The following is a 56776-nucleotide window of genomic DNA, read 5'->3' as shown; positions in this document are numbered from 1 at the left end:
AAGGCAACTATGCATCCCACATCCGTGTTCTTTCGTATTGGATTGATGTGATTGTTGACCAACGAGCCAGACTAGAAGAAAACAACATTATCCAAGCACACCTGTCTCCGTTTAACAAGACGAGTCTGCACCTAGAGTGTAAATAAACACATTGCTTTTGTTTTTTCAAGCTAGTATTTTGCTGTTACAATAAACCTTGTCCTCCGCAGCCATTCAGTGTTAACCAACCAACACAATGTTAGCCTCCATGCCAAAGCGGAGATTTGATCCTATCCATTTGTTCTTCCAAAGAAAGCAACCCAAGATGTTTTTCAATAGAACAAACGTTTAAAAAAATTCAAACGATCAAAACAAGGAGTAAGTTCCGTCGCTCCAACACGACGTCACTTCCGTCCGGGGTCTTATACTTCGCTTCGTGGAGAAAGATGAACAATCCAGAGTGTGTAACGGGTCGTTTATTCGCCACTCCAAGTCAAACAAAATACAAGCTTTTAATTACGATCGACCGGTCACACTTTGTCCCAGTCTTCTACTGTACAGGAGAAAAGGTCCCGAGCTGTAGAAACATTGCTATATTTAAGACAAATTTCCCGTCCGGGAGGTCGTCTCTTTCCGGCCAAATGGCCCTTTTAAGTTCCTTGTGTACCTATCACCCGCAGAGAGAACTTCCTAATTTCCTAATTTGTCTAATCTAATCATTCAAATGTTCTTGGGCGGGGGTTTTCTGCTCTTCCGTCTTTAAGCCCCCCTTTCCCGGGTGTGTCTTGCTTCGTTCTTTGATTTATGATTTAAGGTGTGATTTGCAGATAAACAGATGTTTTAAATTACCGGTGTCGTATCTCTAATTCTGATACAAGCTTGCCTCGAACCAGTGTGAATCAGTCTGGAGTGGAATGTTGATTGTGAATGTGTATTCACGTACCCGCTCTTAGATCAAGAGAGTAATTTATACTTTATATTTTGAACATGTTTTAGCATTATTTTAAGTATGGCGTATACGTATAGTATATAATAATTTTAATCTAACAAAATATTCATCACGCGGTACAGAACGGGAAAAGCGCACAATGCATGTGGGCAAGACCGGCTTCTCGTAGCAGGCAAGAGCGCTGCTTCTTAAGGCCTCCGTACACCAAGAAATGAGCAGTTACATAAACAAATGGCGGTTATTTGGACAAGAGTCGTGAGGGAATCTTCAGCTATGATTCGGAAAGGTTCGAATCCATCACAGAAACCCCGACGAGTCGTTTTTCCGCGCCGACTTCTCACCTGAAATCGAAACATCTATCTTGAGCTTTTCAGGAGAAAAGAAACGCATCGAGTCCGCGCGCGAGTGACGCAGTATACCAGACAACCATTTGTGTTGTTTTTATATTTTATTTTTGGTATTTTCTTCCTCAGGTCGATTATTAAGGATTTCAAATCAACAATTTCAAAGATGTAAATAATCAAGTCATTTTTTTTTTTGTGCGGAGTCAAGGTTCTGTTTTGGGTCGCTTCACGGGCTTCAAGTTTCTTTCAGGATCAACTTTAAAATTCTGGCTCTTACTTTCAGATCTATTCATGGTCAGACTCCTCCTTACATCACTGAACTGATCCAGCCTTACACCCCAGCTCGGGCTCTGAGGTCTGTGGATCAGAATCTACTGATGGTTCCTGAACACGGTTCAGGACCAGAGGAGAGAAATCCTTCCAGGCTGTTGCTCCTAAGCCTTGGAACGATCTTCCTCTCCCTCTGTGTTTCTTTAGGTTTGACCAGTACCAGTGCAAAACCAGTACTTTTCCATACGGTCCCTAAAGAATGGATCTAACTTTGTACAAAATATTTTCTTTACTCTTTGCAACAATTAATTGATTGATTTATACACATCGGAGATGACACACCAGAGGCAGAAACAAGTTTTTTTTTCAAAACCATTTATTTTGAAACTAAGATGATACAACAAATACATTTCAGCTTCTCTATCGAGGGTAGCAACATAAGATCTGTGAGGCTATAAAGTATATTCATGTGAGGATCTCAACCAGAGATTTGGAGATTGTTCTGTTGACAGGAAACATCGACTTCCTATCAACATTATCAAGACCTCGGAACTCTGTTTAGGACAATCAGGTACATTTTCTGCCATGAAAACTTACAAACGTCAGAAGGACATTTAGTATATATATATATATATATATATATATATATATATTATAATAGATTAATTAATGTTACATTGTAAGAATATTTATTTTTGTTTGGACCTTACCACAAAAGGGGAAACGTTTTTTTTATATACCCCCAAATTTTGGTGAAGACGTTGGATTTCTCAGCTTCAGCTCTGGCTTTCTCCTCAGCCTGCGAATTGCTCTCCTGTAGCTTCTTGTTCAAATCGGCGTTCATCTGCTTCTTTAGCATCTTCTTATACTCGTCTAAGTAATTCTGGTTCATCTCTCTCTGTTTGGCCAGCTCCTTTTTTAACATCTGCGTCGTCTCTTTCATCTCGTTTGCCATCATCTTCATATTATGCTTGATTTCTTCAAGCTTTTTATTAAACTCGGATTCGATCTCTCTCCTGATCTTCTCTCTCTCTTCGCGGATCTTCTCTTCATTCTCTGCCAGGATCCTCTGCTTTTCCCTTTCAATAGCTTTCTCTGCTTCCTGGAACATCTCGTTGGTGTAGTGGTGCCCACCGTTTCTAGCGACAATTGTACGGATCTTCTGGAGCAGCTCGGTGACCTGGGAGTTATCTGTTGACTTGTTGTTGAACACCTGGTACTGACCATTGCATCTGGACACTAGATCCTGAAGCTGTTTGCTTTCCTTCAAGAAGTCTTTGATGCTTTTATCGAGCTGGTCACCATGAGTGAACAGCACCATGCTATACTTGTCGGCTGCTGGACCAAACGTTTCTTGAATCCACTGCACTGACTGAGCCTCTTCATCGGTGAACCTTCCCAGCCTGATGACCACCAGGAAGATGTGAGGTCCAGGAGAGGCAAAGCTAATACACTGACGGATGTCCTTGCTGGTCTTGTCAACACCGAACCTGGTGTCGAAGAGCCCCGGGGTGTCGATAACAGCCACCATTTGTTCGCCCACCAAAGCTTCTGCCTTGGAGCAGTTGACAGTCAAAGACTCCGGGCTGAACTTGGACTTGAAGTGGACTCCTCCCAAGATGGTGTTGCCAGTTGCGCTCTTCCCGCCGCCGGTCTTCCCCACCAGCACGATCCTTGTCACATTTTCGTTGGTCTTAAAAGACTCTGTGGAACCAACAAGAACAGTCAGTCCACCTTTAAAATCTCCACGGCTGAAGCTGACAGCAAACTAGGAAGTTAAAGTCATACAGTCCTGTTTGTATATTAAGTATGAAAACTGTCAGAAAAAGATGTGTGTTAATAACAAATGTGTGTGTGTGTGTCTTCACCAAAATGAGATTCAAGCACAAATCCTATAAAACCTACCAGTCGATTAATCTTTCTAAACAGGCAATAGATTTGTTTTTTATTATGACGTTTGTTCCTGAATTATTTGCTTCTTTTTGCTATTGGTTAATTATTGTATCTTGACTCGATGCATTATACCTTACACATATTTTGAATCCTGATCTGGAAACAATAATAATAATAATAATTAAACAGAATTCTGCTATTATTAACTTAAATTATAATTTGTAATGTCTCCTTTTTAGATGATTTGAACACAAACCTACGCATATAAAAATGAGATTTCCCTATTAAACATGTTACTTTACTTACCATCCTTGCCGTCTTCTTGCAGGCATGCTGCATCTGTAATTCCTGTAACAGAAGAAATCATACTTAAGTAAAGTTGGCTCGATATTGGCAGATTCGATCTTTGCGCGTTAATAACTTGGGAACGCTAAGGTGCTGCTGTATTGACTACAAGCGCGTTTGAACCTTAATATCTCGTCATATTGTCCTGAGAAAATACACGGATTTATAAGGGACCGTCCTCCAATGGACGAACACCGAAAAAGGGTTGACTTCATTTAATTCCCGTCTTTATAAATCCTTAATTTTAGTTTTATGGTCACCATGATCATGTGACCAAAGAAGGGTCTCCATATATATGTTACCACACTCATTAGTTTTTTTACATTTCTTTTCAAAATCACAATTTTTGTGCAATATTTCACATAGATTTTGTAATAGCTTTGTAATTACAACTCTGATGGTCACCAAATTCATGTCACTTATCAAGTTACTACACTCATTGTTTTTTTTAATTTCTTCTTGAAATTTTCAAAATCACTATTTTTGTGCAATATTTTACATACATTTTGTAATAGCTTTGTAATTACAATTGTGATGGTTACCAAATTCATGTCACTTATGTAGTACCTCCATGTCAAGTTACTACACCCATTAGTTTTTTTAATGTCTTCTTGAAATTATAAATATGACAATTTTTGTGCAATATTTCACATACATTTTTTAATAGCTTTGTAATTACAATTGTGATGGTCACCAAATTCATGTCACTTATAGAGTACCGTTGTGTCAAGTTACTACACTCATTAGTTTTTTTAAATTTTTTCTTACAATTTTCAAAATCACCTTTTTTGTGCTTTAATCACATACATTTTGTAATAGCTTTGTAATTACAACTCTGATGGTAACCAAATGCATGTCACTTATGGAGTACCTTCATATCAAGTTACTACACTCATTAGTTTTATTTTATTTTTTCTCAAAATTTTCAAAATCGCTATTTTTGTGCAATATTTCACATACATTTTGTAATAGCTTTGTAATTACAATTGTGATGGTCACCAAATTCCTGTCACTTATGAAGTACCTTCATATCAAGTTACTACACTCATTAGTTTTCGAAATTTCTTCTTGAAATTTTCAAAATCACTATTTTTGTGCAATATTTCACATACATTTTGTAATAGATTTGTAATTACAACTCTGATGGTCACCAAATTCATGTCACTTGTGTAGTACCTTCATATCAAGTTACTACACTCATTATTTTTTCGAATTTCTTCTTAAAATGGTCAAAATCACCTTTTCTGTGCAATATTTCACATACTTTTTTTAATAGATTTGTAATTACAATTGTGATGGTCACCAAATTCATGTCACTTATGGAGTACCTTCATATCAAGTTACTACACTCATCATTTTTTCGAATTTCTTCTTGAATCTTTAAAAATCGCTAACAAAATGTATGTGAAATGTTGCACAGGAATGGTGATTTTGAAAAATTCAAGAAGAAATTAAAAAAACTAATGAGTGTAGTAACTTCATATGAAGGTACTACATAAGTGACATGAATTTGGTGACCATCAGAGTTGTAATTACAAAGCTATTACAAAATCTATGTGAAATATTGCGTGTAAATAGTGATTTAAAAGAATTTAGAGGAAAATTTGAAAGATTAATGAGTCTAGTAACTTGACATGAAGGTACTCCATAAGCGACATGAATTTGGTGACCATCAGAGTTGTAATTACAAAGCTATTACAAAATGTATTTAAAATATTGCACAAAAATGGTCATATTTATAATTTCAAGAAGAAATTAAAAAACTAATAAGTGTAGTAACTTGATATGAAGGTACTACATAAGTGACATGAATTTGCTGACCATCAGATTTGAAATTGAAAGAAAGTCTGCTCGTGAAAACCAGACAATATTTTTCAACACTACATTTTTGTCAGTGTAAGTAATTTGTAGACGGTCCCTCATTTGATATCGCGCCTGCAGAGGCTCTTTCACGCTATTTTTTTTGCTGTTTAGGTGCGATCAACACATGTTTTCTTAAAAAATGAGTGTGTAGTACATAGCTAGTGTAACAGAGATCAAAATACATCGGGCTTTGTTATTTTTAATAACTCGTATAAAGAGGTATTAGAGCGCAACGATCGAATCTGTCAATATCGAGCCAACTTAAAGTAGAAATCATGTGAAATATGTTTGAGTTGAAATCCAACAGTCTAAATGCCAAAAAATAAGAATGATAATCCGCCACCTGCATATTTTGTTTTATGATTTATAAACTTACTCTTCCTCCGTTAAACCCAAACACCTTGCCAACCTTTCAAATAATTTCCAGTGAAGCAGCAATTCACACTCACCCAACGACTCGCACATCTGTTGGCGCCACAGCTGCTCCATATTGTCACGTTGAGATGGTTCAGATGTTCCGGCAGCGAAATGAAGATTAAGTCTGAGTAGGAGAGCACATTTCTCAAGTTATATATCTTATAACTCCGCCCCTTTCATGCAAATTCACCGGGGAAATCTCCTGAGACACGCTCTCCCCCCACAACCATTTACTGTAAGTCACGGCATTTCTGCTCCAAAATCGCATGTCTAGTATATCTTAAATAACAACACATTGTGCATATGAATATGTGAATGAGTTATATTGTGTGTGTGTGTGTCCACGTGATCTTACTGCATAATTTTATAGACTTTTAATCCACTCGACAACATTGCTTTAAAAAGATTATGTAGACCACTGACCTCTCTGTGAAGGTCAGGGAAATGGGGAAACAAGGGGAGCAGAGGAACAACATGTCCATTATACATCCATTTATATTTGTTTGTTTAACCATTTGCATTACCACGTGAGGGAGGTTTTCAGAATGTCCGACCCCGACTCTGGGCCAGAGAATACAAGACTAAACACTTTTTAACACACACTATTAATTATGAAAAAATTAAAAAGTAAAGTGCAGTAGTGGTGGAGGTATTAACGTTATCACATGAGCATGTATTCACACTGCTGTTGGAAGACGCTGAAATTATATTTGAGTTTAGTTAATAGAAAGTGAAAGTAACACATTTGTGTGTGTGTGTTGTAGGAATAGGTGTGTGTGTGGGATATAAATAAAGTTATAAATCATCATCCATCGACAGTAAACCCAACCAAGACTGAAAAGCCTCCCAAGATGTTTTACTGGAGGATTTAAAGTCAAAGAGTACGGTTATATATGTGACGTGGTCCCAAGTATAGCTTCAGACATTCAACTACGACTCTATCTCTTATTTGGCCCCGCAAAAGAGAATCAGTGAAGGTGATATTTAGAAGAAGTTAAAGAGATGATTAAAAAAGTAAAAAAAGATCAAGAATGAAAATGATCATGATAAGACTGGACATTTGTTATGAAAACAAACTCAACAGTGTACCATTGTATTTAAATAAAACGTATAAAATGTCAACTTATACATCTCAACTTAATTAGAGAAATTATTTGCTATACAGAATTGTGCCTATACATGATATTCAAACAGTTCCCTGTAGTTATGTCTGATTTAGAAAACTGAAAATCACATCAAACCACCAAAAAAAAACAATATTTACAGACGGCTCCTGCTCCAAAGGTGTCATCATTAAGCTGATCGATGTCATCCTCCTCCTCGACTACTCCTTGCTCTTCATTTTCCAATGTACAGTCTTCATCCAGGGACTATTGAGAGAAAAGACACATGGTTACTGGCATTCGACAGATGTATAATGCGTTGGACATTCAATAATTCTTGATAAACACAACAGAAGTTGGGTGTTTTTACGGCACTGAAACAATACTAATTTCTGCAAAAAATAGACAATAATAGTAAACAACAGTCTTGTCACCGGGTAGAACGTTACATTCAAACAATCATCAATTGACTTCATTTAAGTGAAAAATGTAAATGTCATTATAAATCCTACATATGTGACGATCATTGAATTTATGGATCAATCTTTTCAAGCCTTTTGTGAACGAATAAATGGCATTAAAAGGCAACTATGCATCCCACATCCGTGTTCTTTCGTATTGGATTGATGTGATTGTTGACCAACGAGCCAGACTAGAAGAAAACAACATTATCCAAGCACACCTGTCTCCGTTTAACAAGACGAGTCTGCACCTAGAGTGTAAATAAACACATTGCTTTTGTTTTTTCAAGCTAGTATTTTGCTGTTACAATAAACCTTGTCCTCCGCAGCCATTCAGTGTTAACCAACCAACACAATGTTAGCCTCCATGCCAAAGCGGAGATTTGATCCTATCCATTTGTTCTTCCAAAGAAAGCAACCCAAGATGTTTTTCAATAGAACAAACGTTTAAAAAAATTCAAACGATCAAAACAAGGAGTAAGTTCCGTCGCTCCAACACGACGTCACTTCCGTCCGGGGTCTTATACTTCGCTTCGTGGAGAAAGATGAACAATCCAGAGTGTGTAACGGGTCGTTTATTCGCCACTCCAAGTCAAACAAAATACAAGCTTTTAATTACGATCGACCGGTCACACTTTGTCCCAGTCTTCTACTGTACAGGAGAAAAGGTCCCGAGCTGTAGAAACATTGCTATATTTAAGACAAATTTCCCGTCCGGGAGGTCGTCTCTTTCCGGCCAAATGGCCCTTTTAAGTTCCTTGTGTACCTATCACCCGCAGAGAGAACTTCCTAATTTCCTAATTTGTCTAATCTAATCATTCAAATGTTCTTGGGCGGGGGTTTTCTGCTCTTCCGTCTTTAAGCCCCCCTTTCCCGGGTGTGTCTTGCTTCGTTCTTTGATCTATGATTTAAGGTGTGATTTGCAGAAAAACAGATGTTTTAAATTACCGGTGTCGTATCTCTAATTCTGATACAAGCTTGCCTCGAACCAGTGTGAATCAGTCTGGAGTGGAATGTTGATTGTGAATGTGTATTCACGTACCCGCTCTTAGATCAAGAGAGTAATTTATACTTTATATTTTGAACATGTTTTAGCATTATTTTAAGTATGGCGTATACGTATAGTATATAATAATTTTAATCTAACAAAATATTCATCACGCGGTACAGAACGGGAAAAGCGCACAATGCATGTGGGCAAGACCGGCTTCTCGTAGCAGGCAAGAGCGCTGCTTCTTAAGGCCTCCGTACACCAAGAAATGAGCAGTTACATAAACAAATGGCGGTTATTTGGACAAGAGTCGTGAGGGAATCTTCAGCTATGATTCGGAAAGGTTCGAATCCATCACAGAAACCCCGACGAGTCGTTTTTCCGCGCCGACTTCTCACCTGAAATCGAAACATCTATCTTGAGCTTTTCAGGAGAAAAGAAACGCATCGAGTCCGCGCGCGAGTGACGCAGTATACCAGACAACCATTTGTGTTGTTTTTATATTTTATTTTTGGTATTTTCTTCCTCAGGTCGATTATTAAGGATTTCAAATCAACAATTTCAAAGATGTAAATAATCAAGTCATTTTTTTTTTGTGCGGAGTCAAGGTTCTGTTTTGGGTCGCTTCACGGGCTTCAAGTTTCTTTCAGGATCAACTTTAAAATTCTGGCTCTTACTTTCAGATCTATTCATGGTCAGACTCCTCCTTACATCACTGATCTGATCCAGCCTTACACCCCAGCTCGGGCTCTGAGGTCTGTGGATCAGAATCTACTGATGGTTCCTGAACACGATTCAGGACCAGAGGAGAGAAATCCTTCCAGGCTGTTGCTCCTAAGCCTTGGAACGATCTTCCTCTCCCTCTGTGTTTCTTTAGGTTTGACCAGTACCAGTGCAAAACCAGTACTTTTCCATACGGTCCCTAAAGAATGGATCTAACTTTGTACAAAATATTTTCTTTACTCTTTGCAACAATTAATTGATTGATTTATACACATCGGAGATGACACACCAGAGGCAGAAACAAGTTTTTTTTTCAAAACCATTTATTTTGAAACTAAGATGATACAACAAATACATTTCAGCTTCTCTATCGAGGGTAGCAACATAAGATCTGTGAGGCTATAAAGTATATTCATGTGAGGATCTCAACCAGAGATTTGGAGATTGTTCTGTTGACAGGAAACATCGACTTCCTATCAACATTATCAAGACCTCGGAACTCTGTTTAGGACAATCAGGTACATTTTCTGCCATGAAAACTTACAAACGTCAGAAGGACATTTAGTATATATATATATATATATATATATATATATATATATATATATATATATATATATATATATTATAATAGATTAATTAATGTTACATTGTAAGAATATTTATTTTTGTTTGGACCTTACCACAAAAGGGGAAACGTTTTTTTTATATACCCCCAAATTTTGGTGAAGACGTTGGATTTCTCAGCTTCAGCTCTGGCTTTCTCCTCAGCCTGCGAATTGCTCTCCTGTAGCTTCTTGTTCAAATCGGCGTTCATCTGCTTCTTTAGCATCTTCTTATACTCGTCTAAGTAATTCTGGTTCATCTCTCTCTGTTTGGCCAGCTCCTTTTTTAACATCTGCGTCGTCTCTTTCATCTCGTTTGCCATCATCTTCATATTATGCTTGAATTCTTCAAGCTTTTTATTAAACTCGGATTCGATCTCTCTCCTGATCTTCTCTCTCTCTTCGCGGATCTTCTCTTCATTCTCTGCCAGGATCCTCTGCTTTTCCCTTTCAATAGCTTTCTCTGCTTCCTGGAACATCTTGTTGGTGTAGTGGTGCCCACCGTTTCTAGCGACAATTGTACGGATCTTCTGGAGCAGCTCGGTGACCTGGGAGTTATCTGTTGATTGGTTCTTGAACACCTGGTACTGACCATTGCATCTGGACACTAGATCCTGAAGCTGTTTGCTTTCCTTCAAGAAGTCTTCGATGCTTTTATCGAGCAGGTCACCATGAGTGAACAGCACCATGCTATACTTGTCGGCTGCTGGACCAAACGTTTCTTGAATCCACTGCACTGACTGAGCCTCTTCATCGGTGAACCTTCCCAGCTTGATGACCACCAGGAAGATGTGAGGTCCAGGAGAGGCAAAGCTAATACACTGACGGATGTCCTTGCTGGTCTTGACAACACCGAACCTGGTGTCGAAGAGCCCCGGGGTGTCGATAACAGCCACCATTTGTTCGCCCACCAAAGCTTCTGCCTTGGAGCAGTTGACAGTCAAAGACTCCGGGCTGAACTTGGACTTGAAGTGGACTCCTCCCAAGATGGTGTTGCCAGTTGCGCTCTTCCCGCCGCCGGTCTTCCCCACCAGCACGATCCTTGTCACATTTTCGTTGGTCTTAAAAGACTCTGTGGAACCAACAAGAACAGTCAGTCCACCTTTAAAATCTCCACGGCTGAAGCTGACAGCAAACTAGGAAGTTAAAGTCATACAGTCCTGTTTGTATATTAAGTATGAAAACTGTCAGAAAAAGATGTGTGTTAATAACAAATGTGTGTGTGTGTGTCTTCACCAAAATGAGATTCAAGCACAAATCCTATAAAACCTACCAGTCGATTAATCTTTCTAAACAGGCAATAGATTTGTTTTTTATTATGACGTTTGTTCCTGAATTATTTGCTTCTTTTTGCTATTGGTTAATTATTGTATCTTGACTCGATGCATTATACCTTACACATATTTTGAATCCTGATCTGGAAACAATAATAATAATAATAATTAAACAGAATTCTGCTATTATTAACTTAAATTATAATTTGTAATGTCTCCTTTTTAGATGATTTGAACACAAACCTACGCATATAAAAATGAGATTTCCCTATTAAACATGTTACTTTACTTACCATCCTTGCCGTCTTCTTGCAGGGATCTCAGCTGCTCATCTGTAATTCCTGTAACAGAAGAAATCATACTTAAGTAAAGTTGGCTCGATATTGGCAGATTCGATCTTTGCGCGTTAATAACTCGGGAACGCTAAGGTGCTGCTGTATTGACTACAAGCGCGTTTGAACCTTAATATCTCGTCATATTGTCCTGAGAAAATACACGGATTTATAAGGGACCGTCCTCCAATGGACGAACACCGAAAAAGGGTTGACTTCATTTAATTCCCGTCTTTATAAATCCTTAATTTTAGTTTTTATGGTCACCATGATCATGTGACCAAAGAAGGGTCTCCATATATATGTTACCACACTCATTAGTTTTTTTACATTTCTTTTCAAAATCACAATTTTTGTGCAATATTTCACATAGATTTTGTAATAGCTTTGTAATTACAACTCTGATGGTCACCAAATTCATGTCACTTATCAAGTTACTACACTCATTGTTTTTTTTAATTTCTTCTTGAAATTTTCAAAATCACTATTTTTGTGCAATATTTTACATACATTTTGTAATAGCTTTGTAATTACAATTGTGATGGTTACCAAATTCATGTCACTTATGTAGTACCTTCATGTCAAGTTACTACACCCATTAGTTTTTTTAATGTCTTCTTGAAATTATAAATATGACAATTTTTGTGCAATATTTCACATACATTTTTTAATAGCTTTGTAATTACAATTGTGATGGTCACCAAATTCATGTCACTTATAGACTACCGTTGTGTCAAGTTACTACACTCATTAGTTTTTTTTAATTTTTTCTTACAATTTTCAAAATCACCTTTTTTGTGCTTTAATCACATACATTTTGTAATAGCTTTGTAATTACAACTCTGATGGTAACCAAATGCATGTCACTTATGGAGTACCTTCATATCAAGTTACTACACTCATTAGTTTTATTTTATTTTTTCTCAAAATTTTCAAAATCGCTATTTTTGTGCAATATTTCACATACATTTTGTAATAGCTTTGTAATTACAATTGTGATGGTCACCAAATTCCTGTCACTTATGAAGTACCTTCATATCAAGTTACTACACTCATTAGTTTTCCAAATTTCTTCTTGAAATTTTCAAAATCACTATTTTTGTGCAATATTTCACATACATTTTGTAATAGATTTGTAATTACAACTCTGATGGTCACCAAATTCATGTCACTTATGGAGTACCTTCATATCAAGTTACTACACTCATCATTTTTTCGAATTTCTTCTTGAATTTTTAAAAATCGCTAACAAAATGTATGTGAAATGTTGCACAGAAATGGTGATTTTGAAAAATTCAAGAAGAAATTAAAAAAACTAATGAGTGTAGTAACTTCATATGAAGGTACTACATAAGTGACATGAATTTGGTGACCATCAGAGTTGTAATTACAAAGCTATTACAAAATCTATGTGAAATATTGCGTGTAAATAGTGATTTAAAAGAATTTAGAGGAAAATTTGAAAAATTAATGAGTCTAGTAACTTGACATGAAGGTACTCCATAAGCGACATGAATTTGGTGACCATCAGAGTTGTAATTACAAAGCTATTACAAAATGTATTTAAAATATTGCACAAAAATGGTCATATTTATAATTTCAAGAAGAAATTAAAACAACTAATGAGTGTAGTAACTTGATATGAAGGTACTTCATAAGTGACATGAATTTGGTGACCATCACAATTGTAATTACAAAGCTATTACAAAATGTATGTGAAATATTGCACAAAAAAGGTGATTTTTAAAATTTTAAGAAGAAATTAAAAAACTAATGACTGTAGTAACTTGATATGAAGGTACTACATAAGTGACATGAATTTGCTGACCATCAGATTTGAAATTGAAAGAAAGTCTGCTCGTGAAAACCAGACAATATTTTTCAACACTACATTTTTGTCAGTGTAAGTAATTTGTAGACGGTCCCTCATTTGATATGGCGCCTGCAGAGGCTCTTTCACGCTATTTTTTGCTGTTTAGGTGCGATCAACACATGTTTTCTTAAAAAATGAGTGTGTAGTACATAGCTAGTGTAACAGAGATCAACATACATCGGGCTTTGTTATTTTTAATAACTCGTATAAAGAGGTATTAGAGCGCAACGATCGAATCTGTCAATATCGAGCCAACTTAAAGTAGAAATCATGTGAAATATGTTTGAGTTGAAATCCAACAGTCTAAATGCCAAAAAATAAGAATGATAATCCGCCACCTGCATATTTTGTTTTATGATTTATAAACTTACTCTTCCTCCGTTAAACCCAAACACCTTGCCAACCTTTCAAATAATTTCCAGTGAAGCAGCAATTCACACTCACCCCACGACTCGCACGTCTGTTTGCGGCTCATCTGCTCCATATTGTCACGTTGAGAGGGTTCAGATGTTCCGGCAGCGAAATGAAGATTAAGTCTGAGTAGGAGAGCACATTTCTCAAGTTATATATCTTATAACTCCGCCCCTTTCATGCAAATTCACCGGGGAAATCTCCTGAGACACGCTCTCCCCCCACAACCATTTACTGTAAGTCACGGCATTTCTGCTCCACAATCGCATGTCTAGTATATCTTAAATAACAACACATTGTGCATATGAATATGTGAATGAGTTATATTGTGTGTGTGTGTGTGTCCACGTGATCTTACTGCATAATTTTATAGACTTTTAATCCACTCGACAACATTGCTTTAAAAAGATTATGTAGACCACTGACCTCTCTGTGAAGGTCAGGGAAATGGGGAAACAAGGGGAGCAGAGGAACAACATGTCTATTATACATCCATTTATATTTGTTTGTTTAACCATTTGCATTACCACGTGAGGGAGGTTTTCAGAATGTCCGACCCCGACTCTGGGCCAGAGAATACAAGACTAAACACTTTTTAACACACACTATTATTTATGAAAAAATTAAAAAGTAAAGTGCAGTAGTGGTGGAGGTATTTATGTTATCACATGAGCATGTATTCACACTGCTGTTGGAAGACGCTGAAATTATATTTGAGTTTAGTTAATAGAAAGTGAAAGTAACACATTTGTGTGTGTGTTGTAGGAATAGGTGTGTGTGTGTGGGGGATATAAATAAAGTTATAAATCATCATCCATCGACAATTATTGATAAATGTTGAGAGATATAAAAACTAAAATGATTATTTATTATTTATTATTATTATTATTATTTATATAAATTATATTTCAGTGTCGGTGCTCATATAATAAATTGGTTGTGAGATATGCTTCCATTGATTGTCTTCTGTATGGAGGGTTTGGTTGTAGCTGCTTCCAAGTATTTCAGGGCTATTGTTCAGTGAAGTTATGTGATTGACTGGACACAGTGGTTGCTTATGAAAAATGGGAGTCACTTTAAGTGCTTCATTTTGTATAGTGAGTCCTTGAAACTTGAACAGTAAAACATAAATAAACTTTGATTATTGTTGAGGGTTTTGAGGGGCTTGATGTCATGTTTATGTTCCTTCCTGTTTTATTTTGAAGTTGTGTTTCCGTTTTGGTACGTGTCCTCTGTTTTTGTTTTGACAGACGCTGGCAGGTGCGCGGCTGGGGATGATTGAATGGCGGGTTCTTCCCACAGATAAGGAGCATCTCTACCCGGAAGAACTCGCCAGAGTATTCCGTTTCCTGACCAGGTTGGCATCTCTGATCTCCAGCCGCGTCCTGCCTCCGTCCCGAGCGCCTGTTCTGTTTTTTGTTCCGGTCCTTTCCGACCGTATGGATTATTAAAAGACTTTTGTTCTGAACTATTCAGGATTATTCACTTCCGCATCTGGGTCTCCTGATGGTTCCACTCGTGACACTTGAGTCTGTTGTTGGCTTTTGTTCCAGATTAATGTGTTTGGTCAAGGTCATATTGTTTTGAAATGTTAAGTGCAATGAATGTTGCTGTGAAAGGCACCTCTGTGTTTGATGGATCTACTGACTCCTTCAAGAAACATCTTAAGACATTTTTATTGGGGGAGCTGGGGAGTAGTCAATATTGGAAATATATGGAAGGAAGAGGATGGGACTTAGAAAGGGAACTCGTGGTACACCTGCTTGGGGGGTGAAAGATGTTTAGACGGTGGTGACAACTTTGACTTTTATTTAGCGGTCACTGCATCACATCTTCGGCTGGGTGGTCGAATCTAGAAGTCAGTATTTGAGACCGTTGTGCCATCCTTTGTTAAATGCTTTTTGTTTTTTGTGGTTGATCTTAAGTCCTGCTCGTCTGGCTTCTTCATCCATCCTTGTTGTTTTATTCTGAATTTGTTGTTTTGTAGAGGAGAGTAACACTGTCATCTGCGAAGTCGTCCAATTTTTTGTGTTAGCTTCCGTCTAATTCCATTTTCTCCCTGTCTAACTGTTCTTCTCATGATCCAATCAATCACAATCAAGAATAAGAATCCTGACATATTGCAACCTTGTTTGACACCGGTTTTAATATCAAACCACTCCAATATTTCTCACTGATCTTCTACTGCACACTGGAAGTCTTTATAAAACGTTCGGACCATTCTGATTATCTTGTCTGGGATTCCATCCTTTTCCATGATTATCCACAGGCTTTTGTGATGGACAGAATCAAAAGCTTTTTCGAAGTCTACAAAGTTAATGTACAGTGTTTCTTGCCATTGACTTGTTCTATGATGTTTCGTAGTATGAAGATTTGCTCTGTTGTTCCCCTTCCTGTTCTGTAACCTGCTCATTCTTTTCTCAGTCTGCAGTCAACTCCATTTCTTATACAGTCTACAATAATCCTGCCAAGTGTCTTTCCTACAAGAGAAAGTAGGGTTATGCCTCTAGAGTTCTTACATTATTTAAGGTTCCCTTTCTTGCTAGATTGATTATAAGCCCTTTCTTCCAGTTTGTTGGGATCTTTTCATGGTTCCATACTTTCCCTAACAATTTGTGTACCTTTTATTGCTGAGAACTCTTTATCAACCTTTAATAATTCGGCTTGACTTCACCTATTGTTGGTCATTCATTGTAATCCTTTTCGATTCTGTCATTGAAGCCCCATTCATCATCTTCTGTTTTTTGGTTTTCTTGTTTTCTCTATTTAACACGTCCTTGAAGTGTTCTGTCCACCTTAACTTAATTGCGTCTCTTCCGCTGATGAGGTTACCTTTTTTGTCTAGCATTGCTGTACTCTGTCTGGGTCTTTCGTTACATTATGTTTTTGTGAGTCCATATAGTGTCTTCATGTGTTGTTTTCTTGCGGCGTCTTCAGCTTCGCGAGCGATGTTCTCCAACCATTTCCTTTTGTCTGCTTTTATACTTTTCTTCACCTCTTTGTTCTTCTCTGCATACTTCTTTTTTAGCTGCTTCTTGATTCTTTACGAATGTGCGTCTAGGATTGGATAAACCCAACCAACGACTCGAAAGCCTCCCAAGATGTTTTGCTGGAGAATTTAAAGTCAAAGAGGACGGTTATATATGTGACGTGGTCCCAAGTAAAGCTTCAGACATTCAACTACGACTCTATCTCTTATTTGGCCCCGCAAAAGAGAATGAGTGAATTGTGATATTTAATCTGACACAATAATACATTTAAAGGAAACAGTCGCACTCCAGATTCCTAACTTTACAGAATCAATCTTTTCAATCGTGTTAAAGCATCTACATGTTATCAGCGACTCCTCATCACATTCCCGCAAAAACACCCCGCATTTATGAATGACTTATAATACTTTTGTCTTAACTCATAATCTCAAAATCAAGTCGATAAACATATTATTGAGCATAAATATGGCGACCAGTGTTGAGTAAAAACCACGGTCAGCCTCTGTGAGGATGCACATTGTCAGATGAAATTCAAAGACAATGCAAGGAAATAGGAAGCCCACTTTTGCACAGGCCAGGCATCCAGAAGTTGTTCAGACAACTGACGTGAAAGTCGGGCTTGAGACGTTGTCGATTTTACCAGCTCACAGAAATCTGACCTCGCAGCATTTGGAAACGTATTATTATTACTATTATTATTATTTAAACTGGGCACCATGGCTGAAGGTAAGCAACATTTACACAATGAAACATTTGTCTGACATGATCTACAGTCAGGACGAGTTTACACATCTAAACTAATGTAAATGATTTAAAAGTGCTTTTTGTCTCCATGTTCTGTCATCTCCCACCATAGCTATACCACTGCGAGAGAAGAAGCAGAGAACGCTCCCTCGCTCCGATGGGTGCGGTCTGAATAACTTCGAAGGTATTTTCATTGTTTTATTCTCCTAAATGTCCACGGCATAGGACAGACTCATGAATATAAGTGAGTGGGTTGATCGTACGTTTTAAACCTTTAACATTTTATTTACAACAACAACAGTTTCGCTTTGAAACAGGGTTTAAAACATTTTGGTTTATTGTGTCTGGAAATAAAATAAATGTTTTAGCTTTGCTTTATGTACACACATAGTAAGTAAGTAAGTAAGTAATATTTATTTATATAGCGCTTTTCGAGACCAGGGTCACAAAGCGCTAACAATCAAAACAATACTCAAAAAAGTACATACTTCAAAGATCAAGACAACACTGAGAACAACACAGGAGTTCGAGAAATTCAAGGAAAAGCCTGAACAAATAGAAACGTCTTAAGATGTTTCTTAAAGGAGTCAGTAGACTCCATCAAGCGCAAAGAGAGAGGAAGATTGTTCCAAAGCTTAGGAGCAACAGCCTGAAAAGATTTCTCTCCTCTGGTCCTGAGCCGTGTGTGTGGAACCATAAGTAGATTCTGATCCACAGACCTCAGAGACCGAGCTGGGGTGTAAGGCTGGATCAGATCAGTGATGTAAGGAGGAGCCTGACCATGAATAGCTCTGAAAGTAAGAACCAGAATTTTAAAGTTGATCCTGAAAGAAACTGGAAGCCAGTGAAGAGTTTTAAGGATCGGAGAAATGTGAGTTCTCCTACTTGAGCGGGTCAGAATTCTCGCTGCAGAGTTCTGAATCAACTGCAGACGAGACAGCTCCTTCTTGTTAAGACATGAAAACAAACTGTTACAATAGTCCAGACGAGAAGAAACAAACGCATGGATTACAAGCTCCAGATCATGTTGTGACAACATTTTCCTAAGTTTAGAGATTTTTCTCAGTTGAAGGAAACAGTTTCTGGTCAGTTTTCTGCAGTGTTGAACAAGAGACATGTCTTTATCAAATACAACACCCAGGTTTCTCAGGCTCAGTTTGACAGACTGACCTAAGTCACCCAAGTACTGACTCAACCCTGGAATCTTATCATCAGGAGCGTATAAAAAAAAGCTGTAAAGTGTTTTCACTCAGCCATTGTTTGATTTCTAGCAAACAATTGACTAAGCTGTTCAGCCTTTGGGGCTCAGTTGGGTCAAAAGAGCAGTAGAGCTGGATGTCATCAGCAAAAATGTGATAAGAAACATCTGGAAATCTCTGAATGATTTTACCAAGGGGAATCAAGTACAGCAAAAACAATAAAGGACCCAGAACAGAACCTTGAGGGACTCCACACAACAGATCTGCTGATTCAGACCTCATTTGATTGGCAGATACACTAAAACTGCGCCCAGAAAGGTAAGATGAGAACCATTCTAACACAGACCCAGACAGTCCCACTTTATCCCTTAGTCTTCTCAGCAGGATCTGGTGATCAACTGTGTCAAAGGCTGACGACAGATCCAAGAGAACCAGAACAGTGAATTTACCAGAGTCAGCCGACATCATGATGTCACTGGACACTTTCAATAAAGCTGTCTCCGTAGAGTGATGTTTACGGAAGCCAGACTGAAACTTCTCATGGATGTCGCTCTGATCCAGGAACAAAGACAGCTGCTCGGACACCACCTTCTCCAAGATCTTGGACAAGAAAGGGAGCTTAGAAATAGGCCTGAAATTACTAAGGTCAGTTGGGTCTAAGCCTGTTTTTTTGAGCAGAGGCTCCACAATGGCATGTTCAAATGCATTGGGAAAAACCCCTGTGGAAAGGGAGAGGTTCACCATATTGGTAACCCAGGGGCCAATTACATCAAATACTTTGATAAAAAGCCTACAAGGAAGGACGTCATCTGAGCAAGAGGAGGGTTTCATCTTGTTCACTAGTGCTGAAATATCACCCAAAGATACAGCAGTGAAGGATGACCAAGAGGAGGAGATGGGCTCAGAGACAGTAGGGGTTCCCAACAAAGGGGGAGAGATTTTCTCTTTGATCAATTTAATTTTGTCAATGAAAAATCTCAACAATGCATTGCTGTCAGCTTCACAGAAGACCGGCGTGATTTGAGGAGCAGGAGACACGAGAGAATTAATCGTGTCAAACAAAACTTTGGGGTTTTTCCTATTTGCTGCTACCAGTTTTCTGATGTAATCAGATCTAGCAGTTTCTACCATCTCATTGTAAGAAGTCAACAGATCCCTGAGGTGAAGTCTGTGCACCTCAAGTTTAGTAGACTTCCAGAGACGCTCAGTCTTTCGACAAAGTCTCTTCAGACTCAGGAGATCTTCATTTGTCCAAGGGCACCGTTTTTTCTGAATTTTCAAGTTCGATTTAACAGGTGCCACTTGATCCAGTATTTCAACACAATGATCAGTGTAACAGTGAATCAAACTGTCCACGTCTGGGCAGTCATCAAAGGAAAGACGGTCAAACATAGCAGAAAAACTGTCTGCAGTATCGGCTGAGATGACACGCCTCTGAGACCTAACTTTCAAAGGCTTAGGTTCAGGGATAAAGTCCAGGTTGAACAAGACAAGAGAATGATCACTCAGATGGACATCATGTACAGATACATTAGAAATGTTCAGGCCAAGAGTAAAAACTAAGTCTAAAATGTGGCCTTTTTGATGAGTGGGTTCAGAAACATGTTGCTCAAAATTAAAGGCTTCAGTTAAAGTTAAAAGTTCTTTAGCAGAACAAGATGTGACGTCATCAACATGAAGATTAAAGTCTCCAAGAATAAGAACAGACTCCATCTGAATAATGGAAGATAAGAAGTCACTAAAGTCTTTCAAGAACACCGCCGCAGGACCAGGCGGACGGTAGATTGACACACAATAGAAAGGTCTTGTAGAACCAACCAAGATCATCTGAGACTCAAAAGAAGTGAATTCCTGTGTCTGAATCACTTTGCAAGAACAACTCTCCCTAAAAACAGTAGCAAGACCTCCTCCACGACCAGAGAGGCGAGGCTTCCCCAGGACAGCGCTCCCTACTGGACAGAGTTCGTTCAGATGAATAAACTCTTCCTCTCTCTGCCAAGTCTCAGAAAGACATAATAAATCCAAATTAACTCTTGTGAAAAGATCATTAAGAATAAAGGATTTATTAGTAATGGAGCGAACATTAAGAAGTCCCACATTCAGCACCGATGACGTCACTGACGACGCCGCGTCACTGACAGGCGCGCAGAGCGCGATCTTTTGAAGCGAACAGCGGTCACGTGGGTACCAGCTGTCACTGAAGTTCAACTCGGTAGTAAAAGTCGAATTAAAGAGAGGAAATGAAAAAATCTTACCACCTTTCGTTGAGGTCTGGACAGACGGCAGCGCTGATGTATCGTCACACACAGTGAGAGGAATGTCGATCAAACATCGATGACGTTCGATGATGTCAGAGTTGTTCCGAGCGATCGCAACTGCACGTCTCATCCTGACCTGTACTCCAGCCCGACTCGATCCCTTGTGGAAATCGCCCGGTACTCGAGAGATCAAACGATATTCCACAGAGTCCGAGTCGATGAGAAGCGGAGCCGGAAACACGTTCACCGGACGTTGGTAACGGCTCACCGGAAGCGGAAGTTGACATTTACATATTTGGTTATTACTATAGCTACAATGTTCTAACATGAAACGTTCAAATTTGTATACACATTTCTTTGGTAATTTTTAATAAAATTTTATATCGATATCTCGACTTTCCAAAAAGTGAGAGAATAAAAAAAACATGATTTCTGATGAGTAATAAATCGTTTGAAACTTGGATTGATTCCAGAACCCTTAAAGAAAAATTGTGTTTGGACAAGGAGAGAGATTTTTGTGCGTGTGGTCAATATTCTGTGATTATATATTTTTAAAATACAACAAATACATCTTTTTAAATTAAATTAAATTAACTATCTCTAATGTTATAAACTATTCAGAACTTAACGTAGGATATTAATATCAGGTAGAAAATATCAATGTTCCAGTCCAATTAGAAAAGCACCCAGAGAGTGCAGGCTTCCATCCTGCCACTTGTTTTTACCCATTTTTCCCCAAGATTATTGTCCGTTCTTTATTTTATTTTATCAAATAAAAGTAGGATAAGACGAGTTGCTTGCTTCTAAAACCTCCAGATGGAACCATCATTTATTCACCATAATACTTGTTTTTGTCATTCTAGCTCTGGACTTTTCAGGAGGACTGCGAATAGTGCTGGTTGGGAAGACCGGGTCAGGAAAGAGTGCCTCTGGAAACACTATCCTCGGCAGGTCCGTGTTCAAGGAGGATCCGAGCCCGGAGTCCATCACCAAACACTGTGAAACTGAGAGCGGGGAAGTGGACGGGACGACTGTGCAGGTCATCGACACGCCGGGACTGTTTGATACGGCCATCACGGAAGACGATCTTAAGATGAGGATCGAGGAGTGTGTTAAGATGTCGTTGCCCGGCCCCCACGCCTTTCTCCTGGTCATCCGACTCGGGGTTCGCTTCACAGAGGAGGAGAGAAACGCCGTCAAGTGGATCCAGGATAACTTTGGGGACGATGCTTCCATGTACACGATCATGCTCTTCTCGTGTAAAGACCAAGCAAAAGCTGACAATGCCCTGAAGGAATGTAAAGAGCTCCGCAGGCTCTCCATCACCTTTGGACGGAGATATCACGCCTTCAACAACAAAGACCCGGGAGACCGCCTTCAGGTTAAAGAGCTCGTCACCATGGTCAAGGAAATGGTGCAAGACAACGGAGGCAAACACTACACCAACGAGATGTACGAGAAAGCGCAGAGGAAGCTGAAGGAAGAGGAGGACCGCAAGAAACTGGAGGAGGAAGAGAAGAAAGAGGAGGAGAGGAAAATCTGGGACGCCGAGAGGGAGAAGATGGAGAAAGAAAGAGAGAAGAAGAAAAAGGTCAAAAGGAAGAATATACGAGTCGCCTCAGCTGCCGCTGTCGTGTTGGTGTTGGCCGGCGTGATCATAGCAGTGGGAGCGAACACCACAGTGGCGCTGGCTCTCGGAGCGCCGGTACTAGTTTTGGGAATAATGTGTGGCTTGGCTGCCATTTGTTTATGGAAAGGTATTAAATGCAATGCCAAAAAAAACATGCCCGTATAACCATAATAACTTTACAACACCTCCAACACTACTCAGAATATTCTTGAATGAAACGCTTCAACAAGGTCGATCCCTCGAATGTCACGTCAGGATGTTTATCGTGTTCAAAGATACCTCACCTGTTTCACCTGTTTCCTACTTGGATATTTTACATTTTTACCTGCTTTGTCAGGTCATCGTTTACTGATTTATCGTCCCTGTGGTAGTTTAATGAATAAAAATATCCAAACTTCTAAACATGCTCTGTTTATGGTCTTCCTAGGTTAGTCAGGTCACCGTTTACTGATTTGCTTTGTCGTTCCTGTGGTAGTTTAATGAATAAAATTATCCAAAGTTATAAACCTGCTCTGTTAATGATCTTCAGTGAATGAAGTGTCCTCAGGGGCCTTGTTTTAAACAGTGAATTTTTAAATCTTTAATAAAATAAATAAAACAAAAGCCTAAATATAGAGGAACAACCAAAAGGAAAGTTACTGAAAAATAAATATAATAGAAATATGACATTTTATTATTTGTATTATATAACATTCACAAAATTATATGAGATTTCATAAAACACACCTTCAAAATCTGAGATAGAAAATAAGTGAGTTCATTAATCATCTTAATGTATACATGACTAGTAATAACTTATGTTTATGGTAACTTTAATGCACTTCTACTATGCATGAATTTCAAAACAAACTAACAAACTATTGAAACCAACCTACAAAGTCTGTGTTGTTAATTTGATAATTTATTTGGTTCAATGCCAAAATCTTCCTTAAGCAAATTTTTATTCTATGTAAATTAAAACTATTATCTGGTTTATTTAGCAGATACCTCTTGAATCTAAATGACTTATTTATTTTCATTATAACCTCTTATTTTTCGATTCACAGTGGCCGAATGTCCTGTCCTATTTTCGGAACCCCGATGAAGTCACATCCTCACAGGAAGTGCAGGACAATGGCTGAGGTCCACAAGCTTAGATTCTTCTTTTAAAAATGACATCACTGCCTGCTTAAAAAACGTGCGGAAGTTCACTTTGCATCGAACGAGTTGGCAAGGTTAGCCTCTCTCAGAAATGATCTTCTTCTTCACCGCCACGGCTTTAGGACCTTCAGCTCTCGCTAGAGTGGATCGCCACCAAATGTGAGATCTATGATTCTCCGCCGATACACGCAGGATGAGATTCTTTGTTGTGTGGACTGAGAGATGGACTGAACAGATCAGATATTGAATGTCGAAGGTTGTTTATTAGGGAGAATAGATCAATATGGAGCACCAAAAGCTTGGATATTTGTGCCTGACTTTTTATTCCAGGAGAAAAAAAACCTACATATACAAGGATGAAAGCTGATCTACTGCAAAATCATAAACTTCAGTCAGCGCCACATAGGCTACTGCCAGAACCATAGCGTAAGGGCCAAAAACCAACCCACCCAAGACACCCACCAACAACACAGTGGAAGAGTAACCTGCTTTTTTACAATGAGCTGGTGTCTTCTCACGATCTCTGGTAAAAGATTCAACGTTTCTGTTGAGCGGACTTAATTGTGCTTCTCGGTAAGTCTTACTGGAATAGTGCCTCCTGTCGTTATAGTTGACCATTTTCACGATCCTCTCCAGGAGCAGCCTGACTTGCGCTCTGCTGATGCTCTGGTTGTTGTCGAGAGAGTGATATCTACCTCCGCAGCGGTTGATCAACTTCCACAGCTCTTTGTCCTCAGTCACATAATCATCCACTTTCTTGCTTCCGAGCAAGTCAGCGTGCGTGAAGAGGACGATGGCAAACAAGTTGGCATCTGCTCCAAAATTCTCCCAAACCCACTCCAGGGATCTCCTCTCCTCCTGGGTGAACCTGGACTTGAGGCTGATGACGAGTAATTGAATGTATTACAGAGTCCCGTGGTGTCCAGGACGACGAGCTTGAATCCATCCTGGTCAGCATCTCCTCGAGAACATTCTCCAGTGTCTGACTGAGGCGACATGTCTTGTTTAAAGAAGTGTTCACGACGAATGGTGTTTCCACTGGAGCTTTTTCCTGAGCCAGTTTTTCCAACCAACACCATTCTCAGCTCCTCTAGATGAAGGGAGAGTAATGATCGTGAAAACAGTACAGAAAAAAAATATGAATACATTTTATACAGTAAACGGTATAGTAACGTGTGGAAATGAAAATGTAATCGTTCACCTAGATTTAGACAGACGTTTCAAACAGTCATATTAAAGTAAACTTAAAAGTGATAGTTCACTCAAAATCTTAATTTAAAACATTTTCTACTCACTCTCATGTCAACTAAGGGTTAGGATTATTCTCAGAGTGATCTGTTCCTTATTTGAGTTAAAGACAATAATGTACTATATACTGCTTCTTGTCCAAATTATGTCAATACCTTCCACGATCAGTAGTCCTCACCGTGATTTTGACTGTGGACGTCAAGACATGTCCAAGCCATCAGGAAAATCTGGATACAGAGGTTTCGGAGGTACATCTTGTTTTTTTTGTCAGGGATACTACTAGAAACAAAAACCTTCAAATATATTTGCTTCAAAAATGACCGAAAATCTGTAAAATGTTCATAATATAAAAGTGAATGTACCGTATGATGTGCTTCAGTCACCGTGCTTGGTTTGGAGCGACTTCCTTGTCTGCAACAGGTGTGTTTATATTTTATACGCTCCTGATGATAAGATTCCAGGGTTGAGTCAGTACTTGGGTGACTTAGGTCAGTCTGTCAAACTGAGCCTGAGAAACCTGGGTGTTGTATTTGATAAAGACATGTCTCTTGTTCGACACTGCAGAAAACTGACCAGAAACTGTTTCCTTCAACTGAGAAAAATCTCTAAACTTAGGAAAATGTTGTCGGAACATGATCTGGAGCTTGTAATCCATGCGTTTGTTTCTTCTCGTCTGGACTATTGTAACAGTTTGTTTTCATGTCTTAACAAGAAGGAGCTGTCTCGCCTGCAGTTGATTCAGAACTCTGCAGCGAGAATTCTGACCCGCTCAAGTAGGAGAACTCACATTTCTCCGATCCTTAAAACTCTTCACTGGCTTCCAGTTTCTTTCAGGATCAACTTTAAAATTCTGGTTCTTACTTTCAGATCTATTCATGGTCAGGCCCCTCCTTACATCACTGATCTGATCCAGCCTTACACCCCAGCTCGGGCTCTGAGGTCTGTGGATCAGAATCTACTTATGGTTCCACGCACACGGCTCAGGACCAGAGGAGAGAAATCTTCTCAGGCTGTTGCTCCTAAGCTTTGGAACAATCTTCCTCTCTCTTTGCGCTTGATGGAGTCTACTGACTCCTTTAAGAAACATCTTAAGACGTTTCTATTTGTTCAGGCTTTTCCTTGAATTTCTCGAACTCCTGTGTTGTTCTCAGTATTATCTTGATCTTTAAAGTATGTACTTTTTTGAGTATTGTTTTGATTGTCTAAGCGCTTTGTGACCCTGGTCTCGAAAAGCGCTATATAAATAAATATATTACAAGTTTCAAGATAAACCAGTTCCCAAAAGTGGCCCGCGCGCCCCCCAGAGGCTGTGCGACGCAATTACAAGTGTGGGCGTAGAAGAAAACAGTTTATTTGGTGTCGACAGCTAAACATGGTGACATGAAATATGGTATTGTTGACATTAAAATTGCTGCAAATAAGAAGGACGATGACTAACTCAATCTATCTCTTATTTCTGTATGATTTCAATGTTTCACAAACAAGTATTCACATTTAAGGTAAGGTAAGGTAAGGTAGAACTGTATTGATCATCAGGAGGTCTCCTTCGGGAAATTGTTTTTTTCCAATAGCCACAGCAAATACAGCAATTTTTCATAAAAAATAAATCAAAATAAAATAAGAACAAGAACAAAGAGAAATAAAGAGAAATAACAAGATGACACAATCTAAGTCTAAAGATAAAGATAAAGAACATTGATCAAAGAAAATAAAAAAGACAAAGGATACAAAGACTAACTATAGAAAAGGACATCCAGATACTTTTACTCCACTCCTGCCCCCGAACTTAAGTCAATTAAGTTAATTAATTAATTAAGACTCTAATTTAAGTCAGCAAAGGCTTGTCAGAGGTGACATGCTGAAAATAAAGAAAATATACTAAATCACTCTCTACATGATTGTAAGTCACAATCTGTCAGACGTATTTTGATGATGCAAAAGACCATCAATGGCTCAATCAGAAGCAACAATGGTCTCCATCAGCACTCTTGGTTGATTCTTATGGAGAAAAGTGCGTGACCAGCCACCTGCTTTCCCTTTTTTATCTTTGTGCTCGATCCATCCATTCTGCTGTGGCAGCTGATTTGTTTGGATTGGGTTTAAAAACGTAAAACCCTCCTGAACCAGGAAACATGTTACTCGGAATTATGGAACACAAATAACAATTAGAAAAAGTGAATTGATGAAAATGACTACTACAACTACTATGCTTTTATTAACACATATAATGGTTTAGAAAATAAAAGGAAAAACAGTAATTCAAGTAGAGATTTAAAAGTATAGATTTGAATGTATAAGTAAGTAAGTAAGTAATTTTTATTTGTATAGCGCTTTTGCAGACCAGGGTCACAAAACGCTTAAACAATCAAAACAATATTCAATAAAGTATATACTTTAAAGGTCAAGATAAAACCGAGAACACAACAGGAGTTCCAGAAAATCAAGAAAAAGCCTGAACAAAAAATAACATCTTAAGATGTTTCTTGAAGGAGTCGTTAGACTCCATCAAGCACAAAGAGAGAGGAAGATCGTTCCAAAGCTTAGGAGCAACAGTCTGGAAGGATTTCTCTCCTCTGGTCCTGAACCGTGTTCAGGAACCATCAGTAGATTTTGATCCACAGACCTCAGAGCCCGAGCTGGGGTGTAAGGCTGGATCAGATCAGTGATGTAAGGAGGAGCCTGACCATGAAAAGATCTGAAAGTAAGAAATATTATAATAATAATATATATAAAAAAAACGTATAAGAGTTGTAGCTTTCGCTCTACAAATATATAAATTACTTACTTACTTACTTACTTACTTACTTACTTGAAGGCTTCATCTCCACTTTCAATATAAAATACTTGTTGCTTTTGTATTTGTTTTAAAGAAAATAAAAATGTGAATATATCATTATAAATTAATGATTTTGTTTTTCAATAAAGTCATGTAATTAAAAGTGCAGGTTTATTTTTCTTCAAAGTATAAAAAAGATAACTTCAAATGTAATATTACTGGTATCGACTCATTTAGGAAATCTAAGATAGATGAGAAGAAAAAAAATAGAAAACATAAAGTACTATTTGGGTGTGATTATATGTAGCAACAACATATTTTTTGGGCATATAGATAAAAAACCTGCTGCCGAAGTTTAATTCAATGTATACGAGGAGAGTGAAAGAAAACCCACGTTTCAGTGGCATATAATGTGTATGATGTGTATGTGTGTTTTCCAGCGATTAGGAAACTCACGTGCAAGTGAGGATCCGTGTTCATGTGTCACTTGATTGAACAACCAGGATGTCGCCGCACGTGCGACTAAGAAGCTGCATCACGGTTGAATATCAATCAGCTTGGATTAGCATCAAGCCCTTCTAATGCCTCTTGTTCCCTATTAGCAGATTCATATATTGATGGACAAGAACGTAGTCAAGTCTATATACATTTATATATATATTTAGAAGATCTCTTTCTCCTCTCACAGTTGTTTTCTGTCTATTTCTACTGATTCTTTGCTAAAACTATTACTACCACTGTAGATGTAATAATTCTTGCAATTAATATACGTAAATATAAACAATTAATTTTACAATACATTTATTATTCACCATTCCTATTCTCTTTCGATTTATATTTATTTGTTGTTTGTATTACATACACAGCTGTGAGTGTGTTTGTTTTATGTTATTAATTCATTTTTCATGGTGATAATTATTAAAATCTGACAATATATAAACCTATAAACGTCCAAATCCTACTATGATCAACAATATAATGACAACATATTGCCATGAATGTGAAATGTTAAACACAATATGACCAGGAACAAATAAGAGAAAAAGGTATATTTTATTTGTATTATTCACAAAAGATCGATTTAAAAAAATAGATAATCAGCAAGTTTTTTAAACTAGTGTATAAGCGTGCCAAATTATCTGTGAATGTGAGAAGCACTGAGGAAAGCTGTGGTTGTGGAGGTGTTCTCTGGAGTGATGCAGGAGTGGGTGAGAACGAGGAGATCCATGACTAGATGTTGGTTGTGCAACAGTTATCACGTAACATTGCATCTGACTCAACACTGTTCTCTTTGCTGCAAACATGTGATGGAAGATCAAGTAGTTTGAAAAAAAAAAAAAACTTTATTTATTTCTTTTAAATACATTTTAACACCTGAATATCAGTTCACTGAATTGGACATTTTTCCACTCTTTTGTTGTTCATTTCAACATGTTGTGGTCCAATGACTTGTCTGAGGTCAGAGCGGAAGCTGGGACGACGTGCGAGAGGGAACAGAGCTCCACATGGCACTTGTGGTCCTGCAGGCACGTGACCTAAAGTCCGTACCGCTTGGTACGAGCGCAGGGACACTCTGCGGTGCCGAGAAGGCCCGGTTTCAGTGGGGAGCCCACCTTGCTTCGCCATCGTCTCAAAGACCTTCTCCAGATTGGTGCTGTCCTTGGCAGAAGTTTCGAAATAGATACAGTCATGGCCGAGTTCCCGGTGCACGTCTGTGCCGGAGACTTTCCTCAGGGGCTCCGGCAGATCCACCTTGTTGGCGCAGACGACGACAGGAAGCCGAGGGGACTTGGAGAGTTTGGATTTAGCGGCCAAAATCTCTGCTTTCAGGGCGCACACCTCCTCGAATGAGCTGCGGTCATCCAGACTAAAAACCAACAGAAAGATGTCTCCTAGAAGACAAACAGCATTACAATGTTAACCTTTCATTAGAGGGTCATTCTAGGCCATTTCTACTTTGAATACTTGTTTAAGTAAAAGCCCTTTTTAAGTCAACCACATTAAAAAATACTCTTGCTAAGCTAGAAAGTATGGAATTTAATTTAAAATCCCTATATTTTTTACATGAAAGTCAATAATAACAACAATAAAAAATGGAAAGTTTCACTATGGATTATCAGTTATATATGTAAATAGCAATTGATTTATATTTTTTTTGTGTCTGAAATTTAGACCTTGGCTCCTGCTAGGGATCTTAAATTTTATTTCATTAATCTCATCCTATTTATGTAGATATATTTAGTGTAAACACTAAAATTACATGAAAAAAACAATTTCCCGAAGGAGACCTCCTGAGGGATCAATAACGTTTTACCTTACCTTACCTTACCTTACCTTACCTGACAAGCCTTTGCTGACTTAAATTCGAGTCTTAATTAATTAATTAACTTAATTGACTTAAATTCGGGGGCAAGAGTGGAGTAAAAGTATCTGGATGTTCTGTTCTATGTTAGTCTTTGTATCCTTTGTCTTTTTTATTTTCTTAGATCTATGTTCTTTATCTTTAGACTTAGATTGTATCATCTTGCTCTTTCTCTCTATGTCTCTTTGTTCTTGTTCTTATTTTATTTTGATTTATTTTGATTTATTAAAAATTGCTGTATTTGCTGTGGATCATTTGGATTTACGCACCGGTGAGGATGGAGAGTCTCCTCTTGGCAGGGAAGTCCCGCTCCTTGGACGCGTCCAGGACGTCTACCTGATACGTTTTCCCACGAATGCAAAACATTTTCCGGAGGAAATCCTCCGAGGTGGGCTTGTAATCCTCCGCGAACCCATCCCCCCACAGATACCTGCGCAGGATGGAGGTCTTGCCCACGCGTGGCGACCCGAGAACGACGATGCGCTTACAGTGGTGGGGCTTCGTGGAACCGATCGCGTCCTGGATCCGGCGTCTGTGTCCGTGCAGGACCAGGGCGGCCAGCTGGTCCAGCGTGGACCTGACAGGGGCCACATGTCCAGTGCTCTTCTTCTTCTTCTCCTGCGTCCATTGAGATCTGGCCAATTGAATGAACCCCAATCCTGCTTTGACCCCGGACGAGCTCAGGTTCTGGGTCGCGGTTTTATACGCGTAAAAGACTTTGGACGAGCCTGAGCCCAGAAGCTTCTCTTTTTCGTCGGTTTTTGAGTCCGTCACAGCTCGCACAGGATCCATGCTTTGCAAAAAAAAAAGGGTTGTTTTTTTTCTGGCGGAAAAACGAGATTTTGTCGACGTGAACAATGAGTGTGATTTTTATAGGCTGCCCACGTCAACAACCGTGTGCGTCAGAATGATTGACAGGCATGGATGTGCCAACCCTTGAATACTGCATTGGTCGCTGTAACGAATAACACTTAAACAATCATAAAATTAACGTTTATTTATCTTTTTTTTTTTTTTTTACAAGACAAAAATGACGGCGTCGTATCGAATGTTGTGAGTCGTTGCCATGGTTACGAGTCGTAAACACACACCGCCGGAGACGACATTGTAAGTACACTTGCTTGAAGAATATATATATAATCAAAGTGTCTTTTTCCCTGATCAAGAACATGTTTAAAGAAAACTATTAGAAGCTTCTTGATCTCTTGTTATAACGCTAGTTAATAATAGCCGGATAAAAATCTGCTTCTAGTATTTAGTTTAAATATTCCTAAGTGGTCTTTATTTGATACATCTGACTGGCTTTGTTGCCCGGATGTTTCCGGGTCTTTGAGTCCCTCCTCATCAAAGAGATTGGAAAGTTGACAGATATTTGTAATAGTCTGCCCTAAATTAATGACTTTAATATGCTTATTTAACTGTTTAGTAGTGAAGTAAGCAAATACAGTTAGTGTAGTTTATTGGTCAACTTTGAATGATCCCAAACAAAGGGACTTATATTAGTCATAATAAAAACTCTTTTGTAACCATTTACCTGTATATAAACAGAGAATATCGTCAAACTATCAAATCCTTTTGCTATTCCCATGATCAATGATCACCTGTACAGGTAATCACTTACATGCACAGCTGACAAATGGAACTTGGAAAACGTTAGCAATGTAAGTCAACTCGAAGTCAATGTTGAAAGTTAGACTGATTTGCGTTTTTGTAAACTTGTTTCAAACTCAAATCTGATCTGCCAGACAGAGTTTAAACTTGAAATTAAATCTGGCAACACTTGATATTAACATCACAGTAATAAGCAACTTGGGTAATAGCATCAATTTAGCCAATTATTAAACTTCTTAATGTTTATACACCGGGACTATTCTCCTCTAGCATGGTAACAAATAGGGGGGGGGGGGTTTAGGAAATATCGATACACTTAAATATTGCATACATTTTTCCCAAGTACTGTATCGAATTTCAACACCACAATCTAAATATTGTATTTACCATTAACAAGCAGTATTCACAGTTATTATACAAGTAGGTATATCAATGAATTCCTGTCAGATCCCGACGTTGACTGAGGACGAGGGGATACATTTGCCTTTAAGACATTTTTGTGCAGGCTTTTCCTTGATTTTCTGGAACTCCTGTGTTGTTTTCTGTGTTTCCTGACCTTTTAAGTATATCTTTTATTGAGTATTGTTTTGATTTTTTAAGCACTTTGTGACCCTGGTCTGGAAAAGCGCTCTATAAATATAAATTACTTACTTAAAATGTATGTTTTGACATATCTTGGTTTTAAAACAAATGAAAGTAGCTACGACTTCATCACATGGTCGGTAAATTCTGCAACACCAGAGTCAAGTACTTGACAATATTACAAATATATCCTACAATATCACTTTATATCGTTGCTCCTGTATCACGATACGTGTCGCCAGATACCCCTAGTACCAAACTCTAAAATCATTATTATCAGTAAATGTAATTGAATGGAAAAAATAGCATGTGTTCATTTTTAACTGGTCTTTTTTTGTGTGAGCAACTGATCATCGTTGTGAATCGTGACATTTCATCCTGCAGATGCACACTCCTAAGCCGCCCACGGATCATCAGAAGGTTTTACCACGTGTGCAGAAGCCCCGCCCGGCTGATGTAGGACGACCACTTCAGAACAATATGTTAGGTTACTCTCCACCTGCCGACTACACAGGTACAGTACAGGGTTATGCCGCAGAGTAGAAACAATACAAGGACCAAAAAGATGTTGAATTGGTTCAGGACCAGAGGAGAGAAATCTTTTCAGGCTGTTGCTCCTAAGCTTTGGAACGATCTTCCTCTCTCTTTGCGCTTGATGGATCTACTGACTCCTTTAAGAAACATCTTAAGACGTTTCTATTTGTTCAGGCTTTTCCTTGAATTTCTCGAACTCCTGTGTTGTTCTCAGTATTATCTTGATCTTTAAAGTATGTACTTTTTTGAGTATTGTTTTGATTGTTTAAGCGCTTTGTGACCCTGGTCTGGAAAAGCGCTATATAAATAAATATTACTTACTTACTTACTTACTTAATTATCTTAACCACAGCTTTGTTGTATTGCAGGAATTGTGTTTAGTTTATTTGGTTTTACTCCTCGGATCATCTGAACCGACTGAAACATATTGTGTTCTGTAAAAAAAAAGATAAGGGAGGAAAAGTGATCAAATAATTCAGTACTTCACGTTCAATTTTGATTTGGAAGATTACACCTTTAAAACTTCTTAATGGAAAAGTATAAAAAATAACCTACTGTTACCTCCTTCTGTGGACGTTAACACGTCCATGTAGAAGCTCAGTCTGACCCAAGAAACCGACTGTTATGTAATGAGTCGAGGTAACACTTTGACAGCACAACCTCCTCCGAACAAAGCAACTCACCGTGTGGATTTTTAGATTTGTTGGTCATGTGTAGCGAATGATGGGTTATTATCACCATTGACTTTAAAACATGTATTTCTTATACATGTTTTCAAGTCTAACTTGTTAGAGTAAAATGTAGTTGTAAAAATATAATTTAACATATAAAAACAATTGTGTTTTCGTGTAATAAAAGTATAATTCGCGAATTTCTCTAAGGAGATGAATAAAGTATCTATCTATTTCTTAAATGAAAACTGCGTTTTTTGGAAATTAAATATAATTACATACAAAGAAACTGTTTTTTATGTCTAATAAAAGTATAATTTCTTATATAAAAACTGTGTTTTTTTTGGAAATTAAAAATATTTTCATACATAGAGACCGTTTTTTATGTCTGTTATTTTCTAAATAAACCAAACTCATCTAAGCTAAGGGTATTTTACGAAACCAATTTCACAAGATCAATTCTCTCAGAAAATGTTCCTTACAGGCTTTTTCAAATAATTTCCAGTGCACTTGCTAAAAAGTGACCAATTATTCTTATGTCCATTGCATTCGTTTTTCTTTGGTAAAAATCCACTCATGATCAAGTTTGAACCCTGTGTCTTATCTCAGGGTCAAAATGACCCGGAGGCCCAAAAATAAATGTGTTAGAGGTATCTCTTATGTTATCTCTAGGGTCTTGTCGAATTAGTTTTCAGGCCTCCGGGTCACCTTAACCCAGATATAACGCAAAGGTTAACACCCACCACATTTTTTTCGGGGCTCCGGGTCACCTTGACCCAGAGATAACGCAATCTCGTGCAACTGCTTGACTATGTGTCTTGAAATGTTCCTTCTGTAGGACCAATGGGCTTTCAGTTTGACAGACATGGAAAGGTTCTTCCACACAGTATCCTGGGAAACGTAGAGGACTTCAAGAGCTTCCTGGAGGCCCAAGGAGAGAAGCAGGTACATCTCAATCCCCGAAACATTCTCCACATGAAGATGAGGCCTTCTATTCTATCCACCCTCTAGTTGTTGAAACGGATGCCGATATCCAAAATCGACGCCTCGACCACAGTCTCGGACGTTCCACTAGAGAGCCCAGAAATGCTGTTAGATGGAAGAGACACCCAGAGCACCGCCCTGAGGAACTGGTCCACGTGTATGAAACAACGCAAGAAGCAGGCCTTCAACCTGTCAGGTGAACATGTCGATCATCAATTCTCCTCTGAATCCACGTGATGCATTTTTGTATTTGTATGGATGTTTATCGGTGCTGTTGATATATTGATTGATTAAATATAACACTTTATATGTTAAATAATTCAACTTTGATATTTTTTAACCCTTAAAGGCTCGAAGACAAACGTGTTCGTGGTATCCCTTGTTTTGCATCTGGGTCAAGATGAAGGACCTCCACCACTGCATATGTATTTATGGAAGCCAGGGAGGTCGTTCCCCTTGACCCAGAAGCAACACAAGGGATACCACAAACACATTTGTCTCCAGGCCTTTGGGTCACCTTGACCCAGAGACAACACAGGGGATGACACAAACACATTTCTTTCGGGGCTTTTGGTCATCTTGACCCAGAGACAACACAAGGGATACCACAAACACATTCTTTTTCGGGCCTTTGGGTCACCTTGACCCAGAGACAACACAGGGGATGCCACAAACACATTTCTTTCGGGGCTTTTGGTCATCTTGACCCAGAGACAACACAAGGGATACCACAAACACATTTGTCTTCGGGCCTTTGGGTCACCTTGACCGAGAGACAACACAAGGGATACCACAAACACATTTGTTTTTGGGCCTTTGGGTCACAGTGACCCAGAGACAAGACAAAGGATCCCACAAACACATTTGTTTTTGGGCCTTTTGGTCACTCCGGTTTCCTCCCACAGTCCAAAAACATACAGAGGTTGATTGGAAACTTGGGGAAATTGTCCGTAGGTATAGCATCCTTTCCAGGGTGTCCCCCACCTCTCGCACGAAGAATGGTACTGATGGTGCTGATATAGTTCCATACAACTGTGTACAGATCAACTGAAGAGGCCGGTCGAGTACCTGCTGATGAACCAGACCAACGACTACAGAGACGTCCAGGAGCAAAAGGAAGTCCTGAACCAAGTCATGCCGATGGTCCACCGTGGATATGTATGAACCACGAGTCAAAAGAGAACCATGAGTCCAGAGGTAACCCTTGAAACCTCTCGCTCAAGGGCTACCACGTGGGAAGCGAGTTCTGGTCGCACCCTCAGCTGTACGGAGACGAACTGACGGGCATCACGTCGACTCTGACTCTGACCGACCAGGGGAAGCGGCAGCCGGTCACGTTCGTCGGGCAGTCCAACAACATGCGCGTCGAAACAGGTTTGTCGTCGCACACCTGTAACACACAACCCAGAGCGAGGGAGAGACGAAGTCATGTGACCACAAGGAAACATCTACACCGAGTGTGCGCGACGAGCCACGAGGACCTGGACCCAGAGCTTGTACCTGCAGGAGAAACGAGAGGAGATCGCGGAGGTCCTGCACGACTTTGACTTCAGAAAGCCGGTGAATATGATCTTCTCATAAGACGTGATGCTGAAGTTCTGAGGTTATTGTGTGTTTCTGTTGTGTATTCTACGGAAGTAGATCCTTGTCATCACAACGTTGACTGCTTGAATTTAACATTTTAAATGTTGAAAATTTGAATTTTCATTTTTAAACATCGTTTTTTAACCCTTGCGTTATCTCAGGCTCGAAAATATTCTTTGTGTAACTTTTGGGTCAAGATGAACGACCTCCACCACTGCATATGTATTTATGGAAGCCAGGGAGGTCGTTCCCCTTGACCCAGAGACAACACAAGGGATACCACAAACACATTTGTTTTCGAACCTTTGGGTCACCCTGATCGAGAGACAACACAAGGGATACCACAAACACATTTGTTTTCGAACCTTTGGGTCACCTTGATCAAGAGACAACACAAGGGATACCACAAACACATTTGTTTTCGAACCTTTGGGTCACCCTGATCGAGAGACAACACAAGGGATACCACAAACACATTTGTTTTCGAACCTTTGGGTCAACCTGATCGAGAGACAACACAAGGGATACCACAAACACATTTGTCTTCGGGCCTTTGGGTCACAGTGACCGAGAGACAACACAAGGGATACCACAAACACATTTGTCTTCGGGCCTTTGGGTCACAGTGACCCAGAGACAACACCAAGGGATACCACAAACACATGAACCCTGAGATAACACACGGGTTGATCATCAAATTAAAAAAAATGTCTATATTGGAAGATTTAATGCGTTTATATTTAATAATTAAACTCTCAAAAATATACGTATATAAAAATATTAAAGTAGTTTTTATTTATTAATTGAACTAATTTTTTTTTTTTTTATTAAATTAAATTATTACATTATTTTAAATGAAGTCAAATCTGCCACCAAAAATTCAAAAAGATATTACATTTTTTTCTTACCATTGTTTTGTCTGGTAGCACCGACAGTTCATATTGAATTAAAAAAAACTACAAATGAAAAAAAACATTAAATTACATTCTATTATTTTTATTATTGGAATAATAATAGCAGTCTTTTAGTGTAGAAAATAAAATGAACATAATTGAAAATGTTTCTAAATTCAATTATTTTTATTTAGCAAATGCAACCTTTCAGTATAAAGAAATATTGAATGAAAGTATTAAATTAATGTAAAATAATGTGATCATTTCCAGTAAATCAAAGTTTAAACATTTAATTGCTAAACACTGGGTCTTTACCGTCGACAGGACATGAGTGGACTGGAGATCATCGGCTCCAACAAACCCACTGTGTTCGTCACGGTCACTCGAAGTCCCTTCCTGGAGGAGAACGACGAGGACGGGGACAGCGATGCTAAGAATGCTAAAGAAGAAAGCAACATGTCGGTAACAGTTGGTTCAGACCTTGAAAAACAAGTTGGCGAGTGACACCCGGTGTGTGCGTCTCAGAGATCACCTGACGGCCTTCGACGACGACGGGCCGTTCATTCCTGCTCTGAGGTTCTGTGGTCAGCTGGCCAGCTGGACGGGCAACACCCCCGTTCATCAGGTGAGGAGGTCGTTTTTTACCAGGAACTTTGACCCCCAATTAATAGTATGATAAACAGTATTTTGGCATTGATTTGGATTCTTAATGTTTCATTTATTTTCAATTGTATCTAATTCTTGATTTTTTCAATTAAGACTATATATAACATTTCATAGTAGAAGGTAAACAGTTTATAAAGCATCGTTCTTATTTCTTATACATGTAGTAACACCAGTAAAATGTAGTTGTAAAAATATAATTTAATATATAAAAAAAATTGTATCTTCGTGTAATAAAAGTAACATTTCTTATATAAAAACTGCGTTTTTTGGAAATTAAATATAATTTCATACATAGAGATCGTTTTTTATGTTTAATAAAAGTATAATTTCTTGTATAAAAACTGTGTTTTTTTTGGAAATTAAATATAATCTCATACATAGAAACTGTTTTTTATGTTTAATAAAAGTAACATTTTTTATATAAAAACTGTGTTTTTTTGGAAATTAAATATAATCTCATACAAAGACCGTTTTTTATGTTTAATAAAAGTAACATTTCTTATATAAAAACTGTGTTTTTTGGAAATTAAGTATAATTTCATACATAGAGATCGTTTTTTATGTTTAATAAAAGTATAATTTCTTGTATAAAAACAGTTTTTTTTTTGGAAATTAAATATAATCTCATACATAGAAACTGTTTTTTATGTTTAATAAAAGTAACATTTCTTATATAAAAACTGTGTTTTTTGGAAATTAAGTATAATTTCATACATAGAGATCGTTTTTTATGTTTAATAAAAGTATCATTTCGTGTATAAAAACTGTGTTTTTTTGGAAATTAAATATAATTTCATACATAGAGATCGTTTTTTATGTTTAATAAAAGTATAATTTCGTGTATAAAAACTGTCTTTTTTTGGAAATTAAATATAATCTCATACATAGAGACCGTTTTTTATGTTTAATAAAAGTAACATTGCTTGTATAAAAACTGTGTTTTTTTGGAAATTAAATATAATCTCATACATAGAGATCGTTTTTTATGTTTAATAAAAGTATAATTTCTTATATAAAAAGTGTGTTTATTGGAAATTAGAAACCATTTCAGTGTTTTTAAAATAAAGGATTGAATTGTAATATAATTATTTTTTAAAATAAAAGTATAATTTCTTATATAAAAAGTGTGTTTTTATTTATTAACAGTAAAATTTCTCAAATAAAAACTGTTTTTAATAAATAAAAGTATAATTTCTTATATACATCCCTGTTTGTTTTTATATAGAACTATAATTAATTATTATTAGTAATTTATATATATTCGTTTTTAACATTTAAAGTATAATTTATTTGACTGTAAATGTGTTATAAAAGTATATTTTTATATATAAAAACTATTGTTTTTATCTACAATAAAAGTTTATATTTTTTACGTAGAAACTTTATTTTTTAAATGAAAGTGTTAATTTCTCAAATATATACAAGTATATATTTTTTTAATAAAACAATATTTTCTTTTCTAAAAACTGGGTTTTGTTAAATAAAAGTATAACTAAGTAAGAAATGTGTTTTTAACCTAAAAGTATAAATTCTTACATACAAACTGTTGTTTGTCTTTAATAAAATGGTTATTTAAATATAGAAATGGTTTATATTTAATAAAAATTATCTCAAAAAAAAAAGAAGTATAATTTCTTATATAAAAAGTGTGTTTTTGTTTAATAACAGTAACATTTCTCAAAAAAAACAGTTTTTAATAAATAAAAGTATAATTTCTTATATAAATCCCTGTTTTTTTAAATATAGAACTATAATTCATTATTATTAGTAATTTATATATATTAGTTAAAAAAAATAAAAGTATAATTTATTTGACTGTAAATGTATATTTTTATATATAAAAGCTATTGTTTTTCTCTGTAATAAAAGTTTTTTTTATACATAGAAACTTCATTTTTTTAATAAAAGTGTTCTCCAATAGTATATATATTTTTAATAAAACAATATTTCCTTTTCTAAAAACTGTGTTTTGTTAAATAAAAGTATAACTAAGTAAGAAATGTGTTTTTAACTTAAAAGTATAAATTCTTACATACAAACTGTTGTTTGTCTTTAATAAAATGGTTATTTAATTATAGCAATTGTTTATATTTAATAAAAGTAAAGTGTCTCACATAAAAACGGTGTTTTAAAATAAAAGTATGATTTCTTGTATAAAAATCAAGACTCAAGAGTCTCTCCTGGATCAGGGTAAAGTGGGCTTCAGCGCCACCATCATCTTCGAGGCGGCTGCGAGAGACAACGCCGTCTCCTACATGGACCTGTGCAACGAGGGCAACACGGCGATCTTCTACAGCTGGCAGCAGCTGGTGTCTCCGGAGAACTTCTCCAACCTGAAGCCTCACACCAAGAGTCCACACTTCTTCTTCAACTCTGCCCCGGGTACACACCACACCACCCGGAGGTCCCTCATGTTCCTCATGATCTCCCGCTCCCTCTCCAGGTGTGATACTCCCGGGCTCCACCGAGCAGATAGAGATCGTGTTCAAGTCTCAGAGCCCGGGCATCAAGACGGAGCAGTGGCAGCTCAAGACTCACCCGCTGCTGCTGCAAGGAGCCGCCATTCAAGTCACCCTGAGGGGCGTGTCTCTCTTCCACGACAACACGGCCGACCAGAGGCGAGGACTGGAGGTGACCCTCATGGTTCCTCGAACGAACATCTCGGGTGTTTCAACCTTTTTTTTTTTTGTTGGCTACAAGAAACTCCTGGAGCGCTCGGTGACGGTCAACATGTGCAAGTCCATCATGTACGACATCCTGATGGGGATTCACACTCCGGAGAGACCCAGCTCTCCTGCGGACCTCTACATCACCGAGGAGGAAGACTTCCTCAACAAAAACCCAAAAGTAAAGAAAATACTTCAGTGCACTTCTTAACCTTAATGCAGCCTCTGGGTCAAAATGACCCACTAATGTGTTCGTGGTATCCCTCGTGTTGTCCCTGGGTCAAAGTGACCCTGAGGCCCGTAAACTAATGTGTTTGTGGTATCCCTTGTGTTCCCTGACTTCCATAAATGTATATGCAGTGGCCACCGGGTCACCTTGACCCAAAGACACAAGGGTTAAAATACTGAAGTATATCATCAAATTGAATGATTTAATTTAACATTTCAACTGTTTAAAAAAATCGATTTAATTCTATATCAAAAGATTGAATTTGTTTCGATAGAATAATTGGATTCAATGATGTGTATATTTAAAGATTTTTTTTTAAATAATCGGATTTATTTAAATAAAAAGAAATTTATACATAAGGTTCAATATTAAATGAATTCTAAGCACATCAAACATACAATACAATACTTGTGTAAACATAATTCATTTTGAAAATATTTTAAATATTTATTTTAAATATTAAAGAAAGGAAATGTACCTTACCATACAGAAACTATTGAGATATTATTTTTTCAAATAAAAAAAACAACTCAATGCATTAAAAACAACGTTTAAAATGTTAAATAAATCCACGATGGAACTGATTTACTTCCATATGTATGTGGATTCTTGATTTTGTCAATTAAGACTATATATAACATTTCATAATAGGAGATATATCTTATTTCTTATACTAGTTTTCAAGTCTAAATTGTAAAATGTAGTTGTAAAAATATAATTTAATATATTAAACAATTGTTTTTGTGTAATAAAGTATAATTTCTTAAATAAAAACTGCGTTTTATGGAAATTAAATATAATTTCATACAAAGAAACTGTTTTTTACGTTTAATAAAAGTAAAATTTATTATATAAAAACTGTGGTTTTTTTTTAATGTCCACACAGAAAATATTGAGATATTATTTTTTCAAATAAAAAATAATTAAATGCATTAAAAACAACTTAAAATTGTTAAATAAATCCATGATGGCACTGATTTACTTCCATATTTATGTGGATTCTTAATGTTTCATCTATTTTCAACTGTATCTCATTCTGGATTTTATCAATTAAGACTATATATAACATTTCATAATAGGAGGTAAAGTTTATAAAGCATCATTCTGAGACATTTCTTATTTCTTATACATGCTTTCAAGTCTAACTTGTAAAATTTAGTTCTAAAAATATAATTTAATATATAAAACAATTGTTTTTGTGTCATAAAAGTATAATTTCTTAAATAAAAACTGCCTTTTTTTTGGAAATGAATTATAATTTCATTCAAAGAAACTGTTTTTATGTTTATTAAAAGTATAATTTCTTATATAAAAACTGTTTTTTTTTTTTTGATTTCCACACAGAAACTATTGAGATTTTTTTTTTCAAATAAAAAACAATTAAATGCATTAAAACAACGTTAAAAATGTTCAATAAATCCATGATGGCACAGATTTACTTCCATATTTAAACCACCTTTTTGTTTTTTAGCTCCAGTACCGAGACCAGCCAGTGGAGGACCTGAAGAAGCTGTGGGAGGAGGTGAACCCCAAGATGACCTGGGACCTCTCCGTGGACACCCTCAGACAGGTAGACCCCCCCACACAAGGTTCTCGAGCATCACTGACCTCCAGTCCAACCTCCCAGAACGTGCTCTCTCTGCCCGAGTACACGACCTTGAAGCGCACCATCACCAGAGAGAAAGGTTTGGAGAAACTCAACACTCTATTGATCAAGCTCTCGGAACCTCTGCCCAGAAACAACCACCTCACGGCGGTGGAAATGGGGTGAGTCACGGCTCGAGCGTGCGTCACACGCGCGCACTCGTCACGCTTTAACAATGTGTCGTGTGGCGCCCCCTGCAGGAAGCATCTGTGGGGGATTCTGTTCGACAGTTTGGCCGCAGAAGCAGTTTGGCTCAAACAACTGCTGTTCCTGCCTGAGAGGAACACGTGGATCTATGAAGCAGGTGAAAAAACTGAATGTTTTTTGTTGTCACTTTCACTCAGTTTTAAAAACTGTGTCACTTTGGTTTTTTAGACATGACTACAAGTGAGACGAAGAAGGGCTTCGGTGCAAAAAGAGTTACGAGTGAAGATGACAAAGTGGAGGCCAAGTCAGTGGAGGTTAGTGACTCATGGGTCAATTTATGGTGGATTTAACATCTGGAAATGTAAACATCAAAAGTTGAAACGTTCAATGTTTTATTCAAACTTTTATTTAAAAGCATTGAATTCAAAAAATCGAATATTTTTAACCTGTATTTTAAAAAAAACAAAAACGTTTATTTTAAACGTAGAGTTTGATGTCGTAATTCCATTAATACAAAACATTCTAAATTTAAATGATAGCCTTTTAAATCCAATATAAAAATACAAAATATGTAGATATAACATATATAATATATAGTATACCAAACCAAGCTCAAACTTTCGAACTATCAATCATGTGACACACAGATGATGCTGTGACTAATAATGGTCTGTGATCGACTTGTTTTTGTATTTTATTTAATAATAAAAAATAAAAAAGAATTCTTGAAATATTGAATTCTATTTGTTTTACTATTGGGATGACACTATTCAAACTATATGTGTAAAAAATAATGTGAATATTTTTTTTATATTGATGTCATTTAATTTAAATGTTAAAATAATAATAATAATTATTATTATTATTATAGAACTTTAAATATATACATTTTCGAACTTAATTATTTAAAAAATGTAATGTTTAAAACTACATTTTAATTAAAACATTGATATACATCTATAGACAAACAGATAATAAAGATTGGATTAAGCCTCATAGAATGTAAATACAATATATACATAAACTTAAATAACAGAAGATTTTGGCCCTTGTGTGATTGAGTTTGACTCCAAGTTATCAATAAATGTGCAGCTACTGCCACATGATTTATTGCTACTCGTGTGTGAATTATCACCGTAACACACACACCTCTGGGTCTGAATGTCATCTCTGGGTGCAGGATAGCAAGAAGAAGGACAAGAGGAAAAAGGAGGAAATGAAAAAGGGGTCAAAGGACAAGCAAAGAGGAGCCCAACCCGAGGGAGTGAATCCACAGCTGGACGACCAGAATAAAGAGATGGAGATGACGGTCATTTACAAGAGACTGTTGCGTCAAAAGGTGAACTTTATCCTTGTTCATATATGTCGCCACAAATTGACACCATTTGGTCGATACTTTTGTGGAAATAACTTTGGATTTTCACAAATTATGTGGAAAAAAAAATCCGGATTTTATGTTTTTATATACAACTGTTGTTTTTTGGGGCTTTAAGTTTTTTCGGATTTATTTATTTACTATTATTGTAATAAAGTGTGTGTTACATAAAATTATATTATATAAATTATAGATATATACGTATATATCATTGAAGTTATTGGGTCATAATGTTCTCCCCCGTCAGAAATCTTGGCGAACGAGTGGTTACAAGAGCAAAGTCCATTATGACGTAATAATGGCTTTAGTCGTCCTCCAGCCAGTTGTAATCACGCTCGCCTTGTTTATACAACGAGTCCCTTGGAGGTGGAGACTTCCAGGATTGTTGACGGAAACCTCGATGATTGTGGGTGTGGTTATGGTCAACAAGATTTAACCTCCAGAAAGGTGTTTTCGGTGGGCGGGGCCTAAGATAATTTTCAAATGTAAATATTTCAATGAAAAGAGAGTTTTGTACAAACATACAAATAAGACACATGCTGATGAGTACAATAGAGGAACAAGATCTATTTAAGACACACTCAAATCAACACATTGTTAACATGCAAATGAGATCCCGAGGCATTTACTGAGGACGAGAGGATACAATTGATTTAAATCTGATGTTTGGACATATTTTGGGTTTCAAAACAAATTAAATCAGTGACGACTTGGTCAAGAGTCATGTGGTCTTTAAATTCTGCAACACCTGAGTCAAGTACTCGACAATACTTATATACTACAGTATCTCAATATATTGCGATATATAGCTGCCCCATGTGTCATATATCTAATTCCTTGCCGTTACACACCTGTTAGAATGAATGCAATGGCTAAGTCTTGGATGTCTTTTTTTTTTTTTAAAGGATAGTATTTTGTTTAAACGTTTTCTTTCCACGGCAGGTGTACTCCATGATCGAGGAGCTGGTGGACAACCTGTGCAGCCTGATGGACGAGCGGGAAGTCATCGAGGACGACTTTGACAATGATTTTTACGTCTAAAAAACTATTTCATTAAAAAGTTTATTTCCCCCCCCCAAAAAAAAGCTGGGACCACGTTCTGTGTCACGCTCGGTTCTCAGCGGATGACGAGCGACGCCGCTGACTCTGCAGAAGAAGAAGAGGCTCGTCCCCGCCTCCCCCCCCCCCGCGGACGCGTGCGTGTGTGGATGGAAGAGCGAGAGCGAGAGAGAGTGAGAGTGAGAGAGAGAGAGAGAGAGAGAGAGATGCTGCGTGTGCTCTGCGGATTTCATCACCGAATCTCCGCCCGAGCGGCTCGCGTCGCACCCGCGTAACACCCTCACACACGACCCACCTCCAGCCGGACAATACCTCGCTCTCCTCGCTCTCCTTGGTCTCCTGCTGTAGCGTCATGGCGGAGGTAAGAGGCGAGGCGGATTTTTTGAGTCTGGTTTTTGCCGCCATTATTATTGTGATGCTGAGGATGAAAAAAGTACAAGTCAAAAGACGGGAATGTTGGGCTACACACGCGCGGGAAATGTCAGTGGCGCGCGCGCGCGCGCGTGTGTGTGTGTGCGTGTAGTAGAAATGATGCAGTGTTACCGTAGTCCTCTTTTACCACCTGATACCAAATACACCTGCTGCCTCACGGCGCATGCGCCGACTAGCAGCGTCTGATGACGTGCTTAAACTCCGTGACGCGTCCGAGTGGGTCACGCCAGTCAATGGTTTTATTATTTGGTATTAATTCGTGGTAACTTTAGGGACAACAAGTACAAATATATATGTCTTAGACAACAATGTATTTGTTTTTTTTTGGAATAACGAGACAATGGATAAAAATGGATAAAGGGCTGAAAAAAGTAATAAATCACAAGTGATATTTGATTTAATAAAACACAAGTTAAAATATCAATGCTTTTTAAAAAGGTAGAATAACAGTATTAGAATAAAACTATTAAAAATGATTATTATCTAAATAAAATATTCTATGATAAAATGTATATATATATATATATATATATATATATATAATTTTCAATAAAAGATCATGAGTAGAGTAAGTAAGTAAGTCATTTTTATTTGTATAGCGCTTTTCCAGACCAGGGTCACAAAGCGCTTAAACAATCAAAACAATACTCAATAAAGTATATACTTTAAAGGTCAAGATAAAACTGATAACACAACAGGAGTTCCAGAAAATCAAGGAAAGGCCTGAACAAATAAAAACGTCTTAAGATGTTTCTTAAATGAGAGGCAACGTTTATCAGAATTTTTTTTTTATTATTGATAACAAAAACAGTATATATAAAATCTCTTGATATATACACATAAAATGATCAAATATTTATATACGTTTGTACACACACAGTATGATAAGGTGATTCCCACACTTTACTGTGTGGTGTTGGCTCAAGGGACTCTCAAGAATATAACTTATCACAACATATATTTAAGTTTGTTTATGTGTAAGTTAGGACAATGATTAAAATACAAAATAAATAGAATATTTGAAAAGATGTAAACGTGATGTTCTTCTCCCCCCTCAGTTTAGTTAATGTTATACCAATAATAACATAATAATTTTGTGTCTGCGTGTGAGTTAGTCTGAGGCAGGTTTAGAGGGTGAAACTTCACTGGTGGTGACAAGGATAGAAAACTGATACAGGCCATTGATGCTGAGCTGGAGCTTTCTCTTGCTGCCCTTCAGTCACCTGCCGTCTCCTCGTACACACATGGATAATTCCTCTGCAGTCTTTCCATTCTGACCATCTTATCTCTTTTCTGCTGGTTAACTTTTGTAGTTGAAAAACATTATAAACTATTTGTATTTGTCCGTCAAATCGTGGTTTCTATGAAACCTTTGACCTGGACTGAGCATATTGATGTGTTGACCTAAATATAAAAGAAAAGCTTCTTTAGACACCTGTTTTTTTATGACCTAGTTCCCTCGCGACACTTTTACTTTCATCAGTGCAACATTTTATTTACACGGAAAGTAGATGGTGTGTTACTTTTTCAGGTGGATGTTTTTATATGAATTATTCAAAGCTTGTTGTCATTTTGTCATATTTTATTTATTATGATATTTTATAATATCATCATATTTAGTACATAGCTATACATGTTTCTCCTTTAAATCCTTATAGCAATATCTAGTGTTGGTTTTCCATTTATGATTTATCGTGCCTCCTGTTCATGACCTTGTATTGACATTTACCATTATTAAACAAAAATAAATAATATTTTACAATATTTTCTTTAGTTGTTATTTGTCATCTTATTACACCATAATTTTCTAGTACAAACGAATATATTTCATAATATTGTATCTTTTTTTAAATTTTTTATTAAATAATAGTTACTTTACTTTTCTTTTTTAAAAAAAATATTTTACCAAATACTGTTACTATTAAATTGTATTATATTTATTAAAATCACAAATGCATTGTGATTGAATAGAACTTTTGTGTATTTTCCTACATTGATTATATATATACTATTACTACTACTATATTTACTGTTAAGTAATAACCACTGTTATTACGTTTTTATTATTTTCTTACTCACGACCATACATCTAAAATGTTCAGATACAAAGAAAAACATTTTGTTTAGATTTTTAAATGTAAATTAAAACAATAATATTGAATAAAAGTTGTATTATCATGAAATATTTTTGCCTTTTTTCCTTCTTAATTAATATTATGTAAAGGAACTGTCCTTATAACAGTGTTTAACAACATGTTCTGAAATATATTGTTTTGAAATAATAAAATGTTTGATTTTTATTTTGTTTCTCATTTTAGTGTAAAGAATCAACAACATGACCAGATTATTTGAGCCTTTTAGTCGTTTATGATAATCTCTCTTTGCAATTTCTCACATTCCTCCAAAGGTTGGGCCGACGGTTCCAGACTGAAGAGAGCGACCTCTACAGTCCGTCTCCGATTCTGACTTCTCCTGTTCAGGATATTCCCCATCTTCACCTGTAACCATGACAACGTCGGCCTTACGCCGGCAAGTCAAGAACATCGTGCACAACTACTCGGAAGCAGAGATCAAGGTGTTTGTTTAGTTTCATTGTCTGTTGTTGTTGGTGTTGATATTGATGTGAGTTAAAGGTCACTTTATGAGTCAAGATCTAAAATGGAATAACAGGGAACAGAGTTTAGCTCGTCATGGGAAACAACTGATGGAAACAGTCACTTATTGGTTCATTAAAAAATCTGTTTATAAGTTTATGTAAGTTTATACATGATGTTTGCCTTCTAAGTTGAAAGCTCACAGTTGGAATGTACAATATATGAAAAAGGAACAAAGCCTCAGATCCCTCTGACACATGCACAGATGCTCCGTAAGTCGCCCGGAGGACGTGAATGCTAATCTGTGCTCCCCTGACGACGGCGGGCAGGTTCGCGAGGCCACCTCCAACGACCCCTGGGGCCCGTCCTCGTCCCTCATGTCGGAAATCGCTGACTTGACCTTTAACGTGGTGGCGTTTGCGGAAGTCATGGGGATGCTGTGGAAGCGGCTCAATGACAGCGGGAAGAACTGGAGGCACGTCTACAAGGTGATGCCGCAGTGCTTCGCTTCCAGGACTATGAGCATGTGACCCTCTATGGAAGTAGATCAGTGCCATCAGGATTTCACTTTTGACATGTTGAAACTGATTTGTCTTACAATTTAAATTACATAATTAACTTATAAACAATTATTTATATATTCGAAAAGGGGGAAATAGTTTTTAAGTTTTTTAACCCTTGTGTTATCTCAGGGTCAAGGTGACCCGAAGGCCCATAAACAATACCCTGTGTGTCCGAAGGCAACGTGGGTCGTTCACCTTGACCCTGAGAGAACAGGGTTAAATAATGTTCAGAAAATTTGATTTCAATAATTACAAAATAATTGTTATAAACATAATATTTATTTAATTTGTGACCTTTTAAATTCAATGTTTAAATATAAAATATTTAGGTGTAATAGTTTAACCAGACAATATGAGAAGAGTACCAAGCAACTTTCAGCCAATCATGTGACGCACAGACGATCACATGACAATCAAGTAGCTCCGTACTCTTTTAATTATTGAAAGTAAAAAAATTATCCATATTGAAAATACTAGAATTGTTTGTTTTTTTCAATCATAAAAAATATAATAAAAGTATTGATCCTTTCGATATAGAAATTATTTAATTCAATTTTTCAAGAAAATAATTCTGAAAAATACCTGAAAAGAACAACGCATTTAAAAATAAAATAAAAAATTGTAATATTCAATTTCAACCCCTTATCATTCAATGGCACTGATATACTTCCATACCGTCAATTGCTTTTTAAATCCGTTTACTTTCAAGATGATAATATCAAGATGCTAATTGACCTTTGACCCCAGGCGATGACCCTGCTGGACTATCTGCTGAAGACCGGATCAGAGCGAGTGGCCCAACAGTGTCGAGAGAACGCCTTCACCATCCAGGCAACCAGAAATAACCTTTACTTTACTTTACTTAAGCGCACGGAAGTTAACACATGTAGCTGCCATCGGGATGTTGAATGGTTTGATTCAACATTTCAAATATTTTTGGATATATCTGCCTTTTTTAGTTGTTTTTTTTAGGATAAATTAAGTTTATTTTCTACTAGTACGTAATAGTAGCGCGTTAAAACGTATTTCTGAATTATTGGATATCAAACAAACAAAACATTTTTATTAATTTTGAACATATTGCCATTTTTAATAACATTATAAAAAATGCTCAAAACCTTTTAATATAAAAATGATTGAACTTCATAAAAATAAAAAAAATGGTTCCAATTCACCCATTCATTATTCCTCCACCGCTGATAAACCATGCATCACTGTGTGTGCGGAGATTAATGGATTCTCGTAACGGTGTTCCAGACTCTCCGTGACTTCCAGTACGTGGATCGCGACGGACGAGACCAGGGGGCCAACGTGCGAGAGAAAGCCCGCCAGCTGGTGTGTCTTCTCCGGGACGAGGAGCGTCTTCGCCAAGAGAGGAGCCAAGCCCTGAAGACCAAGGAGAGGATGGCGGGGGGAGGCAGCGGTGGAGGAGGAGGAGGTGGAGGAGGAGGAGGTTTAGGAGGGAGCGTGTACGGAGGAATACCTCCATCCTACCACCCGGGCCGGAGAACCAGCCAGCCCAGCATGGCCGTGCTGTACGGCGAGGAGTTCAGCCGCTCCCGAGGCTCCCCGTCTTCGTTCAACTGTGAGTGACCTTCGACCCCTTCCAGTCGCTGCAATCGTCGTCGCCTCGTCTCATCTGGTTGCGTTTCCCTGCCTACCCCAGCCTCGTCCTCGTCTCCGAGGGCCGCCTCGGATCTGGAGCAAGCCAGACCCCAGACCAGCGGGGAGGAGGAGCTGCAGCTCCAGCTGGCTCTGGCGATGAGTCGAGAGGAGAGTCAGAAGGTACCGAGTGTCCCACACATTCGTCTATTAATACTCGTGTACGCTTGTTTTCTCCACGTCTACCAAAGAGAACTGATGAAATGTTTAGTTTTGACGATGATGACGTCGATGCCGCCCCCCTGCAGGACAAGGACTGTCGCCAAGGAGACGAGGGTCTACTACGGAAAGTGCTGGACGAGAGCAGGAGGGAGAGCCAGTGCCGGACGGGAGAGGTGAGGTACAAATGTGTGGGTGTGCTTGTGACGACTGAGGAGAGGTTGGGGAGTGCGGTTTCTTTTTTTGAGGTGGGAGGTTTTTTTTGGCAGCGAGAGGAGCCGTGGACTGTGGGAAAAATGAGTCGGTAGGGGAGAAAACGTGGATCAGCATTAGAGAGAATGAAGCCGACTGAAGTGGGATGTTTGCCCCTGACTGGGAAAGATCAACCATCACAAGTGTAGCAGTGGCATCGGGATGTTAAATTGTTGAATTTAAAATAAGAAACACTGAATAATCGGGTTTAATTATTTGTATAGTGAAAGTTTCTTCTCTTTTTTTTTACACATAACTACAGATCCCCGGACTTGACATGGTAAAAAAAAAAGCGAAAATCAAGTCATGGCCACGAAATAACTATTTATTCATTGAAATTGTTTAAGAAACGTCAATAGATCGTACCACGCATACAACATTTATATTGACAAAAAGACGATCTTCGTCAACCTAATCACTCTCTGTTCTTTCATTTCCTGGTCTGACGATACATGTGACTTTGACACCAACAGGAAGTGCCTGCGCCACATGTGACGAAGCCGCTGATTGGCTGAAACAAACTGTACAATGCAATATTTGAGTTCCATAATACTGCGCTTTTCAAATAACAAAAATGTTAGAATATTCCCCTTTCCACATGCTCTCAAGGCAGTGGTAGTTGATCCAAGGCTGTAACCAATCACTGCCTTAGACTGATGTTCAACACGCCCACTTAATTTGCATACGGACAACAAAATGTCAAAATGTATAAATAAATAGAAGACAAAATGTATAAATCAATAGACAAAATGTTTAAATAAATGTCAAAATGTATAAATGACAAAATGATCCGACAATAATCCGTTCTTTGACAAAAATTAAATCAGAAGTCATTTATTATTTATTATTATTGATATTTATCCAAACATTTATTTATACACAAGTCATTCATCGTCCTTCATGTCACTCAGCCAATCACAATACAAAATACTTTTTCGTGTACACGCAATCATTTTATTTTTTACCGTGTCACATCTAGTGCTCCGTAAATAACATTTGATACTCTAATTCCAATAATTCAAATTGTATAAATACAATATTTCCCGGTACTCTTTTGTTATTGTATTGTGACATATTAAAATAACATTTTAATATTAAGTTAAAAGGCTAGCAATTAAGTAAAATTATTAGAATTAAAATATAAAACACTAAATGTTGAAATCTTGAAAAAAATAAATAAATAAAATGATAAAAAAATAAACATTTTAATAAAGAAATCATTGAAACCAATTACATTTATTAAAAAAAAAAGTTAAATTCAACTATTTAATATTCCAGTAGCATTAAAATACTTTTATACTCACAGTTTTATCTTATCTAAATATGTTTAGTGCTAATCCTACTGTCTTAAATTAAATCTTTTTTTTTTTTTATCACTCTTAATATGAACTCTTGCACTGGATGTTAAGAAGGGTTAAGATTTTATAACACATCGTCTCCATTACGACTCATTTATCAAATCATATTTCCTTCTCTAGTCTTCAATGCTGGACCTGGTGGATATTTTCGGGACGTCTTCTAAAGTCCAACCTCCTCGCGCCGACCCCTGGATCTCAGCGGAACCTTCTTCCGACGCGCCCGCCAACCCGTGGGAGGCGACAGGTGGGCGACTCATTGATCCGAACCACATAAGACTTACAAAAAAGAAAAAAAAAAAAATCACAACCTCGTCTGTTCTCGCAGCGGTTGGCTCCAGTCCTCCCGTGGTTGGTAATCCTTGGTCCGCCCCTCCATCTTCTTCCAGCTCGTCTAATCCCTGGCCACAGTGTGCCGAGTCCAGCACTGACCCCTGGAGAGCCGAACACGGTCCCAGCCCAGTGAACCATGAGTGGGACAGAACCGCTGGAGAAGGTGAGTTTTTGTGCACCTTAATTCTAGTGTGAATGAAAATAGAAACAGGAATGAATCCAAGGTTGATGAACTTAATCACACAAAGGTCGCGAGCCCAACAACATTCATAATAAACAGGTCTGATTGTGATCTACAGTCTCTTAATTGTGTGATGCTGAAGGCTCCACTTTTGCTCTTCTGACCTAAACTTTGTTCCGCATCTCCTCCTACAAATTCTATCCGAGTTTCATTCTACTTCTACTTCTTCTACTACTCCTACTGCTACTTCTACTACAAATGCTACTACTTCTACAACTAATTCTACTTCTACTACAACTCATTCTACTACTTTTTCTACTCCCACTACTACTTCTACTACTCATTCTACTACTTATTCTAATAATGCTACTACTACTTCTACTACTCATTCTACTACTTCTACTAATAATTCTACTACAACTTCTACTACTACTTCTACTACTCATTCTACTACTTCTACTTCTTCTACAACTCATTCTACTACTTATTCTACTACCACTACTACTTCTAATACACATTCTACTACTTCTATTACTTGTATAACAACTACTTATTCTACTCCCACTACTACTTCGACTACAAATTCTACTACGTCTACTACAACTACTTATTCTACTCCTACTACTTCTACTACAAATTCTACTACTTATTCTAATAATTCTACTACTACTTCTACAACTCATTCTACTACTTCTTACATTCCCACTACTACTTCTACAACTCATTCTACTACTTATTCTACTCCCACTACTACTTCTACTACACATTCTACTACTTCTATTACTTGTATAACAACTACTTATTCTACTCCCACCACTACTACTTCGACTCCAAATTCTACTACGTCTACTACTTCTACAACTCATTCTACTACTTCATATACTCCCACTACTACAAATTCTACTACTTCTATAATTCATTCTACTACTTATACTCCTATTACTACTTCTACAACAAATTCTACTACTTCTACGACTAATTCTACTACAAATTCTACTACTTTTTTCTACTTTTCTTCTTTGCATTCACACAGCATTTTCTTCTTGAATGCAATTCTTCTAGTCTTTGCGTTTTCCACTTGCAACGTCAGTTTTATCGTCTTTATGAAAGTGTTGACATATTCTACCTTTTCAAGAAGCATTTGTTACTGGGCTACACAGCAAGAAAAATGAACTGATATACTTTCTGTTTTATTGATTATCGTCTGATATGGTTCTTCTGTCCCAGAATATACTGAACTTTCTGTTGGAAGTTATTTTGTTAATGTCAATATACAAATGTTGGCCCCAGTTTATTTTTTTAACCAACATTTTATATTGAATTTTAAAGTTAATGAATAAAGAAACATTTAATTTAGAAAATGTATGTGTGATCATTGTAATTAGGATATAAATCTAGGGGTCATTAACTGTAAAAGTAAGTGGGTATCATAGCTCAGATGGTACAGTGGTTGGCTTGTGGCCTGAGAAGTCTAGGGTTCAATCCCAGCTCTGGACAAGATTGTGGCCTTGCGTCACACGCACACTAATACACTTTAAACTATTATTTCAGTGTTTTTATTGCAACAAAAAAAAAGTTAATTAAAATGTTTAATTTCCAAATTAGACGGCGAAGAGACTAATGGATTTTCCACCAACACTAAAGAGGTGGTCCAAGAGTGTTTCTCCAGACAATCTACCAGCCCTACAGGTATCACATTTTAAAATGTATTAAAGTTATTTTTAGATGTGTCATGCATGTGTGTGTGTGTGTGTGCGTGTGTGAGGGACATCTTCTCTTTCTCATCCTCTCAATTGAATCGTCAAACAGCAGAAATGGGGAACGATCCTGTCGTCAATCCTCTTGTTAACGGGAGGGAAACCTCCAGCCCGGAGATGTTCGACTTGTCCCGGCTGGCTCCGCCTCTCTGCGGCGCACAGACACGGGTGTGCCGGACCCCCGAGGCTTTCCTTGGACCTACCGGAGCTTCGCTGGTCAACCTGGACGCCCTCATCCCCTCCAACCCTCTCAGTAAAGCTCACAACAACCCCTTCCTCTCAGGTAAGACGTGTTTCACATGTACCATTTTATTTTCAAATAATTATTGATTTTCAAGTTTAGACACAAAGAACAGTCATGGTTGTCACAGAAAACAAAGAAAGAAAATGGCATAAGAGGCACAAGATACAAAGATTGTACAAAAATAAAATAAAGTTTTCATTAACACGATATTAGACCTAAACAAATTCATTATAGAAAAATTTAAAGTTAATAAAGAAAAATTAAAACATGTCAAGATTACACAGAATCTGTGCATGAACAACACAGAGCAAAACATAAACCCCAATCATAATATAATTAAAATATTTATATCAGCGTAATCTGAATATTGAATGGTTTAATTTAACATTTCACATTTTTAAGCTTTAATTTTTTTCCTTGAAATATAATTTTTTTTAGCATTAATTCTTTTTTTTAGTGAATTAAGTATATTCTTACTTGAATATCATTTAATTTGAAAATCTTTAAATATTAAATAATATATTCCAATATTTCAAAAAGGAATTGACTGAATTCACAATTTTTTTTATTTAAATCAAATGTAAAATTATAGGTATTTTAGTGCCACCAGACATCAAAGCTATTTGATCTGATGGCACTGATAAGTAAGTAAGTCATTTTTATTTATATAACGCTTTTCCAGACCAGGGTCACAAAGCGCTTAAACAATCAAAACAGTACTCAATAAAGTATATACTTTAAAGGTCAAGATAAAACTGATAACACAACAGGAGTTCCAGAAAATCAAGGAAAAGCCTGAACAAATAAAAAGGTCTTAAGATGTTTCTTAAAGGAGTCAGTAGATCCATCAAGCGCAAAGAGAGAAGGAAGATTGTTCCAAAGCTTAGGAGCAACAGCCTGATACCATACGTTTCATGTGTACGTTCATGTCTCGACAGGTATGAGTGCGCCGTCTCCCACCAACCCCTTCCACTGTGACACCCCCCGCCTCACCCTCAACCAGATGAGGCCGTCCTCCACGTCTCCTCTGCCGCCACACATACTCCCTTACAGTCCGTCTCTACCGCTCCCTCTCGCCCACCAGCTGCCCGTCCTGCCCTCCTCGTTCACACAACCCCCTGCAGGACTTCTGGACCTCCCCTCCAACCTGCCTCAGCCCCTTCTCCCCCTTCCTCCCCGGCCGGTGTCCCGCACCCAGTCACAGAACCACAACCCCTTCCTATGAGATCCCCTCCTCCAACACTTCACAGCCAATCGAGCCAAAATCCAGAGTCCAGATCCAGCTGCGACGTCACGGCGCACACTTGAGGGGGAATGAAACCTGGATGTTTTGTCTGTCCACAGACAGATCTGCTGCTATAAGACTCTCACACGTGCTCAATCATAGGTGTCGGTTCATCTACATGCAGTGGGTGCTCGTTTTCTAATGTCCCCCCGTGACACAAAAACCACAGCACAGAAATGTATCCACTATGTTCAAAGCTTCCTCACTCTTGCCTGACCTTCTTACTTTTGTCTCAAAGTCTAATGTCCAAGACAACCAAAAAAAAAAAAGAACTTTAAATAATTATCATTTTATAGTGACCCATACTGACCTGAAACTGAACTCTTTTATTTTAAGTAAAACATGTTTTGTTTGAATTTTAGCTACATTGACGAAAGTATATCATCAGAATATTGAATTGTTGAATTTAACATTTATTTATTTTTGTTTACAAATTGATTTTTATTATAATGCTTTTAATTAAATTAATTCAATATTGAAAGGTTACATTTTTTTTTCTTCTAATAATTGTATTTAAAATATTTAATATTTTTAAATTAATTAAAGTATTTAATTATTGGAATTTGAATGTGTAAAACATATTGATTAATTTAGGTAATATTCGTAGCCTTTTAAATTCAATATACAAATATTGGCTTATTTAATTTTTTATACCAATTTTTTTTATACCAATTCATTTATGAATAAATAAATACTGAATTTAGAAAAATAGTTTTTAAATCATATGAGGATATCAAACTATGTCTAAAGAAATAAATGCTAAAAAAAAAATGTTTTAATTGAATTGTTTAAAAAATAAAATCGTCAATATACAAATTGCAAAATTTATTTAATCATTAAAACCAAATATTTTCAATACAAACTAAGTACAAGCAGACTTTCTTTTTTACATGAAACCAGATTTAAACTTTTTTTTTAACCATCTTTGAGACGCAACAATCCATCTTACAACTTCACGTATGGATGTGTCGGCCAGGTGATCTACTGGAAGAATTGAGACCCTTGATGACATTAGGTGGCGATAGTACTTTACTTATGAGACTCCCAATGGTGCAATAAAATGTATTTTAAATTATCCTTAAATGTTATTGAAAATCACCTACTTTCATCTGAGTTTTCCCCATCTGTGTGCT

At 37.3% G+C, this 56776-nt stretch overlaps 6 protein-coding genes and 1 pseudogene across 9 annotated transcripts; 3 read left to right on the top strand and 4 right to left on the bottom strand.

The window, feature by feature from the left end:
• Positions 1 to 1911: 1911 nt before the first annotated feature.
• Positions 1912 to 6196, bottom strand: LOC148089356 (GTPase IMAP family member 9-like). The gene is made up of 3 exons (XM_087806105.1): positions 6093 to 6196; positions 3742 to 3783; positions 1912 to 3246 (listed from the first exon to the last, which is right to left on the bottom strand). Exons 1-3 carry the CDS (start codon positions 6130 to 6132, stop codon positions 2249 to 2251), a joined length of 1080 nt encoding a protein of 359 aa, XP_087662231.1. The 5' UTR covers positions 6133 to 6196; the 3' UTR covers positions 1912 to 2248.
• Positions 6197 to 9927: 3731 nt separating this feature from the next.
• LOC148089355 (GTPase IMAP family member 9-like) lies at positions 9928 to 13967 on the bottom strand. Its single transcript, XM_087806094.1, has 3 exons — positions 13867 to 13967; positions 11511 to 11558; positions 9928 to 11015 (listed from the first exon to the last, which is right to left on the bottom strand). The coding sequence occupies exons 1-3, from the start codon at positions 13904 to 13906 to the stop codon at positions 10018 to 10020; spliced, it is 1086 nt and encodes a 361-aa protein (XP_087662220.1). The 5' UTR covers positions 13907 to 13967; the 3' UTR covers positions 9928 to 10017.
• Positions 13968 to 16337: 2370 nt separating this feature from the next.
• LOC148089354 (GTPase IMAP family member 9-like) lies at positions 16338 to 23043 on the top strand. Its single transcript, XM_087783627.1, has 3 exons — positions 16338 to 17549; positions 17680 to 17751; positions 21888 to 23043. Exons 1-3 carry the CDS (start codon positions 17540 to 17542, stop codon positions 22817 to 22819), a joined length of 1014 nt encoding a protein of 337 aa, XP_087639753.1. The 5' UTR covers positions 16338 to 17539; the 3' UTR covers positions 22820 to 23043.
• Positions 23044 to 23869: 826 nt separating this feature from the next.
• Positions 23870 to 25296, bottom strand: LOC148089353 (GTPase IMAP family member 7-like; annotated as a pseudogene).
• Positions 25297 to 29004: 3708 nt separating this feature from the next.
• On the bottom strand, positions 29005 to 31001 carry rasd2b (RASD family member 2b). Its single transcript, XM_087806057.1, has 2 exons — positions 30450 to 31001; positions 29005 to 29710 (listed from the first exon to the last, which is right to left on the bottom strand). The coding sequence occupies exons 1-2, from the start codon at positions 30970 to 30972 to the stop codon at positions 29205 to 29207; spliced, it is 1029 nt and encodes a 342-aa protein (XP_087662183.1). The 5' UTR covers positions 30973 to 31001; the 3' UTR covers positions 29005 to 29204.
• A 201-nt stretch (positions 31002 to 31202) lies between these two features.
• On the top strand, positions 31203 to 44989 carry mycbpap (mycbp associated protein). 2 transcript variants are annotated; one of them, XM_087806014.1, is made up of 18 exons: positions 31203 to 31287; positions 32758 to 32887; positions 34417 to 34523; positions 34590 to 34758; positions 35605 to 35720; positions 35786 to 35936; positions 36004 to 36122; positions 37364 to 37497; positions 37565 to 37664; positions 39895 to 40087; positions 40149 to 40336; positions 40406 to 40552; positions 42072 to 42170; positions 42228 to 42367; positions 42446 to 42549; positions 42621 to 42706; positions 43573 to 43731; positions 44710 to 44989. In XM_087806014.1, the coding sequence occupies exons 2-18, from the start codon at positions 32758 to 32760 to the stop codon at positions 44806 to 44808; spliced, it is 2241 nt and encodes a 746-aa protein (XP_087662140.1). In that variant the 5' UTR covers positions 31203 to 31287; the 3' UTR covers positions 44809 to 44989. The 2 variants fall into 2 exon arrangements, with proteins under 2 accessions (XP_087662140.1, XP_087662132.1); XM_087806006.1 differs by lacking the exon at positions 31203 to 31287 and adding an exon at positions 31677 to 31841 and having other exon boundaries at positions 44710 to 44828.
• A 2709-nt stretch (positions 44990 to 47698) lies between these two features.
• On the top strand, positions 47699 to 56035 carry epn3b (epsin 3b). 3 transcript variants are annotated; one of them, XM_087806032.1, is made up of 11 exons: positions 47747 to 47833; positions 48182 to 48340; positions 49163 to 49246; positions 49673 to 50000; positions 50082 to 50200; positions 50326 to 50412; positions 51967 to 52090; positions 52172 to 52339; positions 53963 to 54046; positions 54170 to 54397; positions 55297 to 56035. In XM_087806032.1, the coding sequence occupies exons 1-11, from the start codon at positions 47765 to 47767 to the stop codon at positions 55581 to 55583; spliced, it is 1737 nt and encodes a 578-aa protein (XP_087662158.1). In that variant the 5' UTR covers positions 47747 to 47764; the 3' UTR covers positions 55584 to 56035. The 3 variants fall into 3 exon arrangements, with proteins under 3 accessions (XP_087662168.1, XP_087662158.1, XP_087662151.1); XM_087806025.1 differs by having other exon boundaries at positions 54167 to 54397; XM_087806042.1 differs by having other exon boundaries at positions 47699 to 47833; positions 51967 to 52339; positions 54167 to 54397.
• The last annotated feature ends 741 nt before the right edge of the window (positions 56036 to 56776 follow it).

Source organism: Callionymus lyra, chromosome 1 (assembly GCF_982586985.1).
Source record: "Callionymus lyra chromosome 1, fCalLyr1.hap1.1, whole genome shotgun sequence".
Classification (NCBI taxonomy): Eukaryota; Metazoa; Chordata; class Actinopteri; order Syngnathiformes; family Callionymidae; genus Callionymus; species Callionymus lyra.
The sequence above is the reverse complement of the archived record's forward strand: the minus strand, read 5'-3'. Positions and strand labels throughout refer to the sequence as shown.

Excerpts from the sequence above, each read along its gene's own strand:
- LOC148089356 (XM_087806105.1), bottom strand. The coding sequence starts at position 6,132 with ATGGAGCAGCTGTGGCGCCAACAGATGTGCGAGTCGTTGG. Across the intron at positions 3,784-6,092 it reads ACAGATGTGCGAGTCGTTGG|GAATTACAGATGCAGCATGC; the intron begins GTGAGTGTGAAT and ends CTTCTGTTACAG. Across the intron at positions 3,247-3,741 it reads GCAAGAAGACGGCAAGGATG|AGTCTTTTAAGACCAACGAA; the intron begins GTAAGTAAAGTA and ends TTGGTTCCACAG.
- rasd2b (XM_087806057.1), bottom strand. The coding sequence starts at position 30,972 with ATGGATCCTGTGCGAGCTGTGACGGACTCAAAAACCGACGAAAAAGAG. Across the intron at positions 29,711-30,449 it reads GAGACTCTCCATCCTCACCG|GAGACATCTTTCTGTTGGTT; the intron begins GTGCGTAAATCC and ends TTTGTCTTCTAG.
- LOC148089354 (XM_087783627.1), top strand. Across the intron at positions 17,752-21,887 it reads CGGTCTGAATAACTTCGAAG|CTCTGGACTTTTCAGGAGGA; the intron begins GTATTTTCATTG and ends TTGTCATTCTAG.
- mycbpap (XM_087806014.1), top strand. The coding sequence starts at position 32,758 with ATGCACACTCCTAAGCCGCCCACGGATCATCAGAAGGTTTTACCACGT. Across the intron at positions 34,759-35,604 it reads GCAGGCCTTCAACCTGTCAG|ATCAACTGAAGAGGCCGGTC; the intron begins GTGAACATGTCG and ends AACTGTGTACAG. Across the intron at positions 42,368-42,445 it reads CTCACGGCGGTGGAAATGGG|GAAGCATCTGTGGGGGATTC; the intron begins GTGAGTCACGGC and ends CGCCCCCTGCAG.
- LOC148089355 (XM_087806094.1), bottom strand. The coding sequence starts at position 13,906 with ATGGAGCAGATGAGCCGCAAACAGACGTGCGAGTCGTGGG. Across the intron at positions 11,559-13,866 it reads ACAGACGTGCGAGTCGTGGG|GAATTACAGATGAGCAGCTG; the intron begins GTGAGTGTGAAT and ends CTTCTGTTACAG. Across the intron at positions 11,016-11,510 it reads GCAAGAAGACGGCAAGGATG|AGTCTTTTAAGACCAACGAA; the intron begins GTAAGTAAAGTA and ends TTGGTTCCACAG.
- epn3b (XM_087806042.1), top strand. The coding sequence starts at position 47,765 with ATGACAACGTCGGCCTTACGCCGGCAAGTCAAGAACATCGTGCACAAC. Across the intron at positions 47,834-48,181 it reads ACTCGGAAGCAGAGATCAAG|GTTCGCGAGGCCACCTCCAA; the intron begins GTGTTTGTTTAG and ends GACGGCGGGCAG. Across the intron at positions 49,247-49,672 it reads AGAACGCCTTCACCATCCAG|ACTCTCCGTGACTTCCAGTA; the intron begins GCAACCAGAAAT and ends ACGGTGTTCCAG.